The sequence below is a fragment of the Diadema antillarum genome, unplaced genomic scaffold (genome assembly GCF_040938485.1).
Source record: "Diadema antillarum isolate AM-2024a unplaced genomic scaffold, OU_Dant_1.0 scf00000082, whole genome shotgun sequence".
Classification (NCBI taxonomy): Eukaryota; Metazoa; Echinodermata; class Echinoidea; order Diadematoida; family Diadematidae; genus Diadema; species Diadema antillarum.
Genome location: NW_027270971.1, coordinates 416,353 through 488,441, shown reverse-complemented (window position 1 = coordinate 488,441; position 72,089 = coordinate 416,353). Strand labels below are relative to the sequence as shown.

Here is a 72,089-nt window from a genome sequence, read left to right as displayed (position 1 = left end):
TTTGTAATTCTTGTTTGTTTGTTTCTGAACAGAAATGACCGTTTATCCTACATCAGGTAAGTGAAGCAGATAAATGACTTTCAGCATGTTAATTCCTATTTTTTCTCTCTCTCTGACTTGTTGCGACAAAGGTAATTTTTGACGGAGTTGGCGTCAAAGATGGTCGCCCCCAGGCGACAATTTATGACGCTTGTGCAGTTCCCAATTTTTGACCTCGATGGCGACAATTAATGATAGCAAAAAAAAAAAAATTGTTGCGACATAAATTGTGGCCCCCTCAAAAATTGTCACCCCGGCTCGGGGTGGTTGCTCCGGTGTTATGCTTTGGTGGGGTGGGTTTGACTGGTAAGTTATGCGTATGTGTGTGTGTGTGTGTGTGTGTGTGTGTGTGTGTCTGTGTGTTGGGGGCTGCATGGTATGTGCTGTGTATGATATGTAGGTGCGTATAATATGTGACTTGTTTATGCGTTTGCGTATAGCCGTGTGTGTGTGTGTGTGTGTGTGTGTGTGTGTCTGGAGTATAATAATACAATATGTGGAAACTGCATGTGTGGTGGTTGTATAGTGGTAGTGGTTTGTTTGTCTGTGTGTACCCGTGTGCCTGTATACGTACGTGTGTCTGTTTGAGTTTGTGTTTTGATGTTTGTGCGAACGAACTTTTCTGAGCGACAGGCAATGAAACTGCCTTCAACGTGTATGAACACGTGTTTATAGAGTTCACAGCAGCGTTGATTTCAAAATAGTATGGGTGTGTCAATTTCAGCGGTGAGGCGGGCTAGGAGAGAGAGAGCGAGAAAAAAGGCATAAGAGGGAGGTGCCCTCCCTAAATGTTATTTGTCTTTGTTCATTTTTTCACTGCAGTCATATTCTTCCATCAGTCTTAACTACAACTTCCATATCAGTATTCTTTGTCATATGCACACCGCCACTACATACGTATTGTAAACAAACACCAACAAACACTCAAACAAATCATCATAATGCAAATAAACCACCTCAACACTTTTTTCATGGATATTTATTGATTTCACTCAAATCATTCATAAATCATCTACTTCTTGGTGTAACATGTACAAAAACGTTAAAAATGCAATTAAAAACACAAACAAATCCATTCGTCAATTTATATTTCAAATAATCTCACTTCAACCTACATAAGTCGATTAGAAATTTATTTTCATTATCGCTGTCCCCTTCTTCTTTGTTTTTCTTCCTTAGCATCACCTGCGTACATGTCCGTGTATGTTTTGTTGTGTAGGCATAACTGTTTTTGTTGTGTAAAACTAGTTTGTCTTGTTGTAGTTAAGTAAACCGACAGTTGGTTGAAACTGTTTATCTATTTATCTGTGTACGAGGCCCCATTATCAAGCTCGGCTTACTGGGGATCCTCCTTGACTTTTTGTTTATTATCATTATGTCTTCGTTCTTTGTCACAATGGTTTGATTACCTGTCAAGTGCAAAATCAGCCATGAATTATTATGGATCATGTGTTTATTTCTGAATGTGATCAGAGTCGATTATATTGTACCATACAGAAACAATAAAATGAAATGAAATGAAAATAAATCAACCCTACTAACAATTTCTTCACGAGAAAGTTTTGACATGTAACCTATATCCCTTGAATATATTGGTTTGGATCATGTAACTCCTTCTTACTTACAAGGGCATATATATATATATATAAACACAAATACATTATAGATTGAAATAATTCATAAAAAACCCGACCAACCCTCCCCCAACCGAAACAAATCTACATATTATATCCTAAATATTAAATCCTCCCAAAATCTGTCATCCTTCTTCAAATCAAATCCCTATCCCACCAACCCCCGATTTACCGAAACCTAAATCATTCCACATCCACATTTACCAACCCACATACATACACACACCCACACACATACGCACACACGGGTGCTATTCGTTATTTCGAAGGTTCGTTATTCCAAAGGTTCGTTTTTCCGAAGGTTCTTTTATCCGAAACACACAAATTCCCTATACCTAGAGGTTCGTTAATCCGAAAATGAAAAAGGGTTCGTTAATCCGAACATTTGTGGCGTTATGCCGAAGGTTCGTCGATCCGAAATTCGGAATAACGAACCTTCGGACTAAAGAGCTTGCGGAATAACGAACCTTTGGAATTACGAAATGTAACCCACACACACGCACACACACACACACACACACACACACACACACACACACACCCGAACCAATACCACATTCCTTCCTGATGAAACGACTTCCCAATGTTGATACATAATTAAGACATAATGGACCGTATGCATAAAAGCAGCATGCATCCGCCCGCACGCAAGCACCATTCCGAATTCATATACAAATCCGTCAAACTCATCAAACTCAAAGCTACTGATAATCAATATAACGTTTATGCCAGAAACAGCTTATCCCTCCCCACGCGCAGACGAAACATGTACGCTGACATAATAAACACATTATTCCATCATATACACTAACACACACACACGCACACCAGCACACACGCACACACACTCACACACACACGCACAAATGGACACTAAATTATTATGTGAGCGCGCACATACACACTTCCTTGAAACCTCACGATTACTTTTTACATGGCATGTTTGCATGGATGTAGCCATGTAAGTAATGTGTTGGTATTTCAATGACTATGTCAAGAACGATATTACCCAGAGGTGTCGGAACTAGAGTTGGGTATTGGTATAGCAGAGAGTAGATTGGTGGACTGATAAGAAGACATGCTTTCAAGTTTCCGACAAAGTGCTTTAAGTACACCGCATTAGTTTGCGTCTTGGTTCTTGGTTCTTGCTCAATTATGGCACAATAATTTTGAGTTGAGTGGGCATTTAAATGACTATGAAATTTCATGAGAATGATTATTGGGCCAAAGGTACAGAGAGTTGAATTGCATTAGTGAAGTTCCATCCTGATATTGCTAGAAAGTGAAAGGTAATAATATATCTCCTGTGGAAATGAGTTTAATATAGTCAAATGCCGATGAGAAATCTCCTGTCTTTGGTGGTCATAGATGCTGTCATTTTTTTATGTTGTCTAAGAAAAGCATGTATGCTCTGAATGAGCACTTTACATGAGACGTGCACAGTTCGTCGGTTGCCCTGCAGAAAGGCCGTAGCTTAGGTAAATGTTCCCGGCAGAAAGGTCTTAGCATAAAAGTGAGTGTAGCGTAAAAACTATCAAAGATTATTAATTCAAATTCTGAAGAACAGTGTAAAACAATATTGACTACATGGAGATACATTTGAAGCCCAGAAAATTAAGAACTCCATTTTACAGAGACATTCGAACATAAAAAAATGTGATTATCTAAAAAGTACTTTGTGTGTGTGTATAACACATCAGGTAAGGCCCTTCTGCATGGCAATTGACGAGTTGTATGCCTGAATAATGCAATTATAAAAGTGAACAAATTGAATTTAAATTGAGGTATTGTCAAATGAATGCATGTTCTCGGTGCACAAGATGAATGTTGCAGTGGACTTTGAGGTAGAGTGAAACTTGCTATGATGTAGTTAGAAATTACACAGAATGTGGGAATGTTTCTTTTCGACAATAATATAAAAATTGGAAACATGGGGATGACTATGTTCCTGGTTGTTTGGAGGTGAGAGGATGCATTACCTAAGGGAAATGCACCCTCTCACCTATTGACTTCAAATTTGAAATGATTGGATATTTGCAAATGTGTACATGAGCATTGTAAATGCTGCCCAAAGGAAATGCATCCTCTCACCTATTGACTTGAAACTTGAAATTATTGGAAACAGTAAAACTGCGATTATAGGCGGATGTGGACACATTGTTCTTTAGGGTATTTTTTAAGAGTTACCAGATTCTGGTAAATTATTATCCAGCAACAGCACAAATTCCTTTTGTAGGAGCCACCCAGAAATATTCTTAAGTTCAATGTGAAATTCTAATGTGGCGATAATTAGAATATAGTGTGGACGAGAGGGATGAGTTTAAAGGGACCTGAATATCCATTTAACATTTTTGAGCAGCAGAGAAGGCTCCCGCATAAGGAACTTATAAAAAAAATACCATTTTTGGTATTCATACCTATCATGTTTTTGATTAGAAATAGTTTATTCCTGGACATTTTAAAAAAGTTTTTTTTTTATGGCAATCTATGACCCACAGGGTGGCAGGAAAGCAAAAAGCCAACAGTAGGGAGGCCAACGAATTTTGGATTCTTTTATAAAAACCAGACAAGTTTGGTATCGCTGGAAAGGTCCTGCCAAGAAAAAGACAATGGTGTTAGAATCAGCTAAATCGATAAAGAATTGGTGAAGGTACAATCTTTTAAATTGAAAATTACATTTAAAACTTCTGCTGCAAAATCGGACCGTCTAAAACAAGACTAGCAGTAAAATAAATGATTGGAAAATGATCCCCATACTTCAAACTTTCATGTGATACCACTTCCATATGGATTTTTTTTTAAAGTCCTTCATATCCCTTTCCAAATTTTACAAAAACTAGAAAAATGTTCAATAGGACATTTTTGTGTACTGACAGATATAATTTCAAAATAACCAGATTTCACTGTCCTCCCTACCAACAGGCATTAATTTTGGGCCTCCTAATTAAGTATTTTAATTTCTACATTGACATTTGTTTCCTGTGAAGTTAAACTTGATTTTTTTTTACCTGAAGAATATTTTGAACTCGTACCATTTATGCCTCCTAACTAAAGTGGAGATATTTATATAGCTTGAAGGATCCCCAAAATCCATTTAAAAGTACTATCTGCAGTAATGCTGAAGAAAATACACGTGTACGCAACTCTTTCCCAAGCATGGCCTTAGCCTTCGCGAGGGAGGTAAACGGTGCAAGTGGTGCAGAGCGGCTACAGCTACGACGTGACACAAATTTTTACTTTGAATTTTATTGAAGGCCACACCTACATGTAGTCGTTCTTGGCGATAGGATATCATCTATAAACACTAAATGTAGCACGGTGTGGCAGGCTTAAAGGGGTCCCATGGGGCCCATTTAAAAACCCAAGTTGGATAGTTGCTTCTTGAGGTTAATGGGTGTGGGGGCATCAACAGCTGATTGTGGAAGCTTGTTCCACTCATTTACTAGGCCTATACTCTTTGGCTATAAAAGCTTTTCCTGATGTCCAGGCGACTCCTTGCTTTGGCTAGTTTCATGGAATGGCCTCTTGTTCTATGATAACCACGAGTGGCAAGTTCAAAATAGTTCTAAATTTCAGGTTGGTTTTGAATTGTCAATGACAATGTTTATGAATATTCTGCCATGTTCTGCATGTTCGATGTTCTGTATGATTGGAGTAGCCTATGTCTCCTCTCTTCTTTTTTTCCAAAGTGGTCAGCCTTAGTCTTTCTTCGGTATAACTTTAGAGTGAAGTTACTAGGCTATCATTATAAATATAATGAACACGTTGATTTGGCTTAATCGTGGTTTAGGCCTTGGGTCGCCCTCATTCACCTCGCACACGTAGCACTAACACTATCGCTTTATTCAGTGTGCGGCAATGGGGACTTCAATCTACCTCCATTGACTTTGCGTTAGCCATGCTTCACGAAGAAGAGTTGATAATACAGCTAGGTCTAGAACCACAGCGGTACAGGTTGAAAGAGTTGAACGCTAACTAGGCAACACAGATATTTATGTGTGGGACAACAATCCAGTAATAGTACGCGGCACAAATTGTAAAGGAATGCGTGCGCTCTCACTTTCAGCGAGTGGGGACCTAAACCAAGAAATCGCCTTTGATTTTGTACTGTATGTGCGACAGCGTGACATTACAAATAATAATAACACATTTCAGTTTACTTACATACACACCAGATTCATTTTTATTTCTCACTTCTCATGAACTTTGTCTTTGATGGATGCCTGTCGAATGTAACACATGCGATGACGATTAACACGCGATGCATCGATGGCGTTCAAGTTGTTCGTTTGCATTATAAATCGCACAAAAATTGCACAAAGTCAAGATATTATAAATCGCCAAAAAATCGCAAAGAGGATAATGGTTCATGAATAGCCAATGGCTTATAAGTCGCTTATAAATCCACAATGCCTTCATCAAATCACACCAAATGCTTGAGAGAAATATTATTTGAGATATAACTCGCCAAAAAATCGCACTCGTGATAATGGCTTATAAAAAGACTAATGGCTTATACATCGCTTATAAATTGCCGATAACGTCTTCAAATCAGGCCAAGTCACAACCAGTCATTTCCTTATGAAAACATTAGCGGTGTTCCGATAGAGTTTTCGACGAATGGGGGCGCCTTCGGCGTTCCGGGAACTTTGCGTCCAGCAAAATGTGCTTCGAGGGCGGGCGACAATTTTTGCCGCCAGCCCTCATCATAAATTGTCGCCAGGTGACAATTTATGACGGGGCGACAATCTTTGTCGCAAAACTGACTTGCTTTTCATTGTCTATACGCAGCCATTGCTTAGACCTGGTTTATATCTACTGACCTAAATGTGAAATTATTTATCAAACAACATGCAATAATATTATGTTGATGGTTTGCGTGTTTTCAACATAATGCATTTGTTCGGTTGTAGCGTAATTTCGTTATATCGAAAGAAAATTGTCGGTCCTACGACTTCGGTATAACGGGAGTGCACTGTTTTGTTGTTGGTTATTTCTTTCTCCTCCATTCTTGTGCAGAGGCTAACTCAACACATCCTTCGTCTAAAATTCTTAAACTTTCATAATTCTTTCTGTTTGATTATTTTCTTTGTAGGAGATGAAAAGGGCGCTCTTTCAGGTAGGTGAATCAGATGAATCTTTTTCAGCATGTTAAGTCCATTTTCTCTCTGACATCCTTTTCATTGTCCATACACCGCCAGTGCTCATGCCTGGTTTGCGTCTATACTGGGGTATCATAATTATGGGGTGGGAAGGGTGGCCCGTTTCGAATATATAACTCGAGAATTCCTGTAGCGAATGTGTATGTAAGTAGGCCTATGAATGTATGTAAGTATACACACAGCCGAAGGAATGTCGACTGTAGCCTTAAAGTGGTGGTAAGTGGTGCAAAATAATTGAAGGGGTCGCGGTGCAATGTAGTGCTAACCCACACAATAGTCATTTTGAGATAATCGCTGTTGAATCTTTGGAAAGTCCATACATTGTACTTTAATAAAACATGAATGCATGCATTTTTTACCATCTTATTGGTTGAATATGATACTTTCACGGAGGTTAGAGTGAAGGATAAGGATTATGAAAATGCATGTAACTCAATTTTGACAAAAGTGTGGGTTAGCACTATATTGCACCGACCCCTTCAATTTGTCTTAAATAATTCTATTAATATCAATAACATAATTACATAAGAAGTTAATATACTCAAATGCGCATTACAAAATATAAGTCATGATATGCATTATTCTCTCCTTTTTTGTGTGAAGAGGGACATCATACACTTAAAATAAGCAAAAAAAAAAATGAAGTTATGCTTACTGCCACGACATTTCCAAAGAAAAGAAATCTTTTTGAATTTCTGCTGCCTTAACTCAATTTCATCATAAATAATTTATCTTTATTTGTGAAAAAGATCCCTTGATGAACCTGAACGTCGTCGACGGAATAATGTGGATCGTAGTTGGTATTTTCATCACAGTGTCTGTCGTTCTGCTCATTGTCTGGAAAAAGTGAGCCTTTAAAAATACCATATTTCTCTTTCATCTGTTTTTTTATCAATATGTTTATATGTATTTGCAAATATTCTATAATGAAAATTTCTCTATACATTAATCAACATGCATTTTTTCTTAAACAGTGTCAAGTTCAGACACATACATCTCCTACGCAGCTGACAAATATGAATGCACAAGATGATTAAAATTCAAAGTTTATTCTGATTTTTTTTTAACGGAATATACAAAGTTCTGTGTCAAATTTGACTTACAGCTTATCGACCGGACGGGTACACATAAACCGAAGAATACAACATATGTTTATATGTATTACCAGCACTAGAAGAGGCATATCATGCAAACATAAATTTGCGAAAAAATGGAGGTTACTACTCAAAAGACTGTTTGTTTTATTTGGGTATACCTCAGAGGAAAGGGCGAAAGAGTCTTAATACAATTATATGATACAAAGAGTGGGGGAAAATGAGGAAAGAATGATTTAAAAAAAAAGGAAAAAAAAAGAAGTGGGGAAAAATGAAGCGGAAAATAAGGGGGAAACAGATGAGACAGTTAACTCTTTATGTGCCACGTTCGCACCTCCGACTCAGTCGACGGCGCGCCAACTTCGCATATTCTGCTCAACAAACAAAGCTCCCAAGACCGATCGATAAACCGCCAATTGCTGCTAATCCCGCGGCACACTGAAAGCGTTTCTCGAGCTTTTGTTCCTCTCATATACGGCTTGCATTCTATGTTGTGATCGACTATCAAGCGATGTTCCCAACTAGATTTGCTCGTACATTCTAAGTTTCTGTCACGGTTTAATGTGCAAAAGCCATGCCTTTACAGTAATGTAGCAACTGGCCATTCAAAAGAAAAATTGAAAATAGAGTCGTCATAAAATTTATATCGAAAAAAAGCTTAGCATTCCTCTTTAACTTTGCCTTCTATTATGCCCGTCTTAACAGAAATTTGTAGAAGTTATACAAATTGGAAAAACAGAGTTCTTTCTCAAAGCATGACTACTTTCGTGTCTCAGAATAACGTGGCACACAGGGGGTTTCCACCATGGCACATAAAGAGTTAAAAAAGCCTATATCAATGTATATTATATATCGATGGTCAAAGCCCACAGGGACGATGAGTCATTTCAGGACAATGTGACGTTAATAGCGACGACGAAAGTGGATAGGGAACTGCTAGCAGCGGAGCTGACCTTCTACTCAGTGAAGGCATGTATAGTGCAGGCAATAAAATGAAGATTGGAAATGGAATGCTTGAAAAGTGGACAAAGCCTAGGAAGAAACAATGCCGCCCTACTGGAAAGAACACAGTGTGGCACAGTGTGTCACAGTGGGGTCACACATTCGACTATGTAAAAACGATCGAATTTAACAGCGTGGAGATGATTTCACACTGTGTTTGGTTTTCAAAGAGTGTTCACGGCGTAATATTCTGTGTCGCACTGTGAATTGGTGATTGACAATGTGTTCACACTGCTAAAACGCTGGAATTTAACAGTTTGAAGAGATTTCACACTGTAATTCTCACACTATGGGACATTGTGTTCTTTCCAGAAGGGCGTGCTTAGAAGAAACATAAGAAACTAAATCGATTTCTTTCTGTTGCATCATCGTGTTTAAGACTTCAAAAGAAACAGTTTCATTTTTTTTTAAGGGAGTCATTGAAGGTACATTTCCATGTCCATAATAAGGGAGATCCAGAATCTTGGATCTGTTTGGATAAATGTCTGCTTAGCAAGGGTGAATAAAATTCAGTTGACGTTTTATTTAGACTTTTAGGGTATGTCAAATCATTTTTTAAGAATTTTTATTTCCTGTAATACAAAAAAAAAACCCGAAAAAGTAATATGTGAAACACTTTTGAGGACACTGGCACCCAAACAAATATCCATATCTAAATTATCCAAGATGTACTGAAAAGCATAAACCTGGAAGGTGTTTTCTTTTATTTGAATTTAAAAAGAACTTATTTGCTCGTAATCACTAACATACATTTTATAACTCATAATTAACTGTGTTCACAAGAGTATTTGGGTCATCAAGGGGAAAATGCATTGAATCGTTGGCAAAAAGTATGAATGATAACACATTAGAGGAAGCACAAACTCATTAATATAGACAGTAAACAACAGCGAGTCCAATGAGCTACTATGTGGCTTTGTCTCTCATAATCATCAGTGTTCCGTTAAAAAAAACACACAGAAAATAGTTATTGATAACGATAAGTTAGGTAACTACTGAACCACTCCAAGGCCTTCTCATGTATACCGTAGCGGGGCATTATTATGATATTTAGTGTCGAAGACCTCTGAGAAGTCCAGAAAGATACCAATCAAATCCGGGTTATCGGTGTGCGACTTTATCAACAAATTCAATACACGTGACATGTGCTATGCCTTTCTAGAAAGCCAAACTGGGAGTCTTTAAGAACACATTTTTACAAAACCCCCCTTTCTTTTATATATAATTTCCTCCAAGACCTGATACAAACAACATAGACCTGTAATTACTAATATCTAACATATCTTCACTCTTAGATATAGGAGTGTATAACTTGATGTATTGTCATTTGTTCCGGGTACAAACCATTTAACATTGACGAATTGAAAACATACAACAAACGATCCGCAATAGAAAATATGACACCTATTTATAAAATGAAATTACTTTTATGTCACCATATCTCGCTTTTTTTTATATTTTCAAACCAAAGTTCAATATCGATAACCTCATAGGTAGTGGTAAGAGTAAAAGATATAGAACACAGAATATACTGATTAAAGAAATCAGAAAAAAAGCTTATCAGTATATTGGGAAATTCTTGAGGGAGATTTTCTCCAACTGTATTAAAGCATATATTATAAGTATTTGAAACATCATATCTTATATCAGAAACTGAAAGGTGAAACTCACAAAATGTTGAATTCTTATAAGTGACACTTTTAACACACACCAGCTGTTATTTCGTTGCTTTATTTTGATGTTTAGATATGCTGAAGGGCACGTTTTCATTCAATATTTACTCTTTAGACGCTGTTCTACCTATCATCATTGTATAGGTTGATGTACAATGATATATTTCAAAATAAATTGGACATGTTTTAATTTTCTGAAATTTTTTCCTCATTTGCACAATAATAGATTTTGGTGTGTGGAAACTTCAAGTCAGACGAATGTTGACTCCGATAGAGGGCAGTTGCAACTGTGTCCTGGAAACACTTTAACCAGCTTCATATATGACACAAGAGATCCTGTGACGTCACAAGACACCAGTACTGATCCCAATACAGTGGGTCGTTCTTTGCCTCAAGTTCCGGGCAACGAATCCGGCGACGTCATAACGTCACCAGACAACGCGCGTCACATCTTCCAGAACACATCACAGGTAGTGGTGACATGCCTTTAATATTCCAGAGTTTCCACAGTTGCCAAGTTTAAAACATACAACTCAACCCTTCTCTTCAAGCTTCGTAAATGTATAAATAATGTCAATATTTCGCTATTGCTTTTCACATAATTAAGATAAAGTTGAGTTGGTTCCCTCTACAAACTGCTAATTGCGCTTGGAATCCTAAAATGTAAAGAGAGAAAAGACTTAATACAATTATAAAGGAATATTCCAAGTACATCACATCATTTTGAATAGTGTTTGTATAATAAGTTTTAAACTGAGCAAGGATTTCTAATCAACGAGGCTTCGAGTGTAGAAGAGTTTTAAAGTATTCAAAGTAAACTAATAGTGTCTACAGCTACCTTCCCCCGGGACACCTCCCAACCCCCACTCCACATCAAAAACGTACTCATAAATATTCATAAAGGCTTATTACAGTTTTTTCTTCCCCCCGAACTGAGTTATATCAAACATGCAGAGTTATATATATAGTTCAGGCATCGGCATCGTGATGCAGATATCCCTATCCATCAATAACGTATTCATAATCAAGAAATATGCATATCTATTGCTCCAATGCATTATAACATGGAAAAGAGAATCCAAATAAAAAGAACCACAAAATATCATATCATTTATCACTGATGTTTCATTACACTGTTACAAGAAACGTGTACAATACGCGATGAAACATGGCTATTTGACCAAAACATACTATGTAAAAAAAAAAAAAAAAAAAAAAATCGCCAAACCTATTATAGATAGTTATTCCTCATTCTCTGTCACTGTATGTCTCCAGAGATACCCGTGTCATTATGAGATTTATCAACTCTGGACTTTTACGAGTCTTTCTTTAATTCTTAATTTATCTTTAAAGAACCATGGTTATAAAACGGAGGCGAACAGCGAGAGAGATGTTACAAGTTCAGCGGACACTAGGTCACGATCCTTCAATGACGTCATACACCAAGATGATAAAGGCGTTTCTGAGAAAGCAGCTAACGAGATAGAACTTTACATGGACATGCCAGGTGTTGTGAAGAAGCAGATGGGCGTTACATTTGTTCAAGCCAAGGATACCAGTATAGATGAAGAGGATACGGAGGAAAATGGCTACATGTTTCCCAATGTCAATCTGTCCGAAGTTACGACATGCCAAACTCAAACAAGTCGAGCTACGATGAAAGCTTTTGACAGCGACGATGTCCCATCCTGCGATAACCCAACTCGCGAAGACCTAGGAGCTGCTAAAGGTGATAACAATCTTCAATCGTCAATCTATCAAGAAATTCCCTGCATTGTTGACCAATGCACAAACAGCGACAATGTCCAATCCTGCGATAACTCAACCAGCGTAGAATCATCAGGAGCTGCTAAAGGTGACGCTAATACCTCTGGAAACCTTCAATTTGCAATCTATCAGGAAATTCCCTGCACTTGTGACCAATCCCCATCCATTCCTGAAGCGCAATACCATCAGAGGGATCTTGATGGCAATGAGATTGGAAATTCGGCCTTAGACCTGAATGATCCCTTTCATTATCAATCTATCTATGTAGGCAGGTCAAGACAAGAAGGTGAGGTGGATGAAAATGGCTATCTGGTTCTCGATGTCGAAACAAAATGTGAGGTGGATGAAACTGGCTATCTCGTTCTTGATGTTCAAACGAATTCAGGTGAAAACATAAATGATTAAAGACCCAGTAGAGGAGGATAAAAAGGCTGACTCGATTGAATCGATCCTATATTGATGCCCACCTGGGTGTATTCAAAAACCATGACAAGCGTTTGCCTTCTGGAATAGAATTGCAAGGTAGTAAAAGAAGATAATTAGGTTCGCCAAATCATATGCTCACCGATAACATTCAATTACACGTCAACGAATGAACAAGATGTTTGTTTGTTTGTTTGGTTTATTTCTGCATTTTCTTTCTCCGAATACAATTGCAAATGAAAACAAAATGATACAGATACATACAAATCAATACAAAAAAAAATCATTTGCGTAACAACATTCAGTCTGAAGTGGCATAATTATGAATCAAAATAACATATTAAGGCTTACTGTATCTAATAACAAAGGAGAAATCAATACAGGGGACCGTCATCATAAGCAGAGCTTGACGTGGATGAGGCCCTATCTGAATATGTGATACCAATGTAATACAACACCAATTATATATGTACTCATAAAACTCTTAATCTTAATACACAAAACACATTTTGCTACAGAAAAAAAAAAAACAGAAAAGAAAAATAGTGACTTGGCGCTTTAGAACAAGAAAAAAAAAAAACAGCACGCAGCACCATTGACTGCTGCATGGTATAGTAGACAATAAAAGTGTAGGTGTGTGCGAGTGACAGTGCGTCGTGTGTGCAGGTGACAGTGCAAGAGAGAATAAAGGCTGTAGCATGCCTATTTTGGGGGTAAGGTATACGCTTTAATGAATGTATGCAATATCATTATCAAAGAAAGGAAAGGAACGGGAGGGAATGAAAAAAAAACACTTTGCATGGATCAGGGCTTACTGAGACTTCAGAAAAAAAGAAGAAAAAGTATATTGATCAAAAACTACTAACTGGAGACATATTTCAATAATAAATACTTTTTTAAATGAGCTTTAAAGGAAAACAGTGAAGTACACTGCTTTAATTGATCAGGTAGGTTATTCCAGACATCGGGACCGTAATGTCTAATTGATTTCTGAGCTAAAACAGTTTTGGGGTTTACAAGGTGAAAATCTGTCGAACGGCGAGTTGGATATGTGTGTATATTCGAATTTAAGTGAAAAATATTATGAAATAAAGAGGGAAGTTGATTTGTTGCATACTTGTACATAAATATACCTGTTTGTAAAATGTGGATGTCCTGAAGCTTCAAAGTATGCAAACGATGAAATAAAGGATCTGTATGAGATAAATATGTGGAATTAGTAATGATACGAATAGCACGCTTTTGGAGTAAATACAATGAATTCAGTTTAGTAATACTACAATTTCCCCATACAATATTTGAATACAATATATGAGGCAAAATTAAAGAATTATATAAAATAATCAGGGATCGTTCTGATAAGAGATCTTTCAACTTCCAGAGTACACCAATATTTTTTGATAGGGTCCTTTGTAAACAGGATATATGTTCGTTCCATGTTAAATGAGAATCGATTGTAATGCCTAAAAATCTAATAACCTGTTTCTCGCAAAGAGAAAACCCATCAATTGATATGTTGACATTAAGATCCTGTGAGTAGGGTTTTCTAAAATAAACGAAATTTGTCTTATTAACATTCAAAGATAATTTGTTTGATTTAAACCAATTCAATATATTCAATAATTCAGTGTTCAAACGATTAACAAGTGTCCCTATATCATAATCTGATGTAATAATGGATGTATCATCAGCAAAAAGTATAAAATTCAAAGATGGAGAAGAACCTATAATATCATTTATATAAATGTTAAACAACAGAGGCCCTAAAATGGAGCCTTGAGGTACCCCACATTTAATATCAAGTTTGTGTGATTCATAAGACTGAAAACTAACATACTGTTGACGGTTTTGCAAATAATTTATAAACCAGAGCAGAGCGTGACCTCGTATACCATACGTATTAAGTTTATGTATCAATACTTCATGGTCGATGGTGTCGAATGCTTTCGACAAATCCATGTATATACCTATAACATGCTTTTTATCAGCAAAAGCTTCAATCATTTTATCACACATGTGAGCGATTGCATAGTCAGTAGAATATCCACTTCTAAATCCAAATTGATTGGGTATCAATAAATTATTGGTTTGTAAAAACTGATATAACCTTTTATACACAATTTTTTCAAGAACTTTGGATATACTTGGTAATAATGAAATTGGTCTATAATTACTCATTAATTTAAAGTCATCTTTTTTATGAATGGGAATAACTTTTGCAAGTTTGAATGAGTTCGGAAAAATGCCTGTTGAAAGAGACATATTAAATACGTGAGTTAGAGGGCTTGCAATGTAAAAGATTATTTGTTTCAATAAATGAACACTAAGACCATCATGCCCACTCGATTTAGTTGTTTTCAGATTCTGAACAATATTGATTATTTCATGGTCATTGGTAGGCGTGAGAAATAATGAATTTTCACAAGGATTGGGTAAATAATCAGTAAAATGTGTATTACATGAATTCATATTAGATGCTAAACTAGGACCAATATTTATAAAATAATCATTAAATGAATTGGCAATTGTGGTAAAATCAGTAATTTCCTCATTGTCAATGATGATAGAGTTGGTAGTTTCTTTTACCGTCTTTCCCATAAGAGCATTGACAGTTTTCCACAATGAAAAAAGATTATCCTTATTTTTTTCTATATTAGTTGAATAATACAATTTTCGGGACAATCTTATTACTGATGTTAATTGATTTCTATATTTCCGGTATTTCATAAATGAGTTATTACTTTGATTCTTTATTGCTTGCTTATATAACTTATTACGGGTTGATATAGACCGCATAATACCTTTGGTAATCCAGGGTTGTCTATTTTTCTTTAAAGGTTTCCGTTTAACCAAAGGAATATTTCTCTGATAATAATACAATAATCTGCTGATAAATTTTTCATAAGCAGTATCAGCATTGCTTTCATCAAATACATCGTCCCATTCTTCCTGCGCTAAATCAAATATCAAAGAATTTATATTACTTTCTGTTTCCTTATAATACATTTGAGATTTTTTATTTTCAAAATATTGTTTTATTTTCAAAGAACTATTGTTGATGGTAAAAACAGGTAAATGATCGGATATATCATAATAAAATATACCATTTGTGAATTCTGTGTTTATTACATTTGAAAATATATTATCAATAAGAGTTTTTGATGTACTAGAAATTCTTGTTGGGTTGTTGATATGTGGTTGAAATGAGAAAGTTGCTAATAAACTTAGCAACTGCATTGTATGATTATCAGAATTATTTAAAAGATCAATATTAAAATCTCCCATTATAAAAGTGTCTTTCTTTTCCTGAGAAATAATACTCAGAATTTGATCAAAACTTTCTAGAAAACAATCAATGTTATTTCTTGGGGACCTATATATATTACCTATTATTATATTTTTTGCTTTGCTGTTCACAATTTCAACAAAAATATCTTCCGTACCCTCGATATGTAAGTCATGCCTGACTTTTATATCAATGTTATTTCTAATGTAGAAAGCAACCCCACCTCCCTTGCCTAAGTAACGATCAGAACGATACATTCGATAATGCTCTAAATTAAACATTGGTGGTGAATTTGTATTAAGCCAAGTTTCTGATATGCCAATTATACTAAATTGAAAATTTTGTAAAGAGGAAAGAAATGATTCTATGGAATCAAAATTCTTATTTAAACTTCTGGCATTGATGTGAAGAAGACTAAACAAATCCAAAAATGATTGAAATTTATTTTGTTTTATGAGTGCATTAAACTCGGCAGTTGTGTAATAAGTACTTTCGGAGTCATTCAAACTTTGATCATCAAAGATCATACCATGAGGGATCATTGTCGGTGTGGGGGTATGAGTAGAAATTGAAGGGTTGTGGGAAGAGGTTTGAGTGCAAGTGCAGGTGTCTGTGTGTGCATGTGCGCTGAGCGTGCGTGCATGTGCATTCATCTTGAGTGTATGTGATAAAGAGTGAAGCGTCTAAATTATTTACTTGAAACTAGAGTCACCGTATACAGAACTAGAAAAATATACAATGTCTGGAATATGCGGGAAGAATTAATGGGTAAAAAAAAAAACCTACAACAGTATTTGGCAGTCTGCCAGGGGTACCAAAATGGGTAATTATATACAGCAAATATTATCTAAATAATCACTTTTTATATATTTACGAGAAAAAAAAAACCAAAGTGATTGCGAAGAGAATCACGATACATACGAGTCTCATTGAACCCAGAGTGATTGAGCAAGAAAATGACAGGAGCAGTGACATTGGTGTATTGACCAAAATTTAAAAAAAAAATCCAGCTGGTATAACAATCTCAGCTCTGGAGAGGTACAAAAAAATGGAATTTAGCAGTAAATAGCCTTGTGTGAAGTACTGAAATTATTGTGAGCTATTACGAAACCAAAGGAGCTAACAGTATACAACTTAATACGGTTAATGAACTTAGAGAAACTTGGTGGGCTTAAAGTCATTGGACAAGGGTCGTCGTACTGGACTAAAATTCCCGTGCATATTTTTTATTATCTTTCAAAAAAAAAATCAAATTTATGGCAGTTAAACCAAATCGGTGTTTGCAGCACCAGGGATAAAATAAACGCACTGACATATTCATGCAGAAACATGCTGTCTTTAAACACTGTGAAAGTGCTAGTTGTTTCATTACCCTCTTTTAATAGAGGGTCACACACACAAAAAAAGAAATGGAACAGAACCTGGCTGCACATACAGATGTATATTCGTATATAATGTGGAATGACGATCGAGTTGTCGCCTCAGGATTGGAATATTGCTATGTGGCATTGAACAACGTACTGAGTTGAATTCTCCAGGAAAACCCGGAAGACCAAGAGTCATTAACCGTAGGCTGGAAAATAATATAACACCTGACATGTTCGCATTACTTTGTGGTTCAACATTTGGCTAAATGGATGTTTGTGAATAGGTCAACCAGGATGGAATAGAATAGTAAGACACTCTCGTTCAAATGTCTTGACAATCTGAGCCTGGATAAACTTAATTGTAATGGAATTATAATGATTGATACGAAATAGGGACAGCCACAATGGGCAGTGCATACTGTGAAAATCCGAGTTGTCTCAATACTTTGTCATTTAGAGGGGCTCACGAGAACAATGAAACCATGCCGCATGCACTGGCGGGCGGTTTTGTGCAAAATGGGAATGACAAACGAGTTCTTGTCTGATGAATTGAAATAATAGAAGTATAGATGACTTAGTTAGTTGAATGCAAAACCTGGTCGAGCCAGTCATTGACCGTGGGCCAATAATAGAAGTACACACAGTATCTTGTCGGTCAGTGAAAAAAAAAATCTCTCAGATTAAATTCAGTTTATCTAAATAGATGTTTACCAAATACCATAGATGGAACAGAACACTGAACATTGAACATTCTAACTGATGCATACTGTATCCAAGTCTTAAACATCTTGTCTTCACACGTTGTAAAGGCACTAGTTGTTACATTACACTCTCTTTAGAGGGACACATAAAAGAAGTAGAATGGAACCTGGCTACACATAACATCGTATATAATGTGGAATGACGATCGAGTTGTCGCCTTAGGATCGGAATGTTGCTAGTTGGCATTAAACAACGTACTGAGTTGAATTCTCCTGGAAAACGTGGAGGACCGAGAGTCATTAACCGCGGGCCAGAAAAAAGATAATATAACACCTGACATGTTCACATTACTTTGTGGTTCAACATTTGGCTAAATGGATGTTTGTAAATACCAAGATGGAATAGAACACTAAGACACTCTCTTGACAATCTGAGCCTGCATGGATGAACTTAATTGTAATGGAATTATAATGATTGATACGAAATAGGGACAGCCACAATGGGAGGTGCATACTGTGAAAACTCGAATTGTCTCAATACTTTGTCATTTAGAAGGGCTCATGAGAAGAATGAAACCTTGCCGCATGTATCGGCAGGCGGTTTCGTGTATAGAACACTAAGACACTCTCTTGACAATCTGAGCCTGCATGGATAAACTTAATTGTAATGGAATTATAATGATTGATACGAAATAGGGACAGCCACAATGGGAGGTGCATACTGTGAAAACCCGAATTGTCTCAATACTTTGTCATTTAGAAGGGCTCATGAGAAGAATGAAACCTTGCCGCATGTATTGGCAGGCGGTTTCGTGTATAATGGGGAATGACAATCGAGTTTTTATCTGATGAATCGAAATAATAGAAGTAGATGACTTTCTGAGTTGAATGTACCTGCAAAGCCTGGTCGAGCCAGTCCATTAATCGTGGGCTAATAATAGAAGAACACACAGCATCTTGTCGTTCAGTGAAAAAAAATTCTGTCAGATTAAATGCAATTTGTCTAAATAGATGTTTACCAAATACCAAAGATGAAACGGAACACTGAACATTCTAAGTGATGCATACTGTATCTAAGTTTCATTGCCACTGATTGACAAATTGCCCTAAATTGCCTTAAATAATTACTGAATTGATCATTTTTTTTTTTTTTTTTTTTTTTTTTTTTAGTATTGACCATGATAAAAATCACATAGACGTACATACTCGAGCAGGATTCAAACCTGCGACCTCCTGATCTCCGGAAAAGCGTCGCGACGTCTCCACTAGACCACCGAGCTTGGCTACTAATACAACACTAGGTTTATGCCAAGTATCACAACAATGAACACATTGAAGCATCTTATCTTTTGAGTAGTGTCGCAAGGAACGTTAGTGGTACGTACCATGATTGTAATGTTTCACATCTTATTTGGGAAATTTCACGTCTTTGGGTCTGTACTTGTAATCTATGTGTCAACCCTATTCTGAAAACTGTATGTATGCACAGTCTAACAGTATCCGCGGGTTGGCATGGTAACAGTTGAGGCGAAGTGGCGAAGAGGTAAAAGGTCACATTTACAGTATAATTGCTCCTACAAAAGAAAGCTATGCGTATGTGCACTAATTTAGGTTTTCGGGACCTTTCATATCCTTTGTTCGTAGAATCAAAAACACTAAAGGTAAATGATTTTTTTTTTTCAAAATTCCCTTTTTATGTTTCGTTTATATAACGGTCCGTTCCCATCTTCTTCTTTTTTCTCATTATTTCAGTTAAACAAGGATATACATTCTTATCCCACTAGGCAATCTGATAAATTTCATTAACAAAATCCTAAAACAAAGATGGCTGTGAAATCTATCAGACACACTTGACCCGATATTTGGAACTCTCTACCTTCTGAAATTCTAACGTTAAAATCTATGCACTCTTTGAAGAAAGCTTTAAAGACAATGCTGCTCTCTGGACATCAGTGAGCTTAAAATGTCATTGTAATTGCATTGTTTATGAAATTGCCTCGTGGAAATATCGCCGTTCTAAATTTATTGCGTAATGTTATGTAACCGACCATGACCTGTAAGTGTTCACCTGTACCTTGTTGAGAAAATTCTTTGCCATGTTTTACTATTCAGTGATCCAGGTCATCCAACTTTGTGTATTAGCGAAAGCAGACAGACCTCTCCTCTCTCCTTTCTTCTATCCTATCTCTATGCAAGTCATCCCTCCCTCCTATGTTCCTATATGTCATGTATTATTTATGAGGGCTGCATGCAAATCAAGCAATGCTTAAGCTGTAGACCTCCTGTGTTATTCATTGCATTAGTGTTATGTTTTGTTGTACATTGTAAAGGCAATGAAGAAACTTATCTTGTTAACAATTAATGCTTACAGTGTATGTGTATGTACACCGGTATGGCACCAGTAATGTATATTATATGTGTATGTATCTACATGAGCAATGATATAATACAGGAACCAATAAAATCAATCAATCAATCAATCAATCAAGTGGAGGAAAGATTGGAGAGCTTCCTTGAGCAAGCGTAGAAATTCCATATGCAATGCATGTTGTGCATACGTGTATGTTACATTGTAAAACTCTTTATAGGCATTATGCATCCACTTTATTTTTGTTTTAGCTATAATTTCTCTCCTCATGTCCGTCTCCTACATCATCATAATGTCTCCATTCACTTTGCAATCCAGCTTTAATGTCGGGCTTACAGCGTTCCGACAGTTTCTCTCTTTTTTATGTTGAGGTCTTTTGTTTGGATACAAAAGACCTGTAGAGTAAAATACGTACAAGATTGTGAATAGCTTAGCTTATCTGCTATGTATTTCATGTCTTTGTCCATCCCCTTTCCTATCTCTCTCTGTCGAGTTCATGAAACATACAAGCGTGTGGAACTGTGGAATGTATATTAAATATGCATTCAAATTGGTTGCAACACATGAAATGCAGAAACTTGTCCAGCTGACAAGTCAAACAGCACGAAAAAAGCAAATGCATTTATCTACGTTGTTATTTTACATGGAATGCATTATACATGTTCATTGCTTGGACAAGGAAATAAAAATAAAAGAAATAAAATGAAAATGAACAATGAGAGTGAAAGACTAACTCTTAATTTTGAAGAAAGGAAACGAACAATTGTATTGGGGCTTCATTAAATTAGAAAATGAAGAACTTATTTGAATAAAATCTATTTCAAACTGCGATGACGTATTATGTGTTCATAAAGATAATCTTACTTGTTTGATGTTATCATCATCGTCAAAAGTTTAAATGAACATAGACTGATTTTACATTTCAACGTTAATGATTCAAGATATATGTATGAAATTTAAAAAAGTATACTCTTCATCATAGATAAAGCTGTCCTTCGGATTTTTTTTTTTGGGGTGGGGAGGGGGTGTTTGGTTGTAGGAATCTTACGATACTCCATGTTTTAGTGTTCCTTTTGAGAGATCTAAGAAGGGATAATAACAATGAATGATGTGTCGTCTTGAAACAGCCCACCACCATAAGGGTTTCCCAATTCCTTGACACATGGGATTGCTTGATCAAAGTCAGTTCAATTTCAAAGTTACATTTCTATTCTCCAGTATCAAAAATCATTACAATGACTATTTGTAAACAATGGGAATTTATGTACATTAAAGCAGGTGTAACTCCAAAAGCACAGCTTGTGTCGGGTGCGCCTAACAATACAACACATTTGCAGATAGACATCAATGACAAAAAGGTCCTGTCTATCATGGCGAATATTTCTTTGTAGGGTTACAACTTTACACATCTCTTCTTAATTGCATTCATTGTATTTGAGATCATGACAAACAGTCAGACGCAAGATATTGGTTTTTGTTGTAATTCAAAGAGAGCCATTTTTCAGGTTGTGTGGATAGAGTGCGCCCGACATGCGCAATCATATATTCAGTTCGGAATAAGATTAGTAGGCCTATTGTTTTACAATGTGCAATTGCCATCCGTACTTTCTAACCAGACTAAGATTAAAGGCCTATTGTTTTATTATGTTCCATTGTTGAAGCTCATTCAGCTTGTCGATCATTGATACACGTAGTTATACATTGATTATTGATATAGCATTACATGTCTAAACTAGAAACGTTTATTTTACCCACATTCATGAAAGATTTGCATAAGATTTTTCTTTAAAAATACAGTCCCTTGTCTTCAATTAGTTCATCATATAAACCACAAGTAAAAGCGTCACTCACACAAATCTCCACGTCTCTACTTCCTGGTATGGATGGTCAGGATGTCCACACATATTGTAGCAAGCCCGGTGTGGTACATGGATGGAATTAAACCTGGCATTGTGAAACCATTTACAGTATACTTGTAAGATAAATTGGGGAGCACTCCTCCGACGTTATGAAACCATTTACAGTATACATGTAGGATGAATCGGGGAGCACTCATCCTGCAATATATGTATTTTGTTTCTTTATATAATTTTATGTGAATATAATTCATTTATTATTAGCAAAGGCAAGAGATAAGCTTCCATGGAGTTAAAGGGATGGTACAGTATTGGTGGAGATGAGAATTGGGCATTGAACTTTTTGTGAGATACCAAGAAAACACTTATTAATAGTACAAAGCATACCATTTTAAAAGGAATTCAAAGTTATTTGATGAAAATCGGGTTTGGAATGACTGAAACATCCAAAAACAAAGTAAAACAAAGCAATCGTAATAAAGTGAGTGTCCCACACTTTAAGAATCGCTCTGTTTTGGATATCTCAGCCATTTCAAAAATCAATTGTCATCAATTGATGTTGAATTCCTCATGGAATAACATGCTCTTTCATATTTCATAAGAGGTTTCTCATTATCTAACCCAAAATGTAAGAAATCTAAAATTAGTTACAACCAAAACTACTTTAACGTTACACTCGATTAATAGGTTCAACTTTGTACCTTTACAGGTGCTATATTGCACCTTTCAGATCAGAGAGTTGCAATGTTGAACCTATTTTTCTCAGTCTACAGGACAAAGAGTACATTCAAGACAAAAAAATACAATACAAAAAACGCTCTCAGTTTATTCTACAAGTACTAAACTATAAATGAAAATGATATGATTAATATCATGAATTCTTTTTCGTTTCCAAACTTTCATCGTTAATTATCATGTTTTGTAGTATCTTTTTTCTTATAAATTTCATGGTTACGTACGTTCCAAACTTTCATCGTTAATTATTATGTTTTGCAGTATCTTTTTTCTTCTAAATTTCATGGTAACGTGCGTCATCACGTTTCACAAATCTCGTTTTCTGCTACACGAACCGTATATATTACGGTAATGGGTATGATATGGCTTATGATCGTGAGGAAAAGCATACTTAAATGCACAAAATATGTTTATATATAGATACATTGTATACACACTACATGTCTGTTCTGTCAGAACAAAAAGGCATCCAGAGTGAATTACATCAGTAAAGTGGTTGATAAAAACCATATTGTATAGCTGCGCCGCAGTCATTGAAATCTCTGGGAATTTACTGAGACGTCTTTTTTAAATGAAATTCTGCTTTACAGAACTTTTAGTTTCACACAGCACATTCAAATAAAGGCAGGATAGTTTGGCACTCTCATTACGCGCAGTCGATCTCGTTCTTTTTATTCCTAAAACAAAGATTTACCAGCAACAATGAATCGTTATTTTTTTCCTCCGTGTGATTTAAAGGAGCTCACTTTACAGATTGTACCAAATATGCGATTCAAGGGGGTGGCTATTACAATGATAATGATGATAATGATAATAATAATAATAATAATAGCAACAACAACAATAGTAATAAAAAATATTTGCTTTCAGCAAAATTGCCCTGAAGGCACGACGCTGTTAGTCGATGTTATCTGCGATGTGCGTCCATATTCTTTTCTCCTTCTCTATTGTTTAACCTAAAACTCCATATTAGCATCAATTCCATTCTTGACTTGTCCTCTCACTGACGTGACTCGAATATTGATACGAAAATCAACGGCGACATACAAAACATCGACCAGCCCTTCCACTTATTTGACTCGAAATATGTACGTACACATTGCGCATGTTTATGCATCATGCGTTATTGTGTATTTGATTATACAGAACCACATGACCTTGAAAGTTGTTAAAGTTGCAGAATGCTTACTGCATTATTGGCGAAAATAATGTGGTGAGATACTCCCCCATCTGTCAAGTGTATTATAGGAAAGGCCTATTCCCTAAAACATTCAATAACCATCATAATCACGGAAATTGAAATAAAGCCGAAAAGATATCGAAATACGAGTGATATTTTGAAGTAATATTGAAGACTTTTTGTTTTATTGCTTTCTTGAAACCACTGGCAATTAGCGAGATAATTACTTTAACGAAGCACGGTCAGTTTCACTCAAATCCGTGCAGGGAGTGGCCATTACGTAGTTGCGCAGTTTGACTGCGCACGAAGGCTCTATTTTTCGCGCAGAGTTGTTACAGGCATAGAACACTAGAAAGTGCTTGATTGGGTGTAGTTCTGTTAACATGTTTAAAACTCAGTATTGCAGACTTCCATCCCCTCGGAATTAAATTACCGTCAGACCTTGACCAGTAGTAATCTGCATCTCAGTTTTTCTACTGATGCGCGATTGATATTGGATTTACAGGATGGAGAGAAAAATATATTTTTTTTTTTGGTCTGGTTTTCCGGTGTCATCAATTACAATCTGTTCATCGCTTTTTCTTCTGTAGAAGCCCACGAGACTTGTACGTATACTCTCTTCTTTCTATCTTAAACAATCACATGTAGCATTTCGTTACACAAACGAGAAATGCTTAGCAGATAATATTCTCATTTCAATTGCAAAATCCATAAGAGGACGTTCACACAAAAAAGAAATGCCCAAATCAGGTACGATAATCATTAAAATTTTGATGTTCAAAGCCCATTGATTATTTATACTAGTATAATATGAAAACAAAACACAACTGTAATCCGTTTCTTAGAAATGTACGTCCTGAGAAATTGAAGTTATGAGTCTTAACAAGTACAGCCGATTTCTGACACAAATGGGTATTTCAAGCATTACTGCAGCCACTGTGATAGGATAAGGTGCTACCATTGTAACCCCAAACTAGATAGGGCTACGAGAGTTCCTGTTACAAATGCATTAATTTTAATGCCCAATATCAAAGGTAGCACCACTGACTCACCGTCTATTTTTTGAAGGCTCCGTGGGGTTTCATTTACACTATCAATTTACTACATGAACTGAAATATAACAAAACCTTCAAAATTCAAACTCCTCTTCAGATTTTCGCATAGACTTTTGGATTAAGGGAAATGTTTCAACTCTGTTTGATTGAAATAGCTTAAACATTGCAGTCTTTGGTAAGGTACAATAATTATATAGAGGATTGTGAAACAAAATTACTATGCGTTTGAAGAAGAAAATAGGGAGAATATATCGAAAATAAAAAGAGAACTAATTTATTTTTTGCTGTAATAGAAAGGTTTGTTGTTGTTGCGCAGCCAGCAAGATTTTCTCGCATCGACTGTATCTGCCATTTACTTTTTACTCTTATCAAGGCATACACCGGTTGACTTGCATTTTTTTCTCTTCTCAAATCTCACCCAGACTTTGCTGTAAACTGTTCGGGAAAGCCACTACAGCAGGAGATATTGTGTAATGAAACCTGTCTTGCCAACGGCGATAGTTGGGTTTTCCTAGCACCTCATGGACATCGACTTCTCTCTGAAATTCAGTCTGCTAATCACTCAGTGATTTGGATTCAATTTCTGGATGAACTCTCCGATAGATCGTATGTGACTCCGATCACGGAGCACACACAAACATCCCCCTTTTTATCACTGTCCCATCAGATAAAGCTACAGATAAAGCATACGTTCATTAACAACCCAGTAGCATTCAAAACAAACGTTACATGTTACAAGGGTAAGTATACAATTTCCTCTATAAGACTGTGGATAAAATTTTATTCATACAAAAAAAAAAACAGTCGAACAAATATATTTTTTTTTTTTACTCTAGGTAAGATTCAATTCTATGTCAAAGCTTGATATGCAAGTCCAGGGGCAAACACTTCATACTTCAAGGTGTGTGGATTCTGCTTTCGCTCTCTGTGTCACACATTTTCCCTCTGAAGAATTAGTTTGATTCTACATGTATTTGATTTGATTTAGTGATTTATACCCTGTATGCCTTTTTTTCAAATAGGCCTCCATCAATTTTGTCCAATTTCATTAACATGGTACAAAATATCATATATCATATACGATTCTTAAAGTCCGATGAGTATACAGTAAACAACTTGCAATATAGTCATGGTTTGAGTGTTTTAAACATAATGCACTTGTTCGGTTGTAACGACATTTCGATATAACGGAAGAAATTGTTCAAGAGACTTCGGTATAAAGGGAGTGCACTGTTCTCTAGTTTTTGCTGTTTTTTCTGTCTGTTATATTCTTGTGCAGAGGTTAACCAAACAAGTCTTACGACTGAAATCTTAAAGTTTTCGTAATTCTTCCTCTTTGCTTATCTATTTTCTTTGAAGGAGAGGAATCGGGAGATTATTATCTTTCAGGTGAGTAAAGCAGCTGAATGACTTTGAGCATGTCGAGTCCTATTTTTCTGTTTGACACCCTTTTCATTGTCCGTGCACAGCCGGTGCTTATGCCTAATTTTGCTTCTATGCTGCCATAAATTTGAAATGATTATTTCGGTCACATTCGTTACGAGTGAGGGGTCACGATTTCATTGTAAAATGAAAATGTCTTCGGAATAATTAAACTTTTTCAATTTTGGATTGGTGAAACTTTGAAATATCGAATCTTATTTTATTTTCGGATTAACGAAGCGTAGAAATGACGAATCTTGAGAATAGCTAACCTTCGGAATAACGAGCATTGGGAATAAGGAACCTTAGAAATAACGCATTTTTGTAAAAATGAACTGCGACAGATCTTAAACCTCACAATCGAAACATGTGTGTACAAACTAGGCATGAAAGCCCAGACACATTGAAGCTGTCTCTGAAATGTGATATAGAAATAAAGATCAATGAGTGTTTATCGCATTTGAGACTGCTTTGTAGAGTGTGATGAGTATTTAATAAACAACATGCAATACATGGATGGTTTGTGTGTTTTCAACATAATGCATTTGTTTGGTTGTAACAAAATTTAGATATAACAACAGACAATATTGTGGGTCCCAAGGACTTCGCTATAACGCGAGCGCACTGCCCTTTAGTTGTTTAAATCTTTCTCCTAAATTGTTGGGCAGAGCTTAACTCGACAAGTCTTTCGACTAAGATCTTCAACTTTCGTAATTCTTACTTTTTGTTTCTTAACAGAAATGACCGTTTCTCCTAGATCAGGTGAGTGAAGTAGATAAACGACTTTCAGCATGTTAATTCCTATTTTTTCTCTATCGCTGACTTCCTTTTCATTGTCTATACGCAGCTAGTGCTAAGACCTGGTTTGCTTCTACTGCCCTAAATGTGAAATCATTTATTAAGCAACATGCAGTATATTGATGGTTTGCGTGTTTTCAACATAATGCATTTGTTCGGTTGTAGCTTATAATTTCGTTATATCGAAAGAAAATTGTCTTTCCCAAGGGCTTCGGTATAGCAGGAGTGCACTGTTTTGTTGTTGGTTATTTCTTTCCCCTCCATTCTTGTGCTGAGATTAACTTAACACATCTTTCGACTAAAATACTTAAACTTTCATATTTCTTTCTGTTTAATTATTTTCTTTGTAGGAGATGAAAAGGGCGCTCCTTCAAGTAGGTGAAGCAGATAAATGACTTTCAACATATTAAGTCCAATTTTTCTCTCTGACATCCTTTTCATTGTCCATACACAGCCAGTGCTCATGCCTGGTTTGCGTCTACTGAGGTATCATAATATGAGGTGGGGAGGGTGGCCCGGTTCGAATATAACTGGACAATCTCCGTGACGAATCTCACTAAAGTAAGTATAGGCCTATGAATGTATGTAAGTAAACACACAGCCGAAGAATGTCGACTAGAGTCGCTTCGATGCGCAATATTCGCTGACCCGTATTATTTGTAGATTTCGAATGTACCGGGGGGGGGGGGGGGGGGGGGCAGCGAATTTTACGGCCCACTAATAAATGCTCACCGTCCCTGGTCTTAAAGTGGTGGCAAATGGTGCAAATTGATTTGTCTCGAATATTACAAGTAATATTGATAACATAATTATATACGTAGTTAATATACTTAAATGCGCATTACAAATATGAGTCATGATATGCACAATTCCCTCCTTTATATGTGAAGAGGGATATATCATACACTACAAAAAAGCAAAAAAAAAAAGTGAAGTTATGCTTGCTGCCGCAACATTTCCAAAGAAAAATAGTCTTCTTGAATTTCTGCTGTCTTAACTCAATTTCATTATAGATATTTTATCTTTCTTCGTCAAAAAGATCCCTTGATATACCTGAATGACGTAACAATGTGGATCGTAGTTGGTTTTGTCATCATACTCCCTGTCGTTCTGCTCATTGCCTGGAAAAGGTGAGCCTTTAAAGAAATACCATATTCCTCTTTTATCTGTTTTTTTATCATTATGTTTATATGTATTAGCAAGAAACAGTGCATCTTTATAAGGAGAATCTCTCTATAACATGCACTCTGTCTTAAACAGTGTTAAGTTCAGAAACATATACATCTCCTACGCAGCTGACAAATATACATGCACAAGATAATTAAAATTTAAAGTTTTTTTTTGTGGATATTTTTAACGGAATATACAAAGTTCTGGGTCAAATTTGACTTGCATTTTATCGACTGGTACACATAACCGAAGAATAACAACATGATGTTTATATATATATATATATATATATATATATATATGACGAGTTTATTTGCGAAAGGGGCTAGATCCACGTTTAGTACTTTAGAGAAAAACTGGTTTGTTTGTGAGAATTTGTACACAATGTATGGAAAATCAAAATCTAATTTTGCTATAATTTCTATTCAAATGTTTGTCCGGATTTGAAATTTTCACTGTAACTAGCTCAAATGGAATTCTGTGCAGTGATGCTAATAACTCAATTTTCATCAAAAATGGATCTAACCCCTTTTGCAAATGAGCTCTTCATATATACAGGGCTCGACACTAACGGTGGCCCGGTGGCCCGGGGCCACCAAATTTTAAAAAAGGGCAAATTTGGTGGCCCGCCTCTAGCCACCACCTTTTTTTTGTGAAAAGTATATCAATAAATTCGAGACTTTTTGCGCTGGAAATGAGCAGTTAAATTTGTCAAAAGGATGGATGAAAAGGACTAAATGAGTGCCTGAGAGTAAGTGTCGCGAGTTTGTTGAGGTTTATTTATGAGTAGATATGTCCATCTTCCATTTCTTATGATACAACTTAAATATTTGACTCATTAAAAAAACAGAACTTTTAATTCTTTTTATTGTTTCTTTTGGGCCACCAAATTTTTCTCTCGGGCCACCACAAATTTGAAATTGAGGATTTTGGTGGCCCCATTGGGCCACCAAAAGAAAAAGTTAGTGTGGAGCCTTGATATTATTTTTATATTACCATTACGAGAAGAGGCATATACAAACATAAATCTGAGCGTAATATTCTGTGTCGCACTGTGAATTGGTGATTGAAAATGTGTTCACACTGTTCAAACGCTCGAATTGAACACTTTGAGGAGATTTCACACTGTGTTTCTCACACTATAATGGGACATTGTGTTCTTTCCAGCAGGACGTGCTTGGAAGAATTTGCTGATAGATTGAAGATCGAATGTTTCCAGAGGTACGAGCGTCACCTTTAGCAGCTCCTGTTGATAATTCTATGTTGGTTGGGTTATCCCAGAATGGACATCGTCGCAGTCAAAAGCTTTCATAGTAGCTCGACTTGTTTGAGGATGGCATCGAGTATCTTCGGGCAGATTGACATCGGGTAGCATGTAGCCATGTTTATCCGTGCCTTCTTCATCTGTACTGGTATCCCTGAATTGAACAAATGTAACGCTCATCCGCTTTTTCACAGCACCTGACATGTCCATGTAAGGTTCTTTCTTGTTAGCTGCTTTCTCAGAAACGCCTTTATCATCTTGGTGTATGACAATGGACGTATGACATCATAGACGGATCGTGACCTGGTGTCCGCTGAACTTGTAGCATCTCTCTCGCTGCTCGCCTCCGTTTCATAACCATGGCTCTTTAAAGATAAAATGAAGAATTAAAGAAAGACTTGTAAAGTCCAGAGTTGATAACCTCCATAATGGCACGAGTATCTCTGGGGAACTACAGTGACAAAGAGTGAGGAATAACTATCTAAATACTGTTTGCTGATTTTTTTATTATTTTTTTTTACCTGGTACTGCATAGTGTGTCTTGATCAAATAGCCATGTTACATCGTGTATTGTGCATTATTCTCGTAACAGTGCAATGAAACAAAAGTGCTATTAAAATGATATGAGTTTTGTTCTTTTAATTTGGATTATATTCTTTATGTTCAAATGCATTGGAGCAATATATGTATGTATATATATATATATACATATATACATATATATATATATATATATATATATATATATATATATTGATGATGAATAAGTTGTTGATGAATAGGGATATCCGCATCACGATACCGGTGTCTGAATTGTATATAGCACTGCCATGCTTGATATAACTCAGTTCGGAAAAAATAACTGTCATAAGCCTTTATGAATATAAGTACTTTTGTAGTGTGGAGTGTGTGTGTGGGGGGGGGGGGGGGGGGGGGGAGGTGTCCGGGGGAGGATACTATTAGTTTACTTTGAATACTTTAAAACTCTGCTACACTCGAACCCTCGTCGATTAGAAATCCTTTCTCAGTTTAAAACTTACTATAATTATAAACTCTATTCAAAGTAACAAAAAAGTCCAGCAATTAACAGCTTTCATACTTTCTTGATGATGTGATACTTGGAATCTTCCTTTATAATTGTATCAGGTCCTTTCTCTCTTTACATTTTAGGATTCCATGCGCAATTAACAGCTTGTAGAGGGAACCAACTCAACTTTATCTGAATTATGTGAAAAGCAATAGCGAAATATTGGCGTTATTTATACATTTACGAAACTTGAAGAGAAGGGTTGAGTTGTATGTTTTAAACTTCAATTCACTTCAATTCAATTCAATTCAATAATGGTTTTATTTCAATCGCATTGCAGTCAGAGACTCAATTGCACGATGTTACAATACAATATATCACATACACAATACGGAAAAGGAGTTATACAATTACAAAAAGCATTTCCATCATGAATACACAATATTTTGGAAACTCTAGAATCTCAAAGGCATTTCACCACTACCTGTGATGTGTTCTGGAAGATGTGAAGCGCGTAGTCTGGTGAGGTCGTAACGTCGCCGAATTCGTTGCCCGGAACATGAGGCAAAGAGCGACCCACTGCATTGGGATCAATACTGGTGTCGGATGACGTAACAGGATCTCTTATGTGAGGTACGAAGCTGGTTGAAGTGTCTACAGGATACATTTGCAAGCGCCCTCTATCGGAGTGAACAACCCACTGATTTGAAGATTCCGCACACCAAAATCTATTATTCAAAATATTGATAACAATGATAAGATTGGCCTTTCGGTCTTAGACCTGAATGACCCCTTTTATTCTCACTCTATCTATGTAAGCAGATCAAGACAAGAATGTGAGGTGGATGAAACTGGCTATCTCGTTCTTGATGTTGAAACAAAATGTGACGTAGATGAAACTGGATCTCTCGCTCTTGATGATGAAATAAAATGTGAGGTGGATGAAACTGGCTATCTTGTTTTTGATGATGAAACAAAATGTGACGTGGATGAAACTGGGTATCTCGTTCTTGATGTTGAAACAAATACTGGTGAAAACATCGATGATTAAGGACCCAGTATGAGAGGGTAAAAAGGTTGACTCGATTGAATGGATCTCATATTGATGCCCACCTTGGTTTATTCCAAACCACGACAAGCGTTAGCCCGCTGGAATAGAATTGCAAAGTAGCAAAATAACATATGTTCTCCAAAGCGTACGCTCATCGATAACATTCAAGTACACGTCAACGAATGAACATCGACATAAATAAGCACTAAATTTATCACTGTTTTAGTTGAAGCCATGATAAAAAATCATGGGCGTACATACCCGAGCAAGATTCGAACCTACGACCTCCTGATCTCCGGAGAGGCGTCATCTCCACTTGACAACCGAGCTTCCACCCGACATGGCTATAATACTACTTAAACACTGATCAATTCAGTGCTTATCTACGTCGATGTATATAGGGCAATTTGTCAGTCAGTTGCATCGAAAACATCTCGACGGAAGAATTTCATGAATTTGAATAATTACGCAGTGCCCTCTGCATGCTATAAGGATAAGAGCCACCACTTGCTGTCGGGCGGAAACTCGATGGTCTAGTGGAGAATGACGCCTGTCCGGAGATCAGGAGGTCGTAGGTTCGAATCCTGCTCGAGTATGAACGCCCATGATTTTTTTTTTTTTATCATGGCCATTACTAAAACACCGATCAATTCAGTGCTTATTTACATCGATGTAGGGCACTTTGTCAATCAGTTCCAATGAAAACATCTCGACGGAAGAATTTCATGAATTTGAAGATGTTAATTGTTGACATTAGCATATTTTAGTTCTAATTCGGCAGGTTATGCACATTTGGACCAGAAATTTACAATATTCTTGACAAAGGCAGTTTCTTTTTTTTTGTATAATTTCTTCCTTCTGAAGTCGTATTCATTATAAATGTTTAACTATTGTATTGTCTTCTGGAAGGCTCCCTTAAAGGCATAATTTATCATTTGCAGGTGAAACAAAAACCCAGCATTAGTGCTTTAAGATAGTTCTATTATGTGTGTTAGGGATAGAAACAATCACTGTAAAAATTTGAATTAGTAAAATCAATGGTAAGTATTGCTAAATATACAAAATGTGAACAATAGTTATAATAAAAATGTTTCCAGACTAAACCGTCTACAGTTACTGTTTGTTAAGAAAAATACTTATATCTCCTTGTATTTTAGGCTTTATTGTGAAAATTTTATGTGGTAGGATGTTTTGTGGTACAACAGACCTACTCATATGCGTCAAATATGATATCTTGAATATTCTAAAATCACTGCTCCCGAAGGTAAACTGGACCTTAAATAGCAACAGCTCTACTCTCCCCTGAAAGTACTGAAAATTATTCTCATCTTTGAATAGATTTAAGCCAAGTTTCACAACAATGAACACATTAAAGCATCTTATTTTTAGCAGTGTCGTAAGGAAGTGGTTCGTAGCATGTTTGAGACATGTGCCAACCCCATTCTGAAAATTGTTCGTGTGCACAGTCTTACAGTATCCGATGGTTGGCATGGTAACAGTTGAGGCAAAGTGGAGGAAAGATTGAAGAGCTTCCTTGAGCAAGCGTAAAAATTCCGTAAGCAATGCATGTTGTGCATACGTGTACATGTATATTACATTGTAAATACTCTTTAAAGGAATTACGCATCCACTTTTTTGGCTATTATTTCTATCCTCAAGTCTGTTTGTTACATCATCATCATAATGTCTGCATTCACTTTTCCATCCAACTTTGATGTCAGGCTAACAGCATTCCGACAGTTTCTCTCTTTTTTATGTTGAGGTCTTTTGTTTGGATACAGTGAAATATGTATTGTAAAATAAATACTACTTTGTGAATAATTCATCTTATCTGCCATGCCTTTGTCCATTCGCTTTCCTCTCTTTCTCTGTCGAGTTAAGGAAACACACAGGTCTGTGTGCATACATATACATTATGACAGTATGAATATTAAATATGCTTTTAAATTTGTATATTGATTTGATACACCTTGTATTGCATTACGTGTCTAAACTGGAAACGTTTATTTTATGCTGATTCATGAAACATTTGCATACAATCTTCTTTAAGAAATACAGTTCCTTGTCTTCAATTACTTCATCATAACCACAGCTAAAAGCGTCACTCACAGAAATCTCCACGTCTCTACTCCCTGGACAGTGCTGATGGTCAGGATGTCCACTCACATTGTAGCAAGCCCGGTGTGGTTCATGGATGGAATTTTAACTGGCATTATGAACATTTACAGTATACTTGTAAGATAAATCGGGGAGTACTCATTCTGCAATACATGTATTTTGTCTCTTTATACAATTTTATGTGAATATAATTCATTTATTATAAGCAACGGGCAAGAGATAAGCTTTCATGGAGTTAACGTTACACTCGATTAATAGGTTCAACTTGTACCTTTAAAGGTGCAATTTTGCACCTTTCAGATCAGAAAGTTGCAAAGTTGAACCTATTTTTCTCAGAGTCTAGAGTACAAAGAGTACATACAAGACAAAAAACAATACAATACAAAAACCCTCTCAGTTCATTCTACAAGTACTACACTAAAATGAAAATGATATGATTAATATCATGTATTCTTTTTTCGTTTCCAAACTTTCATCGTTAATTATCATGTTTTGAAGTGATTTTTATTTTTATTTTCAGTGTTATGTGCGTCTCCACGTTTCACGAATTCGTCCATTGCTGTGAACCGTATATATTACGGTAATGGGTATGATAGAGGTTATGATCTTGATGAAATGCATACATAATAATGCACGCAATAATGTTTATACTTAGATACATTATATACACAGTCAAAACAAAAAAAGCATCCAGAGTGAATTATATATCTTAAAGTGGTTGATAAGAGCCCGAGTGTATCGCTGCGCGGCAGTCATGCAAATCTCTGATTGATCAAAATTCTCCTTTGAAGAACTTTTAGTTTCACACAACACATTCAATAAAGGTGGGGTATAGTTTCGCAATCTTATTACGCGCAATCGAACTTCTTCTTTTTCTTCCCAAGACAAATGTTTACCACTCCTACTCCTCAAAACATGCAATAACCATTACCTTCACGAAAATGAAAGTATAGCCGAAAAACATAACGAAATATGCATGGTATTCACAATTTCTATTGAAGACCTTTTATTCTATTGCTTCTTGAAACCAGGAGCGATGTAACAACATATTTACTTTAACGAAGCACGATCAGTTTCAGTCAAATCCGTGCAGGGAGTGGCCAATACGTAGTTGCGCAGTTTGACTGGGCGCATGAAGGCTCTATTTTCGCGCAGAGTCGTCACAGGGATAGATAGTGCTTCGGTTTGGTATAGTTCTCTTAACCATATTTAAAACTCAGTATTGCAGAATTCTATCTCCTTGGAGTGAAATTACTCTCAGACCTTGGCCAGTAGTAATCTGCATCTCACTTACTCTACTGATGCGAGATTGATATTGGATTTACAAGATGGAGAGAAAAGTAACTTGTTTAGTCTGGTTGTTTGTTGGTGTCATCAATCACAATCTGTTCATCGTTTGTTCTTCTGTAGAAGCCCACGAGACTAGTATGTATACTCTCTTCTTTCTGTCTTAAAGGATCACATGTAGCATTTCATTACACAAACGAGAAAGGATTAGCAGATAATATCTGTATTTCAATTGCAAAATCCAGAAGAGGAAATTCACAGAAAAAAAGAAGAAATGCACAAATCATGTATAATCCTTAAAATTTGGATGTTCCAAGCCTATTGTTTTTTATTCTAGGTAACATGAAAAAATAATCCGTCGCTAAGAAAAGTACGTTCTGAAAAATTGAAGTTATGAGTCTTAACAAGTACAGCTGAGTCGCTTGTGTGTGACACAAATCTGGTATTTCAAGAATTACTGCATCCACTATGATGGGATTAGGTGCTATCATTAAAACCCCAAACTAGGTAGGCCTACAGGGCCATATATTCTTGATAATGCCAAATATAAAAGGTAACAGCACTGATTCACCGTCATTTTTTTGAAGGCTTCGTACAGGGTTTCATTTACACTATCAGTGCATTACATGGACTGAAAATGAAGGAAAACAACTGGAGGAAAATGAAATAAGTCTCCTTGTAGGCATTATCCTTGCTACCAAATATTGAAAATTAAAACTCCTTTACTGATTTCATACAATAAAGACTTTTGGATTAAGGGAAACGTTATTACTCTGTTTGATTGAAATATAAATAGCTTCAACATTGCAGTCCTTAACGTACAAGAAAGATAGAGTCCAAATTCCATTTTGGCTAGCGGATTGTAAACAAGATTATTTAGAAGAGGAAAAATAGGGAAAAATATCGAAAATAGAAATAAAAATACTTTTTCTTGTAATAGAAAGGTTTGTTTTTCTTGAGCAGCCTGCAAGATTTCCACGCATCGACTGTATCTGCCATTTACTTTATACTCTTCTCTCTTATTGAAACATTGACCAGTTGACTTCTATTTTTCACTCCTCAAATCTCGTGCAGACTTCACTGTAAATTGTTCGGGGATGCCACTGCTACAGGAGATATTGTACGATGAAACTTGTCTTGCCAACGGCGATAGTTGGGTTTTCCAGGCACCTCGTGGACGTCGGATTATCTCCGAAATTAAGTCTGCAAGTAACTCAGTGATTGGAGTTCAATTTCTGGATGAACTGTCAGATAAATCGTATCTGATTGCGATCACCGAGCACGCCAAATCACCCCCCTTTTTATCACTAACCCATCAGATAAAGGTACAGATAAAGTATACGTTCTATAACAACCCAGTGAAGTTCATAGTAAACGTGAAGTGTTACAAGGGTAAGTGCAATGCCGTCTATACGACTGTGGATGAAATTGTATTCATGCAAAAAAAAAAAAAAAGTCAAAACAAGATTTTCACTCTATGCAAGATTCAGATTCAACGTCAAAACCTGATATGTAAGTCAAGGTGCTTAAATATGACTTGTTCTACTTCCATTCACTGTGTCGCACACCTTTTCCCTGGAGAATTACTTTTGCTATAACATATTTATCAGAGATGAAATGTAGTTCGTTATTCCGAATATTCGATATTCCAAGATACACAAAATTGATAATTGTTCGTTAATCTGTAGATTAAATTATGTTCGTTATTACCTCATTTCTGCCATTATTCCGGCGAATTCGTTAGTCGTTACGCTCGACAATCCGAAAAGGGTCCATGACATTTGCTCCTACGGCAATTGTTCCCATCAAATATCTGCATGCTCAAGCAACCATAAGTTCATCTTAAAAAACAACCCTAACCCTAATCATAATCCTCATTTCAAACTTTATACCATAAGCCTATAACAACCCTAACCCTAATTCCATGGAAAAAATAAGACCGGAGCATTTTTTCAGAAGTAAATATCGTGTCACCCGGAAAGGTTCGTTATAATTATGAAGAAAGGTAGTTTGTTTGAAAATGAGATAAATAACCGCTATTTAGGAGGTTGGTTTAATCGGAAATTGAATATGTTTCATAATTAAATCCGAAAGTGAAATGGTTACAGCTCGTTATTCCGAAGGCTCTTCAGTCCGAAGATTCTTTATTCCGAAGGTTCGTTTTTCCGAATTTCATTTTCGGATGAACAAATCTTCGGAATAACGAAACTTCGGAATAACGCCACAAATGCTCGGATTAACGAACCCTTTTTCATTTTCGGATTAACGAACCTCTAGGTATAGGGAATTTGCGTGCTTCGGATTAACGAACCTTCGGAATAACGAAGCTTCGCAATATCGAATCTTCGGAATAACGAACAGCACCCAGTGAAATAAACTAGGTATGCTAACAAACTTTCGTAATCACTAACCTGATATCAGTGTGAAATTAACGAGTCTTCTGAATAAGAACCTTTTTCTTTTCTTTTTTTTTGATTTAGGAAACTTCCGGAATTATGAATCTTATATCATTTTCGGATTAACTAATCTTCGGAATAATGAATCTTGAGAATACAGTACCTTCGGAATGATGAGCATCCGAAATGAGGAATCTTTGGAATAACGCATTTTTGAAAAAATGAACTGCGACAGATCCTAAACCATCACATTTGAAAATGTGTGTTCAAACTAAGAATGAAAGCACAGACAACTTTATGCTCTCTCTGAAATGTAAAATAAAAAGAACATACATGCGAAATTATCGTATTCAATACTGCTTTTTAGAGTTTGATGAGTATTCAATAAACAGCACGCAATATAGGCATGGTTTGTGTGTTTTTAACATAATGCATTTGTCGATTGTAACGAAATTTCGATACAACGATAGATAACTGTCGGTCCCAAGGACTTCGGTATAACGGGAGTGCACTGTTCCGTTGTTGTTTATTTCTTTCCCCTCTATTCTTTTGCAGAAGTTAATTCAACGAATCCTTCGACTGAAATCTTCAAACTATCTTAATTCTTTCTGTTTTTGTTTTTTCTTTGAAGGAGATGAATCGGTCCATGATTATCTGTCAGGTGAGTTAAGAGGGTGAATGACTTTCAACATGTTAAGTCCCATTTTTCACTCTGACATCCTTTTCATTGTCCATGCACAGCCGGTGCTTAATATGCCTGGTTTGCCTCTACTGCCCTAATTTTGAAATAATTATCACGGTCACTTTATTACGAGTAAAAAGTGTTCACACTATCATTTTAAAATTAAGGAGTCTTCGGACTAACTAAACTTTTTTTTTTCAATTTTGGACTGACGAAACTTCGCAATAAGAATTGTATTTCATTTTCGGATTAACAAAAGCTTAGAAATGACAAATCTTGGGAATAGCGTACCTCCAGAATGAAAACCTTGGGAATAAGGCATTTTTGAAAAAATGAACTGCGACCGATCCTAAACCATCATATTCGAGACATGTGTTCAAACTAAGCATGAGAGCAGAGACATCTTTATGCTCTCTCTGAAACTTGAAATTGAAAAAAAAACTTAATGAGATAGTATCACATTTAATACTTCTTTTTAGAGTTTGATGAGTATTCAATAAACAACACGCAATATATGGATTGTTTGTGTATTTTAAACGTAATGCATTTGTGTGAAATTTATGCAAGATATAGAAAAGATATACAAAAGAAAACTGTCGGCCGCAAGGTCTTCATAATAACGGGAGTGCACTGTTCTTTAACCCTTTATTTTTTTCTCGTCAATTTTTGTACAGAGCTTAACCAAGCAAACATTTCTTAATTATTTCTTTTTAAACTTTAACAGAAAGAGACATTCATGATAATTCAGGTGAGTTAAACGACTTTCAGCATATTAATTCTTTTTTTTTCACTCTGGCATTGTTCATTGTCCAAGTATAGCCTGTGATTATGCCTGGTTTGCTTCTACTGCCCTACATTTGAAATGAATATTGCGATCACATTTATCACTTGTACAGAGGCCACCAAACTTCTGTGGTTTGTTTGTTTGTTTGTTTGTTTGTTTGTTTGTTTGAATGTTTGCTTTGTGAGTGTATAAGGTGTCACTGGTGCTATGTTTGTTTTGTGACTGTATAAGGTGGCACTGGTCATTCAGGTTTTAACCTTAGTAAACGCTGGCATTTTTTTTTTCATTTCTTTGCTGGCTGTGTAATGTTAATCTGTTGAACATCTCTGTGTAAGGGAGTGAAGAACACTCGCTGCTGCAAAAAAGGCTGGTTTGCTGTGGAAATGAAACAGACGAGGAAGGAAATGGAGAGAAAATCCGATGACAGAGAGAGACTTTCAACCGGGCACGGGATGCTCCCCGCTGAATTAGGAGTGAGAGCAGCAGTGGTTCTTCCCTCAACACAGCTGGTCAACCGACCATCAAGGCGAACAATGCTAGCAGCAAAGCCATTGAAACTGACAATGAGCATACAGCGGCCATCAGGGACCACATAAAAGAAATAATTTCCTCTGAGCCAATTCTCAACAAGCTCGTCACCCTCATAGCCGACGCCATCATGGAGCGAGTTTCGCAAAACATCAACCAGGCTCTCAACCATGATATCTCTGCGAAAGAGAACGAAGTATCTGCACTCAAAAAAAGGTGAAAGATCTGGAGAAATCCCTTGCTGATGTGCAAAACATACGGGAAGAGCAGGAACAGTACAGTAGGCGAGAGTCCCTCAGGTCACCTACGGAATAAAAGCAAAATTAGAAAACAGTTGAAATAGTTCGTGGTGTTGTGAAAGAGCACCTTGGCATGCTTGGCATCGAGCTTGGCCCGTCAGATATTGCACGGAGTCACAGGATCACAACGAAGTCGAGACTGGGAGCGAGATCTACTGAAGCGCCCAAACCACTCATTGTCGAGTTCAACACGTACAGCACCAAGCGAGCAGTGTTCGACGTCAAGGCCAGACTTCGTGGTACAAGAATCTTCATACAAGAAGACCTGACTAAACATTGACGGGAACTGATCAACGCTGCAAAGCAGATATCAACAGCAAAGCGAATTTAGACAAACAATGGGAAAATCACGGCGTTGCTGTCTCTCCCTGGATCACACGACAGAAAGATCCCCATCAGAAACTACAAAGATTTCGAGAGACTGGAATGATTCGAGGTGAGAATCAACATTACTCAAAGGAGCAAGGAAAAATAGATTGGATGGGACTTAGCTGTCCATGTATACTCTGTATTAGAGAAGGTCACAAATAATCAAAATGCACATTTTGTGTTAAATGTCGTGAATGGTGTCACTTAGACTGTTGTGGTGAAAGTGATTGTGTCTTTCTAGGTGATATTGATTGGATATGTACTCGATGCCACTTAACCAAATTACCAGGATATGATGATATGAAATCAAACGAACCTAAAATACAAAGTGATAATAACATCTCAAAACCAAAAGGGAGATCGTTGACTGTCGAATCACAACGTTGACTGTGGTTAATAACCTGGATAAAGTCGGAAAAGTAGATGTTATTTCGGTCTCAATAAGTGACCATTATATGGTTTCCTGTACATGGGGTAAACAAAAAATGCGCAAAGAATACTCACATAGATATAATGTTAGCAGAAACATTTAAAAAGTAGAGATTGTTAAATATGCAGAAGATATAAGTAAATTGCGCTGGGATTGTGTTTATGATGCTACCGATGTTAGTACTGCGTTCTCTGCTTTTAAAGAGAACTTTTGAAAGTAATAGACGGTAATGCTCCCCTGAAACGTTGACGTATTCAAAGAAAAAAGAATCTCCATGGATTAATGATCATGTGCTACAGCTCATCAGAGGTCGTAACAAGTTGAAACGCAAAGCTGTCACAAAACTGGGCCCGATATAAAAAGGCAAAAAAAATGTGTAACAGCAGGTATACGGAAACAAACCAATTGCTCATTTAATCGTCAAACCTCTCACATATTATATGGAATATGTCAATGAGCAAGCCTCTGTTCGAGATGTACTGAAAGTTGCTAAAATTACACCTGTCTTTATAGGTGGGAATAAAATGGTAATTGGAAGTTTTAACCAATCAGTACTTTACCTGTTTTGCTAAGATTTTTGAAAAGATAATATTTACCCAACTATATGATTATTTGACCAGTCATCATCTTCTCTGCGATCAACAGTCTGGTTTTTGCCCTAACAACTCGACTACCACTGCCTTGTTAAAAGTAACAGAGGAATGGCTAGACAAGCTTGATCGAGGTAATCTAGTTAGGGTAGTAACATTGGACCTGAAAAAGGCTTTCGACACTGTTGACCACGTGGTATTGTTATCCAAACTGAAAAGACTGGATGTCACCTGTCGGTAATGCATTGAAATGGGTAGAGCACAATTTGTCCAATTGCGTTCAGTATACTGTTGTGAATGGTGTAAAATCCCCAAAGAGAGAGAGAGAGAGAGAGAGAGAGAGAGAGAGAGTTATTGAGTGTGGCGTTCCACAAGGGAGCACCTTGTTACGGCACATTTTGGTAAATTACCAAAATGTGCAAGTTACCAAAATGTGCCGTCAGTATGTGACGGCACATTTTGGTAACTGCACATTTTGGTAGTTTGCCAAAATGTGCCGATAGTGCACCTATAACTGACGAGATCAACTGTTACCAAAATGTGCAGTTTAAAGGGATAGTACAGTATTGGTGGAGATGAGAATTGGGCTTTAAATTTTTTGCGAGATACCAAGAAAGCACTTATGATATAGTACAGAGCATACTATTTTAAGAGGAATTCAAAATTTATTTGATGAGAATCGGGTTTGGAATGACTGAAACATCCAAAAACAAAGTAAAACAAAGCGATCGTAATAAAGTGTGGGTCCAACACTTTATTAGAATCGCTCTTCTTTGGATATCTCAGCCATTTCAAAACCAATTTTCATCAAATAAACGTTGAATTCGTCATGGAATTACATGCTCTTTCATATTTCTTAAGAGGTTTGTCATTATCTCAAAAAAAATGTTAGAAACCTGAAATTAGGTCTCAACCAAAACTGTACGATCCCTTTAAAGTGGATTTGCCTGCACATTTTGGACAATCTGCACATTTTGGTAACTGAACTAAAAACCCATGGATGGGCTTGAGATTTATAATACGGTCAAGGAGTTAAGGTGATATGGTCCTGCTGCAGCAGTAAAGACAGGCAAGACACTTATTTAGCTCACCCGAGATGAAGGCTCGAGTAAGCTATTCCGATTGCTTTTCGTGCGGATATGCTGTGTGACCTGCGTGCCAGGTGCGTGGGACTGACAACTCGGTGAAGAAATTCCTCTGAAGGAATGGAAGAAGTACCACAGAATGTCATTAATTTGGCCGCATACGGGGACTGCGAAATACATGCATGGGAGTTGCCTGCGAGGTGCTGCCGCTAAGGGCCTCCTACTGACGTTCTGCGTGTACCTCTGCGGGCAATTCCCACGACTCACCCGGAAAAAGTTTTGGTCACGCTGTAAACTTAGTTGCGGGTAAATCGGACTTGCGTGCTCACATCCGGGCAAATACAGGCGAGATACGTGGTACTTGGTACTGTCAGGTGCGGACAAACTGCGGAGAGCTCCGGGTAGCAAATTTGCTTCCCCGCAAGTCAAACTTCCCCAGATACAGTATGACAAAGTCTTGAGCATGTTCAAAATATGTTCCGAGTGAGTTGCGGGGGTACACACAGAACACCGGTTGGAGACCCTTACCGGCAGCACCTTGCAGACAACTCCAACGCAGGTACTTCTCAGTACCCGTAAGTCGCTCGTAACAGAAAACGGATCGGTTTCAAAGTTCTCACGCAGGTCAAACGGAATACACGCAAGTAGAAGGTAAGTAGCACGCGTCTAGCAAATAAGACACAAGTACGAAACTCGTAAACATTCTTGTCCGCCCGCAGAAAATTTTAATTTTCCTGCGTGCTGAAAAAAAATCCCTACTCGCAAGCCTTGCATGCGACTTGCGAAGAACAATTTTTACTGCCCAGCGGTCCCCGCAGATGACCTGCACGTAACAGTATCTAGCACCTACGTATCTCACCCGTAGTCGCCCGGAGGTGCGCATGCAAATCCTTTTTACCCGTAACCATGTTAAGGCCTTGTCACACCTTTCCGTGCAAGCTACGCGGGTTGTTGCGTGTGAGGATTTTCCAGCATACTGGACAATTTCTGAGGGCGGACAAGGATTTGCGCAAGTTGTGCCTATGTGTCTTACTTGCTGGTTGCGTGCTACTTATGATCTTCTTGCGGGTATTTTGTGTGACCTGCGTGTCAGGCGCGTGGGGACTGACAACTCAGAAATTCATCTGAAGGAATGGCAGAATTCCAACCAACAGAAATGACAGAATGTCATTATCTTGGCCGCGCTGACCGCATACGGGGACTGCGAAGTACCTGCGTGGGAGTTGCCTGCGAGGTGCTGCTCAAAATTTGGCTGCGGATAAATCGGACTCAGATGGAAATGAACAAACAAACAAACAAAGAAACAAACAAGCAAACACGGCCTTTAGGCTGCCGAACTCATTCGGTGGCGACAAAAACCAACTGCACTTATAATTTGTGTTTGTGATGATTGTGGAGGAGCAGAAAGTTACCAAAATGTGCCGTCAATGCCCTGCACATTTTGGTAAATTTACCAAAATGTGCAGTTACCAAATGTGCCGCAACATAGTTACGGCTCATTTTGGCAATTTACCAAAATGTGCCGTAACACACCTTCGGTCCTCTGTTATTTGTTATATGCGCCAACGACCTAGCTGTATGCATTAATGAATGTATCGTGTCTCTGAATGCTGACGGCACTTGTATATATTCACTACACATAAAGATGCTGAATCTGTGGTCGATAATTTCAACAAGGATTTGGAAGCAGTAAATCACTGGCTTAAAGAGAATAAACTCGTACTTAATGTAAATAAATGTGAATGTTTATATCTTGGTACCAAAAACGGCTAAAATGTATAAAGTATTTTATTGTGTATATTTAATAAAGTAAAATTAGAGGAGTTATACATAATATACATATCTTGGCGTTGATATTGATGAACATTTAAATTGGGATCAGCATATTGGAAAAATATCAAAGGAAGTAATAAACAGAATATATTTATTGAGACGGATACGACCTTAACTAAACAAACAGCATTAAAATATAAGAGTATTATACAAGGAAGATTTGTTTACTGTACAATACTCTGTGGGTGGTGTGTGTGTGTGTGTGTGTGTGTGTGTGTGCGTGCATGTGTGTGTACCTTGTATTTGCTTAATTCATGTTGTCTGGGCAACTTCAAAAAACACATACACAAAAATATACACGCACACATAACCACCAAATGATATTCATCGATATTTGAGTATGCATTATAATGTTCTGAATAATGGCACTTAGGTTTGAATTGTGTATGTCATGACTACTATTTTGTAATACGCGGTATAGTGTGTCAGCTGCGCAATGTAATTACGCCATCTACCATTATTACTGTTTTTATTTTAGACAACTCATTTTCACCACATATTACCAATTAAAGACCCAGTAGCATGTGGATTCAAGGGTGGCCCGATTCGTTCGCTGCCTCCCGTGGTACATTCAAAAACCACAAATCGAGCACAGGTCAGCGAATATTGGGCATTGAAGCGTACGCTTGTCACTGTAAAGATTATAAAACTATCAAGATTCTTCCGGCTGTTTGTGTACTTACATACATTATTAGTCTGGTTTCCAGCCTCTTTTCCAACTGGACTTCGCAGCGACGAAGTATCCGAGACGGACCAGCCTCCCCACTCCGTGATATCTCTGTACTATCGAGTCTTTAAAGAATTGTAATTTCCTCTTTTTTTTTGTTTGTTTATGTTGTTTTTGTTATTTTAGTGTGAAGAATACAGCAGACGCTCCCCTAAAAACGAAGTAAAGTTTTGCTTGCTGCCACGACATTTCAGTGAAAGATCTTCGTGAATTTCTGCTGCCTTAACGCAATTTCATTATCTCTCTCTATGAAACAGCTCACTTGTCGGTTGTAATATCGTTAGTACTGCTACTTGGTACTATCACACTGCTAATCGTTCTGGCCATTGTCAGGAAAAGGTGAGACTTTGAAAAAAAAATCGTATTTCCTTTTTTCCCATTTTTATCAATATGTAAATATGTATTTTCAAGAAACAGTGCATTAGCATCTCTATACTTTGTATAGATAAATGATCATGCACTCAATATCATACAGTATCAAGTTCAGGCATACTTCTACGTATATCTCCAACGCTGACAAATAATGAAGGCAATAGCTGATGAAAGTATTGCAAAGTGAAAGTCACAAAATGTTGGATCTTTATACGTGGCACTTTTAAAACAAATAAGCTGCCATTTCGTTACCTTTTATTTGTGCTAAGATATACAGAAGGGAACGTTTAAGTAAAATGTAAGCCATGTTTACCCTTTAATTATGTTTTACCTATCATTGTTCAGGAAGTTGAAGTACAATAATATATTTTACAATGAATTGAACAATGCATTTTAATTTCTGTTACTTTGCCCCATTCGTTCAATAATAGATGTTTATATAGGTCTATGGCAACTTCAAGTCAGTCGAATGATGACTCTGATAGAGGGCGATTGCAAATAGATCATGTAGACACTTCAACCAACTTAATACCTGACACAAGAGACCGTGTGACGTCAGAAGACACTGGTATTGATCCCTATGCAGTGGGTCGCTCTGTGCCTCAAGTTCCAGGCAACGAATTCGGCAACGTCACAACCTCACCAGACTACGCGCGTCACATCTTCCAGAACACATCGCAGGTAGTGGTGAAATGCCTTTTAGATTCCAGACTTTCCACACTTGCCAAGTTTAAAACATGCAATAATAATTCAACCCTTCGCTTCAAGTTACGTTTATGTATAGATAACGCAACGATATTGCATTTCACATCAGGATGTGGATATCCCGATATCAAGACGCACTATGCAGGCCCAGGTAAAAAAATCGGCAAACCTATATAGATAGTTATTCTTCATTTTCCATTCTCTGTCACTGTATGTCCGAAAAGATACTCGTGTCTTTATGAGGATTGTCAACTCTGGACTTTTTCAAGTCTTTCTTTAATTCTTAATTTTATCTTTAAAGAGCCATGGTTATGAAACGGAGGCGAGCAGAGAGAGAGATGCTACAAGTTCAGCGGACACCAGTTCACGACCCTTCTATGACGTCATACACCAAGATGATAAAGGCGTTTCTGAGAAAGCAGCTAACGAGACAGAACCTTACATGGACATGTCAGGTTCTGTGAAGAAGCCGATGAGCATTACATTTGCTCAATCCAGGGATGCCAGTACAGATGAAGAGGACACGGATGAACATGGCTACATGCTTTTTAATGTCAATCTGCCCGAAGTTACGAGTTGTCAACCTCAAACAAGTCGAGCTACGATGAAAGCTTTTGACAGCGACGATGTCCCATCCTACGATAATCCAAACAGCGTAGAATTATCAAGTCGGCTAGGAGCTGCTACAGGTGACGCTAGTACCTCTGGAAACCTTCAATCGTCAATCTATCAGGAAATTCCCTGCACTGTAGACCAATCCCCATCCATTCCTGAAGCTCAATATCACCAGAGGGATATTGATGGTAATGATGATATCGGGCTTTCGGCCTTAGACCTGAATGATCCGTTTTATTCTCAATCTAGCTACGTAAGCAGGTCAAGACAAGAATGTGAGGTGGATGAAACTGGCTATCTGGTTCTTGATGTTGAAACAAAATGTGAGGTGGATGAAACTGGCTATCTCGTTCTTGATGTTGAAACAAATCAAGATAAAAACATCGCTGATTAAAGACCCAGTAGAGGAGGGTGAAAAGGTTGACTCGATTGAATGGATCTTATTGCGGTCCACCTGGGCTTATTCGAAAACCATAACAAGCCTTAGCCTGCTGGAATAAAATGGGAAGGTAGACATGGTAGCAAAATAAGATAATTATGTTTGCCAAAGCATACGCTCATCGATAACATTCAAGTACACGTCAAAAAATGAACAAGGTGTTAATTCTAACTCGGCAAGTTATGCAACTTTTTGCAATATTTGCTGACAATGACAATTTTCTTTTTTGAGAATTATTTGTTTCCTCTGAAGTCGTATTCATGATAAATGTTCAACTATTATAATGACTTCTAGAAGGCTCCCTTAGCAAAAGCTTTACGATACGCCGTGAAAGTACTGAACATTATTCAAAACTTTGAATAAATATAAGCCAAGTATTACAAAATGAACACATTAAAGCACTTTATTTATTTTTTGTTGAGAACTGTCGCAAGGAAATGGTAACTACCATGTCTGAGTCATTAATGTTTCACATCGTATTTGGCAAAGTTCACGTCATTGGGTCTGTACTTGTAGTCTATGTGCCAACCCTATTCCGAAAATTGTTTGAATGTGCATGGTAACAGTTGTGGAGAAGTGGAGGAAAGATTGGAGAGAATTTGGAGAAATTCCGAAAGCAATGCATGTTGTACATACGTGTATATTACATTGTAATATTCTTTATAGACATTATGCATCCAGTTTTGGTTTTGTCTATAACTTCTATCCTCAGGTCTGTCTGGCGCATCGTCATAATGTGTACATTCACTTTGCAATCTAACTTTAATGTCGGGCCAACAGCCATTTCAACAGTTTCTCTCTTTTTGATGTTGAGGTCTTTTAGTGTAAAATACATAATAGATTGTGAATACTTTAGCTTCTCTGCCATATCTTTGTCCATCTGCCTTCCTCTATCTCTCACTTTCTCTGTCGAGTTAACGAAACATACAAATGTGTGTGTGCATAGACATATATTGTATATTGATATAAAATATGCATTTAAATTTGTTACATTTTGGACATGCAGAAACTTTTTGCCCCGCTGACAAAGTCCCACAGCACAAAATTATAACATTATTTTGAGAGCAATATCAGTATTAATTCAATTCAATTCAATTCAATTCAATTCAATTCAAAGTTTATTTCATTTTTTGCCTAAACATATGTTTCACTTCCTTTGATAACAAAGAATAAGGTAAATAGTCCGGTGTAGGTCGGAGAGTTACAGATGGGAGTGCAGAGCTGGTGAGATTGTTAAAGGCAAGGAGGTATATACCTCTTGAATCGGTAAAGGGGTAAAAGGCATGCACATAATTATAGTACCAACTGGAGATACAGAGAAATATAGGTTAAGGTGTGGGAAGATGGAGAATAAGAGAGAGAGAGAGGGAGAGAGAGAGAGAGATGGGGCAACAAAAAGAAAGATGGGGAGGGAAGGGAAAATGAAAAAAAAAGCCACCATGGATTGGACGGCGCTCAGGTTACGCAGAATTTGGCTATGATTGTACAATGGGGAAACTTGCTTTTGTATTTATGTTTAGTCGCATGAGTTCTCTAAGGAGCTATGATAAATTTGTGTATTTCAGTTGTTGCTATATCAAAGTCATGCAAATCTCAAATTCTGGCAAGATTCTTCCATCATTAATATAATTCCGGTCCACTTGTTAACCATGGACCCACAGTTTCACCTTTCAATAAATCAGTGCGCATGACAGTATTTTGTGATTTAGAGATGGGAAATTTACACGAAGCGAATATGTTTCAAAATAGAGAAATAAAACAAAAAAAATGAAACCTAGCAAAGCAATGCTATAATACTAATGTTCTCCTCCGTAAACCTGTATGCAGCTTACGAGATAGACGCTTATAGCTTTAAGCGATCAAGGCCTATGAACTCGCAATCAAATAAATTACAGTAAGCCCGACTATAAAGATCACAAGCTCGACACAACGATCACAACGCCTCGACAGGATGAACAGCCCCATCTATCAACTAATGTTACGAAGCGTTGCGTTCGTAGAACCTTTTTTACCTCCGCCAGTACGTGAAACCTATACAGTTGGGGAAGGTTATTGATTTTTTTTTTTATACAACACGTATTTTAGAATGTAGCTATCCGATGGATCGATTGCCCATCACATGACATTTAGTGAAAAGTTCCATTGCACGCTCTGGCTGTCAGCCGTGCAATTATTTTTGTTTGAACAAAAATGGATAGCGCATGGCTGACGTCACCCATTTCCATTGACTCCAAGATTGACTCGAAGTTCTTGTTCCATTGCACGGCTGTGAAGTCACAATAAACAAACATTTGTAGCGCGCACTCAACAATTACAAGCGAGCTTACAAGTGCGTACTTTTCTCACTCATTTTTGCAAACAACTTGTCACGGTGACTGCGACTGTGTGGCTACTCATTCGTCTTTCACGGAAAATGGTTGCCATTTCCGTACTAAATTTAAGAATCTGTGCGGACCAAATCTGTTGACGTTCGAGGTGTCGTATAAAACAAAGATATGGTCTTTGCTCGTGCAATGGAACAAGGATTCGCACCCGGTGAAAGATGAGGCGCACTGTTCAACTCGGTTATGCCTCGTTGAATAGCGCGCCTCTGTCTTTCACCTCGTGCGAAATCTTGTACCATCGCACTCGTGACCATTCACTGTTTGCATAGGCTACGGTTCCGTACGCTTGTTTGATTAATTTAGTCAATTTAATTCAATTCTGCCTGTCTGCGTGTATGTTTGTCTGTTTGTTCACAAGATAACTTGAGAATAGATTAACAAATTTTCACCAAACTAGCAGGGTGTGTTCATGTTGAGGTAAGAAATTATTAAGGTTGGGAGTTGTGGACGAGGTCAAAGGTCATAGGGTCTTAAAGGACATTACATGATAATACAATAACTCAAAAACGGATTATCGGGTTTTTAACAAACATGTCGGGTGTTTTGTAATGAATTACAAGAGAAACTATTGAATATTTGGTTCACGATGCCAAAGTTTAAAGGTCATAGGATCATTAGAAACATTTGTTTAATCTCCCAATAATTCAACAACGAATAATCAGATTTTCACAAAACTTGCAGGGTGTGTATGTAATAAAGAAGGAAAGAAAAAAAAATAAAATTGGTGTCATGAGTTCAAAGGACAAAGGATATGGGATCATAATCGACATGAAATAAGCTTACTCTCCCAATAGTTCAACAGTGGATAATGAGATGTCCATATACACTGAAATTCTATGTTTGCGTTGAAGCTACTGCCTACGTAATGGTGATATTTTAATCACGGCTGCTTGACGGAGGTCTGCTCTCTCTCTCTCTCTCTCTCTGAGTGCCCTAGCGTTGAGCTTAAGCGCCTTATTTGTCTATGCCACGACCAATGGAAGAGAGCTATGACGTAGCCAGTTGAATTGAACTGCAGTACAAATACCTTTGTGTAGATTATACTTCTGGCTAGTCACTTTCCACACGTAACTGGTTGACAAAACAGATTACTCCCGGACGTGCCCCCATTTGTCACGACCAATAGAAGAGAGCTATGACGTAGCTAGTTGAATTGTTACAAAATTACATTTATTATAACTAAATTGTGTATTACAATTGAATGGTTGCCATTGCAACTGAATTATCACATTGACATCAATTTCCGGAAATTAAATTGTCTCATGAGTTCCAAAGAATATAAATGCTCTTTCCTGTATTAATCGACGACTGAAGTCCAGTCCATTCAACGATTATAGTTGACCGCGTTATGACATCATTGAAGCGGCGTAACCACGATGGCGACTCGTGTGATGACGGCTCGTGCGTGACGGCTCGTGCGGTGACGGCTCATGCGGTGGCAGCTCGTGCGATGACGGCGGCCCAGAAGAAACATTCGACGTTCATGAGACAGCATGTATACTGCATCCCCAGTGTGGGTAGATACTGTGGTGCTCGTCTTATCAATGCTGCGTTGACGGCACCATGGCATTGAAACAACTTGACCCTTCTTTCTCTGCGATGTGGAGTACACTCTTATTTCTGCCGAGTCAAAGTTTCAACTCTGAATCCGAGTCAAAAAATTTTCACTCCGATCCGTGTAAATTTAACACCAACCGTGTACTTCTGACTCAAATCCGAGTTATCATTTTGGTTATCGGACTTTTTACACCTGCGCAGAGTCACATCAGAAATACCCAGCGCGGTGTACATGACATACGCGCGCTACAATTGGACAAAACATGTCATGTGTCCTATGTGACGTAGTACCCCCGCGAAAAAAAGCGTCATTTCTCGACGATCCGCCGCGGCCGCAGGATGTCTTGCAACTTGTTGTCTTCAAGATGGACAATTTTGTGTGCACTTTTCTAGAGGAATGCGGAATGGAGGAATACATAGGAGTTTTCATCGGTGAGTACCCGCACCTCATTCACAACACTCATATAAATAATTGCCTGAAACATGGTCTAAACAGTCAGTTTTATTTATGGCAAAATGAACTTTCGACACGGACACATTGACTGGTAATGGCGTAGCCGTAGGCGGCCGTACGGCAGCTCGTACCTTTTGTACGTAGCCTGGGCTATATGCTATACGTTCGAACCAATTGTGAACCTACCTATTCTAGTAACATGTAATAAATAAGTTTTAATCCACCCCCTTCGCGTAGTTTCATCGTACCATACGGGTAGGTTCCATGCATGTACAGTGGAGGTGTAGCTAGCAACGGCGTAAATCCGTACTGAGGAGTGGGGGGGGGGGGGGATGATCGGATAGTCACCATCACCACGATTACAAGCCCATAAGCGGACCGGCGCAGCCTTGGTTGGGGGTGGGGGGGGGGGGGGCTTGGTGAAGCTTGGTGCCCCCCCCCCCCCATACACACGCACACACACTTTTTTTTTGTCAGCCGACTTTCGGCGGAAAAGCAGACCTTAAAGTACGAAGACTTTTTTTGTTTTTTTGAAATACCTGTGCGAGGGAGAGGTGCATGTTTTTGCGCGTTTTGCCGACTTGAAACAGTCCCACTTGTTTAAGGTATAGCAATATATTTGGCTGTAAAATGGTGTCATATAAATAAACTTCTTGTATTAATTCTTACACTGAATATCATGAACGCGACCTAACCCAAGCTAGGGAGGGGGGGGGGGGGGGAGGGCGAGGGTGTGGGAGGGGGATGTTCCCCCTGCTACGGTGAGAACTTTTTGCATTTTGATGCTGTAAATGGTGGCGCACCGGGTGCAACTGCTGGCAATTATTGGCAGCAGCATCAGGAGAATGGCATAACGATTCAATGAGAGCGAGTGGAGCGAGCGAGCTTGAAAATTTTGACATTTTACAGTCCAAAAACTGCGGTTTGTAGCTACATCCTTTCGCTTTGAAATTTAAGGAGGGGAGAGGCGTACCGGGCGCAACTGCTGGCAATTATTGACAGCAACATCAGGAGAATTGCATAACGATTAGATGCGAGCGAGCGAAGCGAGCGAGCTTGAAAACTTTGACATTTTACAGTCCCAAAACTGCCGTTTGTAGCTATATTTTTTCGCTTTGGAAATTAAGGGGGGGGGGGCGCACCGGGCGCAACTGCTGACAATTACTGGCAGCAACATCAGGAGAATAGCATAACGATGAGATGCGAGCGAGAGAAGCGAGGGAGCTTGAAAATTTTGACATTTTACAATCCCAAAACTGCCGTGTGTACCTATATATTTTCGCTTTGGAAATTAAGGGGGGGGGGCACCGGGCACAACTGCTGACAATTACTGGCAGCAACATCAGGAGAATAGCATAACGATGAGATGCGAGCGAGCGAAGCGAGCGAGCTTGAAAATTTTGACATTTTACAGTCCAAAAACTGCCGTTTGTAGCTATATATTTTTCGCTTTGGAAATTAAGGGGGGGGGGACGCACGGGGCCTAACTGCTGACAATTACTGGCAGCAACATCAGGAGAATTGCATAACGATTAAATGCGAGCGAGCGGAGCGAGCGGAGCTTGAAAATTTCGACATTTTACAGTCCCAAAACTGCCGTTTGTAGCTATACTTTTCGCTTTGGAATTAAAGGGGGGGGGGCACCGGGCGTGACTGCTGGCAATTATACTGGCGGGAACATCAGGAGAATGGCATAGCGATTAAATGCGAGCGAGCGGAGCGAGCGAGCTTGAAAATTTTGACATTTTACAGTCAAAAAACTGCCGTTTGTAGCTATACTTTTTCGCTTTGAAATTTAAGGAGGGGAGAGGCGCACCGGGCGCAACTGCTGGCAATTATTGACAGCAACATCAGGAGAATTGCATAACGATTAGATGCGAGCGAGCGAAGCGAGCGAGCTTGAAAACTTTGACATTTTACAGTCCCAAAACTGCCGTTTGTAGCTATATTTTTTCGCTTTGGAAATTAGGGGGGGGGGGGGCGCACCGGGCGCAACTGCTGACAATTACTGGCAGCAACATCAGGAGAATAGCATACCGATGAGATGCGAGCTAGCGAAGCGAGCGAGCTTGAAAATTTTGACATTTTACAGTCCAAAAACTGCCGTTTGTAGCTATATATTTTTCGCTTTGGAAATTAAGGGGGGGGGGGGGACGCACGGGGCCTAACTGCTGACAATTACTGGCAGCAACATCAGGAGAATAGCATACCGATGAGATGCGAGCTAGCGAAGCGAGCGAGCTTGAACATTTTGACATTTTACAGTCCAAAAAACTGCCGTTTGTAGCTATACTTTTTCGCTTTGGAAATTAAGGGGGGGGGCGCACCGGGCGCAACTGCTGGCAATAACTGGTACAGCAACATCAGGAGAATGGCATAACGATTAAATGCGAGCGAGCGGAGAGAGAGAGCTTGAAAATTTTGACATTTTACAGTCCAAAAACTGCCATTTGTAGCTATATTTTTTTGCTCTGGAAATTAAGAGGGGGGGGGGGGCGCCCGGTGTGCCCCCCTGGATCCGCCACTGGTAGTCAAGGTTGTCGGTTTATGTTCATGATTGGGGGGAGGTATGACCAGCGAGGGGGCGTCGCAAAGTGACCAAGCGGCCAAGACGGGGGAAGGATGTCCAAAATCTGCACTTTGGAACATCCCCTAATTGTTTGTGTTTGTTTGTGTGTGTGTTGTATATACATCAAAAAGTTAGGAAATAGCCCAGATCAAGTCTTATTATTGGCAATTCAAGGCATTTTAATAAAGACTAGTATGTGAAGCAACACTGCAAAATCAATGATCTAGCTTTGATATAATGAAACGTAATGTACAAAGGTGTACATTCTACATCGAGACTTTGCGCAACATTGCAGCGACTCTTTTGACACTGCGCACGTCCTGCTTATATTCAGAATGCCAACCAGGAATCGGGCTGAATCACAATCTTTTGTCGGCTCCGGGCTTTTTGAACAATGTTTCACACTCTATCGTGGTCTCTTTAATTATGGTTAAAAGAAATCTTAGAAAAATATCTTATTTCTTGATCACTCTTTCATGTCGATTTCAAAAACAGTTTACCAACTCTTGAATTACCATTTAGGTATTTTTTTTTAACCGGTGGATGGGGGAGGGGGGGGGGGGGAGGGAGGATGGGGGGCACGTGCTCCCCCGTGCTTCCCCCCCCCCCCCCCCCCCCAGTTACGCCACTGGATAATGATACAAAAGTGTACAAAGGGATCCAGTAGCGGAGCTTTTGCATGTTTATGATTGCAATTCAACGATTTGGTGCATAGTTCTGGCGGTATTTGGATAATTTTCCATAAAGACAGTTCGAGATTTGTCCTCATCTCGGGAATTGGTTGTAAGACAATTTGTCGGCCCCAACACTACCGTAGGGGCGGGGCAAATGCCCCTTTGCTCCCCCCCCCCCCCCCCCCCCCCGATAGATTCCATCCCTGGGTATGCCCATAGATGTATCCTGACTGAAGAAAGACTGACATGAAGAAAGTTCGAGATTTGTCCTCATCTCGGGTATTGCTTGGGGGACAAATGATTTGTCTGCCCCCAACATTTCCGTAAGGGCGGGGCAAATGCCCCTTTGCCCCCCGAGATAGATTCGACGCCCCTGATCATCCCTGGGTATGCCCATAGATGTATCAGAGTCATCATTGTTTCAGGAATGATTCAGGAAATGGAGGGGGGATCAATTATGGCGATATAGTTTTTGTTGTTGTTTGTTTGTTTTCGTACATAATGTGTAGATGGTCCCGAGTTGCTCACGTCATAGCATGTTTACAGTCATGTAGGCCTACACTATTTAACGTTGTCAACATCTAGACCATATCTTATGTAGATATTACTTTCTTCGCGAGCGAGCGAAGCGAGTGAGCGCTTGAGAAAGTATACATTATCCTATATACAAGATAGAATACCGTTCAGCTCTGTTACCTGTCTGAAGGCTGGCGTACGAACGTCATGCAATACGCCAAAATTGATACAATCACATTTCTGCTTCCTCCATTTTTTCCTCAAATTTCAGGGGGGGGGGATGATTGTACAGGCCATCTCCCCTCCTCCATTTCAGGGGGGGGGGGAGAGATTCATTCCCCCATCCCCAGGGATTTATTATGGTTAGAAGAGATTTTAGAAAAAAAAGTTTATCTTTATTTTCATGATCACCCTTTCATGTCGATTTCAAAAGCAGTTTACTAACCCTTGAATTACCATTCTGGTAAGTTTTTTTTTTTTTTTTTTTTTTACCAGCGGATTGGGGAGGGGGGGGGGGGCACGTGCCCCTATTTTCCCAGAATTGAAATTCAGCCATCTTTGGGTGAAACATTTAAATAATTTTCTATCAAAAAAGTACAAACATTTCCACATCTCGGGAGTTACGAGGAGGAGCAAAATGACATGTTTGTCCCCAATACTTTTATGGGGAAACCATCCCCCTCCCCCTCCATCGACGTCTCTGCATATGAGGGAGCTTTAAGTGAAAGATCTGCTGCACACTCTTTGATAAAATTTAATGAAATACGTCAATCTCAAAAGTGTGCAAAGTCTATCGAAAGGAACCCGGTAGCGGAGCTTTTGCATATTTCTCATTGCAATTCAACGATCCGGTGCATAGTTCTGGCGGTAGTTGGACAATTTTCCATGAAGAAAGTTCGAGATTTGTCCTCATCTCGGGAATTGCTTGGGGGACAAATGATTTGTCTGCCCCCAACATTTCCGTAGGGGCGGGGCAAATGCCCTTTTGCCCCCCGAGATAGATTCGACGCCCCTGATCATCCCTGGGTATGCCCATAGATGTATCAGAGTCATCATTGTTTCAGGAATGATTCAGGAAATGGAGGGGGAGGGGGTTCAATTATGGCGGAATAGTTTTTGTAATTGTTTGTTTGTTTTCGTACATAATTTGGAGATGGTCCCGAGTTGCTCGCGTCAAAGCATGTTTACACGTAAGCCTATGCTATTTGACGTTGTCATTGTCTGGACCATACCTTATGTCGATATTACTTTCTTCGCGAGCGAGCGAAGCGAGCGAGCGCTTGAGAAAAATTATTTACGATCCTACAAGATATAGAATACTGTTCAGCTCTGTTACCTGTCTGAAGGCGGGCGTACGAACGTCATGCAATATGCCGAAATTGATACAATCACATTTCTGCTTCCTCCATTTTTTTCTCAAATTTCAGGGCGGGGGGGGGGGGGGGGGGGATGATTGTACAGGCCATCCCCCCTCCTCTATTTCGGGGGGGGGGGGGATATATCCCCCCATCCCCCCGGGATTTACGCCCATGGTAGCTAGGTAGGTTCACATCTATTGCAGATTGGTTCTAACGTATAGCATATAGCCCAGGACTACGTACAAAAGGTACGAGTTGCCGTACGGCCGCCTATGGCTACGCCATTACCAGTCAATGTGTCCGTGTCGAAAGGTCATTTTGCCCCAAATAAAACTGACTGTCAGGTAATTATTTATATGAGTGTTATGAGTGTTGTGAATGAGGTGGGTACTCACCGATGAAAACTCCTATGTATTCCTCCATTCCGCATTCCTCTAGAAAAGTGAACACCAAATTCTAGTCATTACTACACCAAAATGGGTTACTTACAATGCGGGTAACGACACCGTATCAGAGTGAAATCGTGATCTTTTGATTCGGAAATCCGTGTCATTTTGCACCTAACTGACCCCATTTCCGAGTCAAATTTGACACTTTCCGAGTTAATTTGACGCCACAGAAATGACTCGGAGAGTGACTCGGAATCCGAGTGAAATCATTTGACTCGGAAGTCCGAGTAGCTTTCACTCGGAAGGAGTTGACTCCCAGCTGGTGCCATTTCCGAGTCATATTTCACACTTTTCGAGTTATTTTTGACGCCGCAGAAATAAGAGTGTACGAACTCAACATGTAGAGCGACTCGAAGTGAAGCACGAACCCGGCTCGGAGTAGGTGCAGCACAGGAACTCGGGGTAGGAGTATGAACTCAGGATAAAACCCACCATTGTGGGCTCACAACTCCTCCCAAAATTAGCAATACTCGAACTCGAGGGCTACAGCCTGTTGGCTCCTCAGAACGCAATTTGACTCTCTGCTGCCAAAATGAAGAGTGACTCTCTCCTACACTGTGGCAATACAACCTGTCGCTTCGGGCGGGTCTTGGCATTCCAAGTATCCCTGACATTCACCCTTGCCTGGAGGCGATTACATGATACTACCTGTCTCCCTCTCTGGGTGGATTCAATACATTTCCACTAAGCTACTTATTTTCTTTACAAACGCAATTATACCTATAAGCATATTATCTTCACAACATCTTCCCGTCAAGGATATACGTAAACAAATGACAGAACTTTCTTTTTTTGCAGATTTCAGATACTACATTGTATTTCATACTTACTTTCCAAATTTCAGAATTTTGCTGTTGGGGAAAAAAACTACCTGTGACAGTCTAGTAGGGCCTATCTAGCTCATTTGCTTGTTTTTCGCGGTTTCTTCCTCGTGGGCCATATGACTCATAGGTTGCATATTATGACTCGGAGCCTTTTTTCAATGTTTCCCTCGTGGAACGTATGACTCATGAGTGTCTAGCTCATATGATGACCCCAAAATGGATACCATCACTATGTGAGTTATATTTAGTCTCTTTGTCCTTCCTCTTCAAACACCTTGGGATAGTAAAGAGATTTGTTTGCTAATGGAGATCAAAAAAGAAAATGTAAATTGAACCATTTACTGCAGCTCACCTGAAGACTTCGCTCCAGTTTCCCCCTCTACACAATTTAGCATTGCCGTGTACAGTATGTCTCATACGATGTGCCGTGCACAGAAGGAGATGGAAACCGCAACGAGTATTGGCGACGCTGCATGCAAACAAAATGTATGCACTTGATGTATTGTGCGAATCTTCTTATTCGTGACTTTTTTCACACACTCCACTAACCTTGCACTTTCGAAAGTGCACTGAGTTACGTGTTAACAACAATGACGTAATTAAGTCTCAATATTGTATTCCTTCTACCCCCCCCCCCCCCGTCCATTTTTGGTCACTCTCAATTCAGTTTCATTCTCTCACACTTTTCATTGTTCCTTATTCAGAGACAACGCGTTTGTGTCTTTCTTGTATTTGTCGTTCTGCGCTATTATGAGCGAATATGTGTGTAACATTGTGTGTAAGTTTGTGTGTCTTTGTGTGTGTGTGTGTATGTGTGTGTGTGTGTGTGTGTGTGAGTTCGTGCGTCATATTACCAGTAATATTTTGATAAGTGTATTTAGCGCTGTTTATATGCTTCATGTTTACTTTCTCTTATGCTGAAAGTTTTATGAAATGCATCGTATAGTTATGTAGGCCAAGTCTTAGAGGTGTACAGAATAGCTAAGGCCACTTATCATTACATGTTCTCTATTCAGCAGCCCTTCCCTTTTTATTTCAAGCCTCCTCTAAAAGCAAATTCATTTCTCTATGTTATTATGTTCATTTAATGCAATATAAATGTACAAAGATAGGACATAGGAGATGGAAATAAAACTGCACAAATTATAATAAATGAAAAATTGAAGTAAAAGATTACTTCTTGATTTTGAAGGTAGGAAATATAAATTTTTTGACGTTTCATTTCACCAAGGAATAGATAACTTAGTTGAATAATAAATATGTTTTTATTTTCATACCAATGTAAAATGTCAAAAAGCCATGACGTAATGAGCATCTATTGGAACAATTATCTTTGAATTGGTTTAATGTTTTTATTATCACCAAGACGTACAATGAACACTCACTGGATTAAAATTGAGCTCCTTAACAGGTGCAATTTTTGCACCATCCAAACCAGAAAGGTGCAAAGTTGCACCTTTAAAGTTGCTCATTAGTCTGAAAGGTGCTACCCCTGAAACCCCTTAAGGTGCTACAATTGTATCACACTTAAAGGTGCAAAATTGAACCTAGCTATCTTTGTTTCTTAGAGTGTAAAATGCAACGAGCACAAACGAAACAAAAAACATTATAATTTAGGAAAAAACATCGTTCTCAGTTCTTCTATTTGTACTTCAATAAAAGGTGAAAACAAAAAAACGAAAGTGAGATCATTGATATCATCCAGTGTTTGTTCCCTAATTCTAGTCGTTTACAAACATGTTTCGAAGTGTGTTTGTTAGTTTGTTTTTTGAGGATCATTCGTGCATCCACATTGGGTTTTAGGAATCTCGTCCGGTGCTATGAACCGTTATTATACGGTAATGCGTATGGCTTATGGTCGTAAAAACACGTATATAATACAAACATAGATACATCTACACTGTATACAGACTGCATTGCGTTCAAACAAAAGTGCATCCAGAGTGAGTCATAGTAATATTAAAGTGGTTTGATAAGAGCCCTATATTATTTCTATCGCTGAGCGGCTACGATGAATATCCTTTCGGAATTCGCTGGGGTCATCCACTTAGATACAATAATGTTTACTGAAGAAGTTTTAGTTTCACACAACACATCCAGACAATGGCCGGGTAGATTTGCAATATCAGTGCGTGCAGTAGGGCCTCTTTTACTGCTTCCAATTACGAAAACAACGGTATCACTTGCTAGCAACTAAGAATCGTTCGGGGTTGTCTGTGTGTGTGTGTGTGTGTGTGTGTGTGTGTGTGTGTTTCTATGTGGGGTGTGTGTGTCATGGTGTGTGCGTGTGTGTATGTTTGTGTGTGTGTGCTTTGGGGATTATACAGTGAGTTAAAAAGTTCATTAAAAAAATTTTACAACATACAGGGGCCGCCGAACGTTTTTCAGTGTGTGTGTGTTTGGGGGGGGGGGGGGGGGGAAACAGGGGGGCCGTGGGACGGGGGGGGGGGGGGGGTGGTAAGTCAAGGTCAAGCCCCCCCCCCCCCCCCTAGACGCACTGTCGTAGCCAGAGGGGACGGTTTTTATGCCAGGGAGCGAAGCGAGAGGGAGAGGGGAGCGACATTTTCAGACCTGAAATTCAATGATCTGGTGGAAACATTTGATGCAATACTTGGAATTCTTTCTAGCTAAAATAAATAAAAATAAAGATAAAAATAATGATAATGGAAATAACTAGGGCTTTTTTCATGGAAGTGTTCACAAAAAAATCACGGCATTTAGCTCTTATTCCGCGTGTACATCATGTGTGTGTATGTATAAAGTCTAATGAGGTAGAGGGGGAGGGTGTGGAAGGGGGTGCCCCCTCTCGCTCGATGGAGCTTTTGCGTTTTTAGAATTGAAATCAAGCGATATGAAGCACACTTTTTGTGAGAAATTCGGAAATTGTCATTCCCCCAAAGTGTACTAAGTCTATAGAGGGGACCAACAAATGGGAGATTGGCAAGATACCCCTCTCCTCCTATATTCGACTTTTCGAGGGAGTTTTTGATGAAATATTTGGGAAATAATGAAAAAAAAAATGATCGAGGGAACAGAGAGAGAAAAGGGTTGATTAAAAAGGGATATTCCCCTTGTATATGAGGGAACTATTGAATTTTCGGAATGTAAGTGATATGTCTTGTGCACTCAGTATTATTCAGAATCTTAAGGGGCGACCGCCCCCATCGGCCCCCCTTTTTTTTTTGCTACGCCGGTACTTAGACGGGAACTTTATGTCAGGGCGGAATCTTTAGAAATTCAAATTTATGCGTGTTTTGATTTTTTCCCCGATGTTCAATTTTTTCTTTCTTTCTTTCCGTTTTTTTTTCACGAACCAAAAGTGTGGGGGGCTGCAGCAGCTGCAGCTCCCCCCCCCCCCGCCCCCCGGTTCCGCGGTCCCTGAAATATGCGAAATAAAGGAGTTGATAGCGAGATAATTCCGTCCATAGATTAATTTTATTTGTATACACTCCCAGTTTCGTTCATATCCCTGAAGGGAGTGGCTATCACGTGTCTTTGCGCAGTTTCACTGCGCGCACATAAGCTCTCTTTTTCGCGTAGAGTCATCACAAGTATTGGAAGTGGTTACTTTCGGTACAACGCATAAATACACCATGTTAATCTCTTGACCATGTTTAAAACACCGTATTGCCAATATCCATCTCCTCTGGAGTGAAACTACTGTCAGGCATAAGCCAGTGACAATTTGCACTTCAGTTGTTTTACTTATGCTCGATTGATATTGGATTTACAGGATGGAGAGAAAACTAACTTTTTTAGTCTGGTTGTTGACTTGTGTTATCAATCACAATCTGTTCATCGCTTTTTCTTCCGTAGAAGCCCACGAGACTTGTACGTATACCCTATTCTTCTATCTTAAATTATCACATGTAGAATGTCATTACACAAACGAGAAAGTTGTAGCATAAAATAATTATGTAATATTGTAATTTCAATTGCAAAATCCAGAAGAGGACATTCAAAGAAAAACTAGATGGCCTAATACTGTATAATCCTTCAAATTTGGATTTTTTTTTTACTTGTATAACATAAAAACGGTAATCTGTCGCTAAGAAAGGTAAGTTCTGAGAAAATGGATATTGAAGTTGTGGGTCTTAACAAGTGCAGCCATGTCGCTTGTGTCTGACACAAGTCGGGTATTTCAAGTATTACTGCAGCCAATATGATAGGATTAGGTGTTATGATTATAACCCCAAACTGGGTAGGCCTATACGTAGGGTTATGATATTCATGCCAAATATCAAAGGCACTTTAACAGCACTGACTCTCAGTCTGTGTTTTGAAGGTTCCGTATATAGTTTCAATCACACTGTCAATATATTAAGGCTACGATTACAACTTCCCAAATCAGCCTGCTCGGCGACCTGTCGGCGAATTTTTAGCAAATTTCGGTCGGACAACGACCGGTGATTGACCAGTAACCTATCAGGCACCATTGAGTTTTCCGGCATCGGTCGGTCGCCGCTGAAGTTTTAACGCGGAGTTAAAATTTCATCGGCGACCGACCAGTTTTCACTCGCTGCCCATAATACGATCGGTGTCCGAGCGGCAACTGCCCGGGCAATGACCTAATTGAGTGGTTGCCGCCTAGCGATTTAGAGAACAAAAATAACAGACACACACACACACACACAAATCAATGATAAAAGCACAGAAGAAAACCGAGGGAATATATCGAGCGGTCGCCATCGAGCGATATAGGGACTATTTTTAATTCAATTATAAAGATAAAAATGACAGAAGCACTGAAGGAAACCAGGGACTAGATGGGGAAGAGAAGTCAAGCCAATGTGGAAGAAGCAGAGGGAGGGATAGAGGCAAGAAAACCCCACTAACATCTCAGCATCTCAATATCTCAGCAACCAACATGAGGGACATGGAAGACAGGGAAAACCACTTTGGGGCAAAAGAGATGAAAGCTAAAAGTTATAGTGTCGATATGACTTAGTAATATAATGGTTTGGTTATCTTATCATTAATTGAAGGCGTATTGAATGAAGAATATAAGTCTTGAATGACAAGAGATGGGGAAATGAATGAATAGGAAGAGAAAAATACTGTTGAATATTGAAGCAAACAAAGATATTTTGGAACGTTCTAATCTATTCTAATCTTTGGTCCATCTTGGGTTTTCCTCCCTTTTGTTTGATTTCTAATTTCTAGTTACCTGTAGTTTCACATAACTGAGGTTTGGTAGTTGGTAATTTAACTCTTAAATCTTTAGCCTCGAGTTTTATCTTAATTGATTAATTGATTAGAACATCACAAATCCCATTATCAATTGTAGGTACATGAATAAACCCAGGTAGCTCGTGAGAAATTTTCGGCAGAGACCGGCGGGTAGCCGCCGGAGTACGCCTACGGGACACCGGTAGATGACCCATCGATCACCCGTCGGTCGCTGAGCGAATTCGTAAAAATTATGGGCCAGTGACCGGTGGGAGATCGTCCAGTTGCCAATGGGGCATTGCTCTGTGACTGCTCAGTCTCTGCGGGGGGAAGATCCCCATATTTCGCATTTTTTTTTATCTTAGAACGACCGGTGACCGATGGGAAATCGACAGGGCATCGCTGGGGTTTTATAGCTTGCTCGACATCTCCAAAAACTGCTGGGCGGTGCTGGGCGGCGACCGAGCTGGCTACAAATCGGTCGGTCGCCGCTGTGAGTTGTAAACGTAGCGTCAGTGGAGTAAAAACGAATAAAAAGCAACGTGAGGAAAAAGGAAATATGGCTCTTTATAGGCATTATCGTTACTTGATACATAACCTTCAAAATTTAAATTCCTCTTCTGATTTTTATATGACATAAGGTTTTTTTATTGAGGGAAACGTCACAACTTTGATTGATTGAAATAGCCTTAACATCGCAGTTTTTGTTAACGTATTTTAAAGAAAAATGGAGATCAAATTTCATTTTAACTAGCACTTTGTGAAAGAAGATCCTTTAAAAGAAATACAGTTAGAGAGAAAAATAATGAAAGATATATAGAAAGAGAAACATGCTTACATCCAAAAGCATCTGTTGTTGGTATTGAGCGGGTAGGAAGATTACCACGTATCGACTGTAACACTCTTTTTCTTCACACTATTTTTTTTTTCTACTCAAACATTAACCACTTGTATTTTTCTTTTCTCATATCTCGTGCAGACTTCACTGTAAACTGTTCGGGAAATCCACTACAGCAGGAGATATTGTGTGATGAAAATTGTCTTGCCAACGATGATAGTTGGGTTTTTCAGGCACCTCGTGAACGCCGAATTTTCTCTGAAATTAAGTCTGTGAATCACTCACTGATTGGATTTGAATATCTGGATGAACTATCAAACAAATCATATTTGACTGTGTTTATTGAGGACGCCAAAACATCCTCCATTTTATCACTGACTCATCAGATGAAGCTACGGATAAAGTATACGTTAAATAACATCCCAGTGAAGTTCATAACGATCGTGAAGTGCTACGAAGGTAAGTACCATGCCGTCTATACAACTACGTGGATACCATTGTTTTTACGCAAGAAAAGTCAAATGATTTCACTCTATTGGTGTAAGATTGATACTACAGTGTATTAGGGTATAACTGGAGTTTAACTGGATGTTGAAATACATTGACAACTTAGGCATTGCGAAATTTAGTCGTACAAAGAACATGTTAACGCATGAAAGTAACGCATGGTCAAGATCCAAGAAATGAGATTGGTGTACGTTTTCTTCTCTCAGATCGTCTTTTAATGTATAGAAGGAGAGAAACTTAAACCGTGTCTTGAACATCAAGATTAAGATTGGCAGAAATAATCTTACTTTATTAATATAATCATACGGTAATTTCATAATGTTTTCATCAATGCAGTTCTAAAGTTCCGGTGGTTTCAATCATTGCTGGAGCTAATTGATATGTCATGTTGAACACGGAATTTGTATATCTAGATGTAATTTCGTATAACAAATTTTCTTAAATAGAATGCCGATAGGTTGAAAGTTAACATGGAGAATTGCAGCCCTTAAAATAAAGATACATATAAAAGTATTTGAAGTTCTAGTGACTTTTGATAAGCAAATGTTTTCTGCTCCTCGTCATTGCATGTTGCACATAATAGGAGGTTTGAAATTCCACCCAGACCAATGTTCCCCCCCCCCCCCCAAAAAAAAAATGATTACATGAACAACTTCATACACATAAAAAGCATCTTATGCGTAGGTACGCCTGAGATGACTGTTTTGAAAAGTTTGAATAAATTTTCAGGAACATTATTTTTCATACACCTAATGAAAAATTAGGAGAAAAAAACCCTACAACCCACAAACAATACAAAGGCAGGAATGAGTTCGCCAGGACTGCTAAGTTGTTCCGGCGGGAGTACTTATTCACATGGATCAAAAATTCCATCTTTTGTTGAAAGAGCAAACTCTAAAGGCAAAAGGGTCACACATGCTTACATCTACTGTCTTGGGCTGTTATCATGCAGTTAAAAGTCTATAAAATCACACAATACCCCTTTGCTATCCTCGAGCTTTAAAATTTCGAAAATTCCCCTTTCATTTGATTTTGATTTTCGCTTCAATGTGCTGCGTTGATCAAACAAATATTCATGTACAATAATATGCGATAAAGATATAGAAACAAGTGATTTACCACCGTTTGAATTAAATCTTTTTTTTTTTGTTTGTAAGATTTATCAAACTGCACACTGTAAACTAGAAAATAAAATCTAACAATGAGAACGTAGAAAATAATGTGTGGACATTTCTTTTCTAGTTGCTAGTTAAAATCTGCCACGTTCGCATGTGAAAAATGCATTCCGATAACTTTTAGTTTCGTTGAGTCATCCCATGGAAGGTTTTAGTAAGCGTTCTTGGCTTTAGCACTTTTGTTCCTGTAATGCACTCTACCTTCCCCTCCCACCCCCAAATATGAATATATACAGCTGTAAACCAGGAGGCCAGAATAAGTGTATTTACGACACCATCACAAATAGAGTGAGATTTGTTTTGTTTTTTTAATTCAGTCTTGTGCCACTCAAATTCTATTTTGAAAATATCACTTTTTTTTTTGGTTGAAATACAATAATCACACAAGAATGAATTTAATACAAAATATATTAACATACATTATATTTCGGAAGTATGATGTAAAAAAATCTAGTGAATGTTATTAAATTTATTCATAAGACACCATGCATTTTGTGTGTACACACACACACACACACACACACGCATACACACACTCACATAATGCATCTTCATAATATTATTTTATCTATGAGGAAATTCATCGGTGAAGCTGATAAATGGATCTTCGCTACTGGAGGGGTTAATAGTCTTCGAACCAGACACATATGCGTGCTTTGAAGGATTTAACGACAGAGCTGCTGACTGGATCTGTGGACAGCTCGGCTTTCCAGCGGTACAGCACTACTGGAATGAGACTCTGTCTAGTATTGCTACAGGGAACGGGCTTAGGCAGCTAACATGTGCTAACGGTGAGAATAAACTCTTAGTTTGTCAAAGTAGCCATTTTCCACATCTAAATCCAATAGAGCAGCAATTCTTTTCCTGGCATGTAAAGAGTTAAAGCGGAAATCCACCCTAGAAAATAAATCAACTTCAAAAGAAAGCGAACAATATTCCCTACAGAACGATACAAAAATGACAAAAATACCATAAGAAATACGGGAGATATGCCACTTTGAAATTTCAACTTTTTTCACTTAAGCAAGTTGACGATGTCATACTCTCACAATTTCTTATTCATTTCGAATACCATGCCTAAATTACAAGAATCTCATATCTCAATTGTATATAAAAAAGATTGCCTTAACTATCCAAAAAAAAAAAGAAGAAGAGAATAATTGTAAACTCTGACATATCTTGTAGGGGAACATGCTTTTACTTGTATTATAGCTAAAAATAAAAACAAATTCCGAATTTTATTTATGATATACATGACAAATTTTGAGGGTACTATAGTAAAACACCATCAAATCGTTGATTTGAATATTCATATAAAGGACAGGTAAAGAATTTTTAAGTTAAAAAAAATGTAAAATGTCAAAATGTCATATTTTCATTATTTCTTATCCGATTTTTGTCATTTCTGTATCATTCTTTAGGGACTATACTGAAGAGTTTGTTTGCAAAAACCGATAAGTCCATTTTTGAAGATTTTGAAGTACGGTCTCTGTCATAGAGTACAAAATAATAACTTTTAAATCATATATTGGTAACTACATATAAAGGTACATTATTTTTTGCAGTTATGGTCAAAAGAAGCAAAAATTTTCTTATTATTCTCTATATTTATCTTGACCTTTAATCGCAAATATCTCCATTTGGAAAATATGGACTTATCGGTTTTTGCGAACAAACTCTTCAATATTTTTTTCTTTTACAGTTTATTTATATCTGAGCTGGATTTCTTCTTTAAGAGAGAATGAAATAGAATTGTATGATATTTAGACACAATTTGTCATAACAATCGACTTCAAACAGTAAAGGAGATGTAAGGAAAAATCATCTTATGTAGTTCGCCGAATTATCTTTGTTCCCCATTCTTTTCTTAAACCTGCTACAAATTAACATTATATATTTATATAAATATTTACATTTTTTTCTACAAAATCAATGACCATAAAGACGAACGCCTTAAGGAGTGTTCAGTGAGAACCTCTGGATGTCCTGCAGAGCAGGGTGTTAGGCTGAAGTGTCGAGGTAAGTCTTTCCCTGAAGTATACACAAGAGGACCTGGTGTTTGGTGACAAAGTTTCCCCGCCAATATTTGGAAGCACAATGAAAATACATAGTGTTTGCTGAGCAGTTTGTTGAAGTTTGTACTCAATCTCAATTTCGTTTTCTCTTGTTTCATTGAGGTCTTTTAAAGTGTTTATGAGAACCCTTTAACGGAAACTTGAAAACAGCCAGATGTAACTTTGTTGCTCTGACATAACAAGGAAGTATTTGTACAGCAGTATGTTTTTACTTGTATTTTTATTCTAACTAAAGTTGAATCTGACAGTATGTTCGCCGTTGTAAGGATCGTTTTCTTTAATACAAAATAAAGTGTGTATTAGCGCATTTTTTTAAAGACTCATCGTTTACAAAGCCCCGCCTTTTTAAAACCTTTTCCCCATTTATGTTTTATCTGTTATACATCATTTACTGATTTTTCTTTGTTTTTTATGTCAATTTGTGTGTGTGTTTTTTTTAAAGAGTGTGTAACATCAAATCAAATCAAAATGCGAATTAGGTCCATTAGACCGAAGTGTTTCCTGACTTAGTGCCGCTTTTCTCTCTAAGCATCTATGTCTGGAAACATAAAGTGAACAATAATGTGTTTGCAATAGCTTTTATAGACCAGTTTTCTGATGCAGGTGGTCCTTAATTGTCCATCACCGCATGGGGCTCATTTAAAAAGAAAACTAAAAGAAACAAACAAAGGAAAACTAAAAAAGTTACCACTAGCTATTATACTTGGACAATTTTATGACTAGAGTGTTATTTAGGAATGCAACCATCTTTTCGGGAAAACTGATAATTCTTTCATTTTAAATTCGTTAAACACACAACTAAGTATGTATCCGCGTACCTACGTTCAATACTCCTTTTTTTCAAAGTTAGGTTTATTTCTTTTTCTTTTAGGTTTTTTTTTTCATTGATGAGCTATAGAAACACAAAACCTTGATGAACAATAAATTGCCTTGAAGCTGTAGATCTCCTTTTCCAGAAGACAAACTTCGCCAAGAACTGTAATCTGGAAAGTTTTTTTGGTTTTTTTTTTATTTTGTGATCCATGGCCACAGATGATAATGTGCATGCATGTGCATGCCGTGTTGTTATGGTTTATATAGCAATACAGTAAATGGTTGCTAATGGAGTGTATCTGAATTGCCTTTCAGTTGGCATCCGTCATATAATTTGGTAGTACGTGAGGACGAGGACGTGATGTGTGTGTATTTCAATTCAATTCAATTCAATTCAATTCAATCATAGTTTATTTCCAATCAACGAAAATCAAAACATAGTACAAAGTATACATGTCATGAAATGATATTGTTCAAACATTTGCAGAAGACTCATGTAGTATACAAGATACGTTATATAACAACAACAATAATTAGGAGGAACAATGCATATATACGTCGTGGGCGTGCGGAAAATAAATTCGATTATGGAAAATAGAGATCCACTGAAAAGCAAAGTTTGTGGGACGTGGATCGCTAGATAATTAATGCGTAAACAATGTATTATTCAAAATTCTTTATAACTATTGTATCTAATATAGATTATTTATGTCATCTGTAGAGATATACATGTAGTTATTTTAAGATACGCAGGTCGGGAATATATAGAAAAATGATAATGATAATAATGGTAATAATAGTAATAATACCAATAATGATAATAATAAAGTATCGATGCTAATGCCCGGACACTGTTCATTGAACCGAGGTACCGGGAAAATATGACAAGGACAACACACTCGTACACACATTCAATTACACACACACATATAAGACGCGAGACAGTACCGAGAAGAGAGAAGAGGATAACAATACAAGTCTATGAAGAACAAAAGACAGGAAGGGAAGAGGAGATTACTTTTCATGACATCCCATTCCCGGTCGTAGTGTTATATCGACCTGCTGGTTTGCAATTATGTGTTCATGTAGAACCTGGATTTCTTGGTTGCTATCAAGGCTCAAACCAAACACTTCAGCCTTTCTCGTCTTACATCGAAAATGGAGTTGACGTTCTTTCTGATGATGAGTGCGTATCTACCTGTAAAAGCAAATCTTCAAACCAAGAAGTTAAAATTGCTGTTATACATCGAAGATCGTGCGCATGTCTCCAATTAGAATCATTTGCAAGCATAATTTCTACTGGAAGTTATTCTCACACTTGGACCTGTCCCAGCCACGCTCAACTTGACTCCAGTCATCTTTTCTTTTCTGCATTTGACGGTAAGTGTCCGATACAAAAAGCTATGACTGTTATAATACTAATAAAAAAAAAACAAGATACATAAAATTGAAGGGGCGGAACAAGCAAAGGAGTGACGATATCATTAGTTTCATAATCTCGAGAGTTGTTAGTGGTTACCCTGATTCCTATCGGTGTCCGATTGACAATCTTTTGAAATTTTGTGTTGCAATTATCACTCCCCTTTTTTACTACTAGATGCACAATCGTCTGTAAAATGTACAATTGAGGTGTCATTTGCTGATTATAATTGCAATGAATATTGCTCAGTAATTGGCAAATCACTTTGTAATACTAAAATGAGATCGTGAGCAATATTCGAAGCAAAAAAAAAATAGTTTTAAAGAGTCTGCGAATTCAACATCAACAGGCATTACTGCGCAATACCAAACAGTTACTGAGGGTCCGTTGATCGAATGAAAGATGACAAGCACAAATGCGTATTTTGTAGCTCCCCATAACACCTGCTTCCCCTAATCGTATATCTTGGAGTTTATCGTCGGATTTCCTCTTCTTTTATAGTGTCAGTCGGGTTTTGTGATCATCCTGACAACGTGTCCTTTGGCCAGTGGGACTCGAATATCACTAATTTCGGGTCAGAAATAACTGTCAACTGCGACGAAGGTTACGTCATTTATGTCAGCAAGACGTTACAATGTGTCGCACTACCTGAAAAGTCGACCTACTTCCCGGTTTGGAACGCTACAGTCCCATCTTGCAGCAAGTATCATGATTTATTTTCTTTCTTTTATCAAGCCTTGATATGCAAGGCAAGGTCGAACGCTTCACATTTCAGCCTGTTTAAAAATAAATCGCGCTGCTTTCATTCCCAGATGCTGTAGCACACACCTTTGCCCAGGAGATTTACTTGAGTTAGCATGATGATGCTTATTCGACAGGGGATGGCTAGTAACTGATCAGTGTGAATCAGTGGGACTGCTGGGGGATGATTGTTCCAATCCTTGTGGGATTCATTTAAGAGTATATATATCCGTTCTTGCAGCGTCTTGTGTGAAAATAACTTGCTTCAGAATGGTCTCATATTCAAGAAATGTGCAGGTTCATGTTTCCAGATTAGCATGCCTGTATAGTGACGGGGCGATCGTTAACGGGCTCGTTAACTATCTCCCCGTCACTGTACAGGCATGAATATGAATATGAATATGAATATGAATATGAATATGAATATGAGAACATTCTGAAACAAATAATTTTCACACAACAATAGATATATAATGTACTCTTAAATGAATTCCACAAGGATTGGAACAATCATCCCCCAGAATTCCCACTGATTCCAAGTGACCAGTTACTAGCCATCCCCTAAGGTTTGTTATTCTAAATTTCGATATTCCCAAACACACAATTGAAATAGACGTTCATTGATCTGCAAATTAAATGAGATTCGTTATTATAACACTTGTGCCGTTATTCCGAGGGTTCCTAATGACGAAGGTTCGTTAGTTTTGAAAAAGAGAGGAATCATCGCTATTCCGGAGCTTAATCCGTTGATCGAAAAATACATAAGTTTCATATTGAATCCCAAAATATAAGAAAAGAGAGCATATATATATATATATATATATACATATATAAATAAAATCACTAACCCCGCCATTTTCAAGTCATTTCATTCCTGGTCTTCGGAATAACTAACGTTTTTCAACTTTGGATTAACGAAACTTTGGAATAACCACTCTTATTTCATATTCAGACTAACGATTTTTTTTTTTTTTTTTGGGGGGGGGGGGGGAATGAACTGCAACCGAAAAATAAGCCATCGCTTTTAAAACATGTGTATTCAAACTAAGCATTAAAATACACACTACTTTATGCTCCCTCTAAAATGAAAGATATAATCAACATTGATAAGATAGCATAGCATTCAATACTGCTTTTCAGAGTTTGATCAGTATTCAGTAAACAGCGTAAATGATTATAGGCATGGTTTGAGTGTTTTTATCATAATATAACCGGGGGGCCAAAAGCTAAAAA

The 72,089-nt window shown here is 37.9% G+C and overlaps 1 protein-coding gene and 1 non-coding gene across 2 annotated transcripts; both read left to right on the top strand.

The window, feature by feature from the left end:
- Positions 1-32,596: 32,596 nt before the first annotated feature.
- Trnas-gga (transfer RNA serine (anticodon GGA)) lies at positions 32,597-32,670 on the top strand. Its single transcript has one exon. It is a non-coding gene; the product is annotated as a tRNA-Ser (tRNA).
- Positions 32,671-36,779: 4,109 nt separating this feature from the next.
- Positions 36,780-66,586, top strand: LOC139717786 (uncharacterized). Its single transcript, XM_071629285.1, has 8 exons — positions 36,780-36,871; positions 38,507-38,536; positions 39,282-39,305; positions 45,460-45,541; positions 46,006-46,255; positions 46,581-47,082; positions 64,267-64,584; positions 66,483-66,586. Exons 5-8 carry the CDS (start codon positions 46,022-46,024, stop codon positions 66,584-66,586), a joined length of 1,158 nt encoding a protein of 385 aa, XP_071485386.1. The 5' UTR covers positions 36,780-36,871; positions 38,507-38,536; positions 39,282-39,305; positions 45,460-45,541; positions 46,006-46,021.
- Positions 66,587-72,089: the final 5,503 nt, after the last annotated feature.

Excerpts from the sequence above, each read along its gene's own strand:
- LOC139717786 (XM_071629285.1), top strand. The coding sequence starts at position 46,022 with ATGGCAACTTCAAGTCAGTCGAATGATGACTCTGATAGAGGGCGATTG. Across the intron at positions 47,083-64,266 it reads TCACCAGAGGGATATTGATG|ACTTCACTGTAAACTGTTCG; the intron begins GTAATGATGATA and ends TATCTCGTGCAG. Across the intron at positions 64,585-66,482 it reads GATCGTGAAGTGCTACGAAG|AGCTGCTGACTGGATCTGTG; the intron begins GTAAGTACCATG and ends ATTTAACGACAG.